The sequence below is a fragment of the Melospiza melodia genome, chromosome W (genome assembly GCF_035770615.1).
Source record: "Melospiza melodia melodia isolate bMelMel2 chromosome W, bMelMel2.pri, whole genome shotgun sequence".
In the NCBI taxonomy this organism is placed as follows: Eukaryota; Metazoa; Chordata; class Aves; order Passeriformes; family Passerellidae; genus Melospiza; species Melospiza melodia.
Genome location: NC_086225.1, coordinates 17,197,404 through 17,269,492, shown reverse-complemented (window position 1 = coordinate 17,269,492; position 72,089 = coordinate 17,197,404). Strand labels below are relative to the sequence as shown.

The following is a 72,089-nucleotide window of genomic DNA, read 5'->3' as shown; positions in this document are numbered from 1 at the left end:
TAGTTGGGAAGGCTTCTACCCAATGAGTAAGGTGATCAACTATAACCAGTAAATATTTGTATCCTTGCACTGGGGGCATCTCAGTGAAATCTATCTGTATGCTTTGGAAAGGTCTTAAAGCTAATTCTCTCCCTCCAGGTGCTACGTTTCTTATGACTTTCTGGTTCACTTTTTGACAAATGACACACCCTCTTGTAATTGCTTTGGCCAGGCCATATACACCTATGCACAGGTTATATCTTAAGAAATGATCACATAGTCCTTGGACTCCCCAGTGAGTTAATTTATGTAGTTCTGTTAGCACTGTCCGAGCCAGTGCTTTATTCAAAACCCCCCGTCCATGTGAGGTTAACCACTCTTCTCGTTGCCCTTGGAGTAACTTTAAATCTCTTATAGCCTCTAATTCTTTTTCACTAAATACGGGTTTTTCTCTTCTTTCTCCTTCTTCAGGTGTCGTTCCTGCTTTAAAAATTTTTACTGCATCCCCTGGTTCTAAAGCTGCTTCTTTTGCCATCTGATCAGCCAGTCAGTTTCCTCTAACTTCAAGACTGTCTCCTCTTTGGTGCCCCTTTATATGGACCACCGCTATTTCTATTGGTTTCTGTAGAGCTTCTAATACTGATCTGACTAGGTTCTCATGGGCTAAGCTTTTTCCTTTTGAGCCTAAATACCCACGCTCCTCCCATATTTTGCCAAATGTGTGAACGATCCCAAATGCATATTGGGAGTCTGTATAAATGGTTCCCTGGTCTCCCTCCAGTAAGTCTAATCTCCTTTTCAGGGCATATATTTCACAACTTTGGGCTGACCAATTTGGGGGAAGTTTCCCTTTTTCATCAATTTGTAATGTTTCTCCATCTATAATGGTGTAACCTGAAGCCCTTTTTCCATCTACTACCCTCAAAGAGCCATCTATGAACAAGATTCTTCCAGTTGCTAGAGGCTGATCTTCTAAATCTTCTCTTACTTTTGTTTGGAGGTTAACCAATTCAAGGCAATCATGTTCTAAATTCTCTATAGGCTCTCCCATGAGGAATTGTGCTGGATTGAGGGCATTGAATGTGATAAATTCTAAGTCCTCTGTCTTCATTAGTATTATCTCATATTTTAATATTCTGGCATCGGTTAGCCACTGCTGAGCCCTCTGTCTCAGTACTACCTTAAGGTCATGAGGAGTATGTACTTTAATTTTTCCTTGTAAGGTCAATTTTTGGGTCTCCTCTCTCAGGACTGCAGTTGCTGCTACTGCTTGTATACACACTGGCCAGCCTCTAGCCACTGGATCTAACAATATGGAGATGTAAGCCATGGGCTTTCTGCAGCCTCCCCACTCTGGAGTTAGTATGCCATAGGCTATACCTTCTTCTGCACTCACAAACAGGTCAAAGCCCTTCCTGAGGTCTGGTAAGCTTAGGACCGGGGCAAAAGACAACTTGTCTTTTAGGTTCTCTAATTGTTGGTCATATTCAGCTGTCCAAATTAGGGGATCTGGAGCTACTAATTTACTGTGTAAAAATTTTACACTCTGCGTGTATTGATCTAAGCATAACTTGCAATATCCAAACAGGCCCAGGAGTTTTCTCACGTCTTTTTGGTTTTGGGGCTGGGAGAGCTAGAATACCTGAAATTCTGTCTGGGCTTAACTTCTTATACCCCCCTCCTATTATGTGCCCTAGGTATGTGTCCTGGTTTAGGGCAAATTTGTTAAAGAATCTGCAAAGGGGGGCCCCTCCAGAAAGCAAAACCCACACGGCCCCTCCCCCCAACCGGTTCGGGAAAAAATTCCTTGGAGAGAGGTGGAAAGAACCTGTTTATTTGACTGGCCCAGCACCCCCCAGCACACAAAATGAACAATACCAGCTGACACCGCTCTGAGAAAGATGACAAAATCAGAAAGTCTCTTTCGAGGGTGGTTGCTCTGTTCTCAGTCCCTCCGGCGCTGGGGCAGCTGCTGCAGCCGAACCTTCGGTGTTCCCAGGTCCCAGTCCGGAGCAGGTTTGAGATGGTCACAAGAACAGGAGAGGAGAAACAGTCCGGGAAGGAATTTGGACTGTTTAGCTAGAACTAGCTAATAAGCAGATGCAAAAGCGGGAGGAGAAGCAAGAGCAGAAGAGCAAGCAAGCAAAGCAGCAAGCTGAAAGCAAGAAGTGAAAAACAGCCCTATGTATACTGCCTGTCTCTGTGTCCCTGATAAGAGAAACCCAAACAAAACTTCCACTCTTCGGAGTCGGTCTTAAAGGCACAGAACAGATGAATGGGGATACAAGCATCACCCCAGGACATTCCACCCCTTATCCCCATATCATCAACATACTACAACACATCATGCATTATTCATACAAAATTTCCATCTGTTTCTCCAAAATTACAAGCAATACCCATCATGCCTTCATCACATCCCCACACTGGACCACTGAATCCAGGCCCTATATTACAGAGCTGCAGGATTCCCCCTTTTCACTTTAGTCACTTAAAGCTCCATCTATCACTTACTCAGACGTTTGACACTTACACATTTCCTTCTCCATCTTCCACTTGCCCAGACCTTCAACGCTTACACATTTCCTTCTATCTCATGTCTGTATGGTTTAATGTACAGACAATGGCAGTAACATCCAATGAACAGTGATATTGCATATCATTCTTACCCCACAATCAGATCTCCCTGAGGTACACATCGTGTTGTTCCATCTCTTTGCATTATCCACCACGTGCAACCTGGTCCCTGAGCAAAGATAACCCCACGAATGGGTTTGTCTGTACTCGAGGCAGAATTGATCCACACAGTCTTCCCTAACAAACCTCTGATATGTACCACTGAGACTTTGTCTCCTTCTATTACATTCAGGAACTCAGACTGGGCAGGACCTGCTCGGTTGGTGGAACCTCGGGTGTTAACTAACCAGGCGGCCTTTGCTAAATGCTGCTCCCAATTCATGAAAGATCCCCCACCCAAAGCTTTCAACTGGGTTTTTAGCAGTCCATTGTACCTCTCCACTTCTCCTGCAGCTGGTGCATGGTAGGGGATATGGTACACCCACTCAATGCCATGTTCCCTAGACCAGGTATTGATAAGGCTGTTCTTGAAATGAGTCCCGTTGTCTGACTCGATCCTCTCAGGGGTGCCATGTCTCCACAGGACTTGCTTTTCAAGGCCCAGGATGGTGTTCCGGGCTGTAGCATGACACAGGGTAGGTTTCCAACCATCCAGTGGTGGCTTCCACCATGGTCAGCACGTAGCGCTTGCCCTGGCGTGTCTGGGGTAGTGTGATGTAGTCAATCTGCCAGGCCTCCTCATACTTGTACTTGGACCACCACCCACCATACCACAGGGGCTTCACTCGCTTAGCCTGCTGGATCTGGACAAAGGCTTGTTGCTGCTCAGGGCCCCACTGGAAATTGTTCTTCTTGCAGGTGACCATGTAAAGAGGGCTCACGATCTGACTGTACTCAGGAATATGCATCCTCCAAAAACCTATTGCACCCAAGAAAGCTTGTGTCTCTTTCTTATTGGTGGGTGGAGACATTGCTGTGATCTTGTTGATGACATCTGTAGGAATCTGACACCGTCCATCTTGTCACTATACTCCCAGGAATTGAATCTCACGAGCTGGTCCCTTTACTTTGCTCTTTTTAATGGCGAAACCAGCTCCCAGGAGGATCTGGATGATTTCCTTCCCTTTCTCAAACACTTCCGCAGCTATGTTCCCTCACACAATGATGTCATCAATATACTGCAGATGTTCTGGAGCCTCTCCCCTTTCTAGTGCAGTCTGGATCCGTCCATGGCAGATGGTGGGGCTGTGCTTCCACCCCTGGGGCAGTCGGTTCCAGGTGTAGTGCACTCCCCTCCATGTGAAGGCAAACTGAGGCCTGCATTCTGCTGCCAGAGGAATGGAGAAAAATGCATTGGCAATGTCTATAGTGGCATACCACTTTGCTGCCTTGGACTCAAGCTAGTACTGGAGCTCTAATATGTCTGCCACAGCAGCACTCAGTGGTGGAGTCACTTCATTCAATGCACGGTAGTCCACAGTCAATCTCCATTCTCCTTCAAATTTTCGCACAGGCCAAATGGGGCTGTTGAAGGGTGAGTGGGTCTTGCTGACCACCCCTTGGCTCTCCAGCTCTCGGATCATCTTATGGATGGGGATCACCGCATCTCGAGTGGTCCTATACTGTCGTCGATGCACTATGGAAGTGGCAATTGGCACTCGTTGCTCTTCTCCTGTCAGGCATCCTACTGCAGATGGATTCTCAGACAACCCAGGCAAGGTGTTCAATTGCTGGATGCCCTCTGTCTCTACAGCAGCTATTCCAAATGCCCTTCTGAGCCCTTTTGGGTCTTTGAAGTACCCACTCCGAAGGTAGTCTATGCCAAAAATACATAGGACATCTGGGCCAGTCACTATAGGATGCTTCTTCCACTCATTTCCCGTTAGGCTCACATCAGCTTCCACCAAAGTGAAATCCTGGGATCCCCCTGTCACGCCAGCAATAGAAACAGACTCTGTCCCCACATGTCTTGATGGGATTAATGTGCATTGCGCACCAGTATCGACCAAAGCCTTGTACTCTTGTGGTTCCGATGTGCCAGGCCAACAAATCCACACAAACGAGAAAACACGATTTTCCCTGGCCTCTACCTGGCTAGAGGCAGGGCGCCTCTAAGCCTGGTTATCCTTCTTTCCCTGGGCGTATGTTTGGATGTTCCTTCGTGGGGGTCAGACTTGTCATCATCATCATACCTGGCCATTCGGCTACGGGCAACTGGAGCTGCTTTCCTCCTGGTGGCTTCCTTCAGTTCACGCACCCATCGTGCCAGAACAGCAGTAGGTTTCCTATCCCACCTTCTCATGTTTTCCCCACAATCACGCAGGTAGAACCATAGCTCAGCTCGTGGGGTGTACCTTCTCTCACCATCTGGGAAACGTCTGCCTTGGAGACCAGAACCTCAGATCTGTACAGCTGAAATTTGGAGAAGGTCTTCTTTAATCTCCTCTCTAAGCTTCTTATGGTTCTCCTCTATCTTATCCTCCAAGTTCTGCAGACGTGTTTCTACTGCTGCGATTCTGGCATGTGTGTCGGGCCATGTACAGCATCTGCATATGCTCGGAGCTTCCTTGCCATGTCAAGCACAGTCTCATCCCTCTCATCCCTCTTCATGATGGCTAAGGCAGAAGCATATTCGTGTGGCCCAAGTCATACGAGTTTTCGCCACATCACAGACGTGCATGGTACTAAGTCTGGGTTCCTAGTTGTTACATCATCTGAGAAGATAATCTCTGCCACTGCCATTTCTCTCAGGCGTTGGATCCCTTGCTCTATTGTCTTCCACTGAGTTTGCTGCATATAGAGATCGTCTGCACACAGGTATCTTCGTGCAACACTGTCCAAGATCCTTGCCCAGAGGCTGTGTGGATTAGGCCCTCTCATAATTTCTTGCTCAATGACAGGATCCTGTGACAGGGATCCCAAATGCCTGGCTTCAGTGCCATCCAGAATTGTAGCTTCGCCTGCAGCATCCCAGAGACGGACAAGCCAACTCATTAGGGATTCATCAGACCTTCGAGTGTAGTCCTTCCGTAGGCCACGGAAGTCCTCCAGGGAAAAGGACTCATCTGATCTTGCACCTGCTGCTTTGACTCCTGATTTTATGTCAGGAGGCATTGAGGTTCCTTCTCCTTCATCATCATCATCATCCCCTGGTCGATTGGTCTTCTCCGTGCATTTCCTACTTCTAGTGCTGGTAGCAACAGCCATGGGTTTAGATGCTGGCTTTGAGCCTTGGCTGTTAGCTGCAGTCTGAGTCACCGGGACAGTTGCTGATTTATCTCCCTGCCCCCCTGCCTCTGTCTGCTGCCCAACAGTATCTAGCAGCGTGCGATAAGCATAGGCCAGGGCCCAGCTCACTGCAATGACCTTCCTCTCGTTAGGCTCATCCTGGTACTTCTCTTTCAGATATTTCCCCACCTCAGCTGGGTTCTGAATTTGTTCATGGGGAAAATCCCAGACTATAGGGTCAGAGAATTCCTTCAGTATTTGGCCCATATCCTCCCATTTTCCACACCACTTAGGATTTTCCACACCTGGGTCAACTACTGAGTCAGGGGTCTCATCAGCCCGTCTAGAAATCTCAGCCCTCATTCTAGAGAAGCAGCAGGCTGTATAGAGGAAGGTTACCAGATTGAATACCAGGAAGATGGTTTCTTTAACATTGAGGGGAAACTGAACATCCTTCACTAGTGATGCAACTGATTCATAGGAGAAGGAGGAAAGCAGAGGCTGAAAAACCTCATTCCCTGCTGCTCCTCCTCTAACAAACTGGATGCATAACCATAGCCATGAACCATTCATACCTGGAGCAGACACTAGCATGTTTATAAACTTCTTGCACATTATTGCCACCAAGCCCAGCAGGATAGCTTTTCTGGTCACTTCCCCTCTGATGTAAAAACTACGTATTAGGGACAATACTAAAGCTATTTCTGGATAAGAAAATAAACCTAGGTGTGGGATCTCAGCACCTCAGGACTGAGGTGCAGAGTGACCGAGACCACCCTTGGGGGGCTCGGGAGTCCTGGAATGTTGCCAGAAGTGTCTGGTGGCTGGACTTTGATCCTACACAGGAGATGACACCTGTATGAGGATAGGAGGATTTCACTGGGGTGAATGGTGAAGGGATAAGTTAGTTAGAGTGAAACACAGGGTTTAAGATTTCTGTACAGGGGGGTCTAAAGAAGTAAGATGGAGGAATTGGGGAGTGTCCTGTCCTTCTTCTTCTTCTTCTTCTTGGCCTCCATCTTCTGTGGTGATGTTGGCACTTTGGGATTGGTTATTACTAAAAGTGCACTGGTTAATAAGGGTAAAAGATATTGGGGAAAAATGATAAATATTGTATACGTAATTTCGAGTATAAAGATAGGTGACCGCCCCGGGGGCTCTCAGTGTGCTCATGGCTGGCTGCTGTGCAGACCTCTGTCGGGCCAAGAGAAAATCCTTTAGATAAACAATTAATAAACACCGAGACCGAGAAAAGATCTGAAGCCTCTTCTCGTCCTTTGAAGCGCGGGCTGTTCAAGGCCACCCCGGGCCTTTCCAGGTCACCTAAATAGCCGAGAAACCGACAAGTGGCGTTCGCTGCGTGTGCTACTCCCCACCAAACCTTTCAAGGGGGGATAAGCCCTGAAGGGCTGAAGAGCTGAAGATCTGAAGAGCTGAGAGGGCAGCTCCGATCTAGGATGAGTTCCCAGGAGAGCACTGATAGCTCCTGAGGAGAGAAGCCTGAAGAAAAAAGGAAAAAAAAAAATGGCCAGGAGAGTCTGCAAAAAACAGCAGTCACTGAGAATTACATTTCTCAGCTTCTGCCGAAGAAAGTTCGTAGCAGAGCAGTCCGGACCCGAAGCAGAAAGGCGCCTCTGATTCCTTCTCCTGTGACCTGCTGGACGGAGACCGGGAGCCTTCGGACCGCTCTGACGACAGATTCGGTGAGAAGGTCAAAAATAAGAACATGGGGGGCACACTCTCCCAGGAACAGCGGGAAATTTTGTCCGCCTTACAAGGCGTGGCTGAATCATACACGGAAGGGATCCCAAAGAAAGAATTAAAACAGTTATTGTTGTGGGCGAGGCTCAATTATCCACTTGCAGAAACATGCCTGCTATTCGAAGTGGGGTTTTGGCAAGAAATTAATAGACATTTATATCTCTTAGCAACGAAAAAAGATGAGACAGCGTTAAAGCTGCTCTCGCCGGCAAGAACCATGCTAGAAGGCATTTCGGTGCAGTCGAAAAGACTGGAAAAGCAACGAAAAGTTGCGGCACCCTCAGAAGGAAGGGGGGAGCAAAGCTCCGGGAAAAAATTAGTTCTGGCCTCAAGAAGCCAGGGGGAAAGGGCTCTCGAGGAAAGAGAGCAGGAAATAGTATCAAAGCCCCCGGTCCCAAAACCCAGAAACCCCAGGAAATTCCTAAAGCATCCTGAAACCCCGGAGAGTACAGGGGAGTCAGGATCGGAACGGGGGATGCAGGGGGGAGAGAAGGGATCGGGGGGGCGCTTACTCGCGGCGGGCACGGCGGCACGGCGGCAGAGCAGGGCGGCCAGGCTGCGGCGGTGCAGGCGGGAGGCGCGAGTGAAGAGATAACGGGAGACACGAGTGCCGGTGTGGCTTTTGTCAGCGCAGCGCTGGGGGTGGCGGCCGCCCTGGCCGGCAGGGTAGCAGAGACACGCGCGGCGGGCAAAACTCGCAAAAACCCGGGGGGGTAGTCACAAACCAGCGCAGGAGCGTTAAACACGGGCGGCGAATTGGGGGAAGCTGCGCAGCCCCAAAGGGCCACCGTAGTGAGACGCAGGAGGCGCGCAGTGGTGATGTCAGACCCGGTGCGGAGGTCGGCCCGAATCGCGGAGCGGACCCGGGGGCCGGCGGGAGGCGGGCTGTACACACCAGTAGGAGGAATGGACACAGCGTCAGAGGAGGAGGAGACAGAGTCAGGGACAGACCGAGGGGAGGAGACTTCGGAGGTGGAACAAGGGGGAGAGAGTGACGTCAGCTCGGGAGAGACAGGGAGCGGCTCAGAGAGTGCACGTGCGCAGAGAGCAGAGTGCGGGCGGGGGCGGGCCAAGTCCCCTGTGACGTCTCAGGCGAGGAGGGGCCGTGCTCGGGATTCTAAGTCCCGGGGCTCCACACCTTCTTCAGACTTGGTACCTTTAGTTGAAACCCTCGAGGTCCAAGGCTCATCCCTTCAAGGGAGACGTTCTGGTGTTCGAGCTCCATTTTCAGCTGAATTAAAAGCCAGGCAGAAGACACGGCAGTCGACTGGAAGAGGAAGAGCAGTCGAGCTCATTCCGTCATCCGAGCTGGGGAGGCCAGTGACAGCACCACCTAGTGGGGGGCAAGGCTTTCACTTATGTTTCCACAGATCGAGGTCTGAAGTGGGTGTCAGCGCGACACGTGAAGCCGTTTTGAACGCGAGAACGCTGATCTGAGAAACAAAGAGACGAGTACTCAGACAGAAGTCGAGACTCAGACTGCTAAGAGTGACTCAGAAGAGAAATAAAAAGAGACTAAGGACTCTGGGGAATTGTCTTTAGGGTCTTGAATGAAAAGCAAAACAATGATTTCACACGAAAGCGAAGTAATGGGTTTCATGATGCTTATGTGCATCATTCTTTCATTCATTGCAGTAAGCAATGGAGGAAATTTACCTGTTAGTCAACCAAAGCAAAATGTATGGGAGACTTTAGTTCAGGCAGCGAATTTAGATAGTATTTGCCTGACACATTCGAGACCAGGGAAACCATTTTCAGCATGCATGGTTGGATTGCCAGTGGACGAATGGCCAGTTCCAGGGCACTCTGCAGTTAACATTTCGCAGGTCATTAAAGATCTTGTGAAAGAGTGGTGTGCTTGGACACATCTACTTCCTGTGGCTTCTACAGAACCTCAGGAATTGGAGATTTTTGGGTCCATGACAATGGAACTCTGCATGCAGTTTGAAACTCCGAAGGTCACAAAGGCGAAAACTATCAATTTGACTCCCATTCATGAATTCTATAAGAATGCATCAGCATGGTGTAAATATACAGAGAAAACTGCCAAAGGATCGGTCCAAGTCCCAGTGCAATTGCCACGGGGTTTGTTCTTAATTTGCGGGGACAGAATTTGGCACGGCATTCCTGCTAATGCCACGGGAGGTCCATGCAGCATTGGGGAAATTTCAATGTTATCGCCTGATTTGAACATGTTAAGGGAGAGAAAACGCAAAGAAAAAAGATCAATACAACATTATGCGGCAGATTGCAATGACGAAATATTTTCTTGGGACAAGGCAGCGAGAATTGCTACAGCAATCTTCTCACCTCAAACAGCATCAGGGGTAGCCTTGACTCAAGTCGACCGCATGGGTTGTTGGATGAGCAAACATGCGCGGTCTGTGTCTGTCGCATTGGATGACATGTTAAAAGACATCAGTGGTGTAAGACAGGCGACTCTTCAGAACAGAGCGGCGATCGATTATCTATTGCTCGCTCATGGACATGGGTGTGAAGAGTTTGAAGGGATGTGCTGCAGGAATCTCTCAGATCATTCAAGGTCAATTCATGAAAGTATTAAAAATATAAAGGACAGCATAAATAAGCTTGGCGAGATCACAGGATCATGGATCGATCAGCTGGTAGAACTCCTTGACATCTCTCCCATTTGGAGAGGAATTTTAAGGGTAGGGTTCTATGTTTTAATAGTTCTCCTAGTCCTCGTACTTGTCGTCCCATGCATATTTGCATGTTTAAAACGTGCCATGAATCAGATAGCAAAAGAGGTTTTCTTGGTGCAAACAGAAGGGGGAGATGTGGGATCTCAGCACCTCAGGACGGAGGTGCAGAGTGGCCGAGACCACCCTTGGGGGGCTCGGGAGTCCTGGAATGTTGCCAGAAGTGTCTGGTGGCTGGACTTTGATCCTACACAGGAGACGACACCTGTATGAGGATAGGAGGATTTCACTGGGGTGAATGGTGAAGGGATAAGTTAGTTAGAGTGAAACACAGGGTTTAAGATTTCAGTACACGGGGGTCTAAAGAAGTAAGATGGAGGAATTGGGGAGTGTCCTGTCCTTCTTCTTCTTCTTCTTCTTGGCCTCCATCTTCTGTGGTGATGTTGGCACTTTGGGATTGGTTATTACTAAAAGTGCACTGGTTAATAAGGGTAAAAGATATTGGGGAAAAATGATAAATATTGTATACGTAATTTCGAGTATAAAGGTAGGTGACCGCCCCGGGGGCTCTCAGTGTGCTCATGGCTGGCTGCTGTGCAGACCTCTGTCGGGCCAAGAGAAAATCTTTTAGATAAACAATTAATAAACACCGAGACCGAGAAAAGATCTGAAGCCTCTTCTCGTCCTTTGAAGTGCGGGCTGTCCAAGGCCACCCCGGGCCTTTCCAGGTCACCTAAACAGCCGGGAAACCGACACCTAGGGACCAGAGAGGTATTAAAATCTCAAAAAACCCTAGGGACCAGAAATGCATGCAAACCTTCACCCCAATAGACATTATGAATTCAAAAAGCATGGCTATTAGCTGATTTAAACAAACACAGAGGAATAGCAACCAAAATGCAGTCAAAACAGGGTTTTTCCACTCTCTCTCGAGCCCCACGTTTGGGCACCAATATTTTGTCCTGGTTTAGGGCAAATTTGTTAAAGAATCTGCAAATGGGGGGCCCTCCAGAAAGCAAAACCCACACGGCCCCTCCCCCCAACCGGTTCGGGAAAAAATTCCTTGGAGAGAGGTGGAAAGAACCTGTTTATTTGACTGGCCCAGCACCCCCCAGCACACAAAATGAACAATACCAGCTGACACCGCTCTGAGAAAGATGACAAAATCAGAAAGTCTCTTTCGAGGGTGGTTGCTCTGTTCTCAGTCCCTCCGGCGCTGGGCAGCTGCTGCAGCCGAACCTTCGGTGTTCCCAGGTCCCAGTCCGGAGCAGGTTCGAGATGGTCACAAGAACAGGAGAGGAGAAACAGTCCGGGAAGGAATTTGGACTGTTTAGCTAGAACTAGCTAATAAGCAGATGCAAAAGCGGGAGGAGAAGCAAGAGCAGAAGAGCAAGCAAGCAAAGCAGCAAGCTGAAAGCAAGAAGTGAAAAACAGCCCTATGTATACTGCCTGTCTCTGTGTCCCTGATAAGAGAAACCCAAACAAAACTTCCACTCTTCGGAGTCGGTCTTAAAGGCACAGAACAGATGAATGGGGATACAAGCATCACCCCAGGACAGTATGTTACTTCTGATTGCACGAATTGCAGTTTTTCTTGGGAAATCTTTAGTCCTTTCTCCCCAAGAAATTCAAAAGCTTAATGCTAGTTTTTCTGACCTGATCTTTTCCCTTCCCTGAAACCATCAGGTCATCAACATACTGCAGGATCTGCACTTCTTCTTCAGGGACAAATTGTTCCAACAAACCCTCCAATGCTTGTCCAAAGAGGTTGGGGGATTCCGTGAACCCTTGTGGCAATCGGGTCCATCTTAGCTGTTGTCTCCTTTTTGTACTCGGGTCCTCCCATTCAAAGGCAAACCAATCTCTACATTCCATTGCCAGAGGACACGCCCAGAAAGCGTCCTTCAAATCTATAACAGTGAACCAAGCATGTTCTCTTGGAATTCGGCTTAGGAGACTATACAGGTTGGGCACAACTGGATGCCTGGCAATGGTCCTTTTGTTGACCTCCCTCAAATCTTGTACCAGCCTATATTACCCTTCAGCTTTCTTAAATGCCAGTATAGGGGTATTGTGCGGTGACATACAGGGTTCCAAAATTCCCTCTTGCAACAGTTGTTCAATTACTATGGCAAGCCCCTTCTTTCCTTCTAGGGAAATCAGATACTGTTTAACCCATATGGGTGAAGTATCATCTTGCATTTTTATTGTTATCGGTGGAATGTCCAATAAACCTCACTTTCCCCCTTCAGCCCACACCTTGGGGTTTATCTCTGCGACATCTCCTTGGGATAACTTCATCACTTGTACCACCATTCTCCCTTCTCTTGGAACAATCCCAACCTCAAAATGAACTTGCAGATCTCTTCCTAACAAACTTTTTTCTAGCTTAGGCAGATAAATAAAATTAGCTTCACACTGTCTTGAGTTTCCAATTATTTTTACATCTTCAATCACTGATGCTCTAAATGGTTTCCCTTCAGCACCTAACACTTCACAAAATTTTCTCCCAATTTCCATACCTTTTGGTACTTTGTCAAGACAGGACTTATCTGCTCGTTTATCAACCAAAAATTCAAATTCTTCATTTAGGGGTCCCACCTCAAAATTTACCAAGGGCTCTTCTAGATGTTGCATCGGGTCCCCTAAAGTATAGAGCTCTTGACAACCCTAATCATCACCCCTAAGGATCCTCCCTAAATTATCTTGTTCCCTGGCTATTGCCTCATTGAGACTGAGCTTTCTACAAAACTTACTGACGTGTCCTGCCTCTCCACAATAATAGCAGTGTCGTTCACTCAAAGGGACTTGAGGTCTCTCCATCCTCCTTGTACCTGACAGTCCTAGCCTATCCTTGCCTCTTCCTGGTGGTGGATTCGCTCATTTTTTTGTTACCCTGGATCATGGTATAGAATTGCTTGCCCCTGCCCTTTCCCTAGCTACGGCAACCATGATCCTATCCTTGGCCTTTGCTTTTTCTTCCTCCCTCCTTAAATACACCTTCAATGCTTCTCTTAATAACTCATTAATGTCCTTTTATTACCAATCTTCAATCTTTTCCAGTTTTCTCTGTATATCTGGCCAAGATTTGGTAACAAATTGGACTTTTAGTAGCATTTGACCTTCCGGGGTGTCTGGGTCTATTCTAGAGTACAACTGAAAGTTCCGCCTTAGGCGATTAAGCCAGGCAGCAGGAGCTTCATCCTTCTCTTGTGCACCCTCAAATGCCAATTGGGTGTTAGTTCCTTTGGGAACTGACTATTTGATTCCCTGTATTATCAAAGACCTATATTCCATCATGGCCTTCCTCCCTTTCTCCTGATGAGGGTTCCAGCTGGGACCCATTAGTGGCAATTTCTGTTCACCTGATGGAACTTGGGGTCCTGGACGGTTATCTTTCTCCCAAATTCTTAGCCAGCTGTCCTAATCATCTGGACCTCTTCTGGGGAAAATATATTTAGGATGGAATTCATCTCCCCCCAAGTGTAGATATTTGGACCTAAGAATTGATCCACTTGGTGGGCTATGCCCACTGGGTCCTCAACTAAATGCCCTAACTCTTTCTTGAATCCTCTCACCTCAGAAGCAGTTAGAGGAGCATTCACAAAGCCAACACCTCCCGCTACTCCTCCCATAGGAACTTCTCTGAGGGGAAAGAGTCTCTCTGCCTTGGAGGTCTTGGATCTGGTACTACAGTACGGCCCATCTTCAGATGCCAAACTACTAGTTTGAGGGATATCTGTGTTACCCTGAATTTTCTGCACATCAGCAGGTGTATTTGGTGATAGCTGTTTGCTGGGCAAGGAGGTATTTGTGTCCCAACTAGGAGGAGGTAAAGGGACAGCAATAGGAAGGGGAGAAGAGCCTGAGTGGATATTAAGTGGAACTGGAGAAGGGGTGGAGAATGCAGCAGGTGTAGTAGGCACTTGTGGTGGTGCAGAAGGAACTGGAGGAGCTGAAGGGAGTGGTGAGGGAGTGGTTACTAGGGAAGATACTGGGTCTATCATAGGGGAAGACAAAGAGGTAGAAGGAGGAATTTGAGGAGGCGGTAATGAGATGGCAGCTGGGGGAAGAACCAGACCTGCCATTTGAGGTGCCCGAGGAAGAGGATTATAAGGTGGAGGGGCAGCAGGAGGCAAATAATCCAGGGGGTCCCATCTTTTACTAATTCCAGCATCCTCTCCTTCATTCCCCTCTTTCTTCTTCTGTACCTTACAAATTCGCACACCTTCATCCCCAATAGCACTCTTTAACCAGCAAGCTACATACAATAATTGCTCAGGATCGGTATCTCCTCGAGCTGTCAGATAGTGACTCAGTTGTTGGCACATCCACTTGTCCCTTGTCCCACACCAAGGCCATCCTCCTTGCACCTCTAATTCTGGCCAGACTTCTACACAGTAGTGGATCATCTTCACTTTATCTAATCCCTCCATGGCCTCTATAGAATCCCATTTCTCTAACAGTTCCCCTAAGGGGCTATTGGGAGGTATATTCCTCAATCTCTTGCCTGTCTTCTTCCTATTACACCCTCCCATTTTTCAGGCCTCAACAGAAAAAAATCCCAAAGGTCCCTCTACAGACAGGTAACCTCAAAAAAATCTTTTTTGAGGAGCTTCAGCCTCCTCCACCAAACTTCAAATTTTTGCCTGATGCTCAGGACTTTACACTGAAACAACTGCCTGATCTCTTGATTCCCTAACTTTACCAATGTCAGGTCTTATATCTATCAGGACTTGAAAATACGAAACCCTGGCGTAAGAAGCCGGTTCGTGCCTGACTCCCCTCTGTCAGGGAAAAAAACTGCCTGATTTCTAGTTTGCCTAACCTTCCAAATGTAAGGCCTCACCGAATCAGGACTTAAAAACAAACCCCAGCTTCCTTCACTTGGATTTGTGCCTGACCCCTTTGTCAGGACTTACTTTGCCTGCAGGGCTTGTGAGCTTGCCCGAACCCTCCTCGGGACTTGCAATCTGCCTGATTTCCCTCTGTCAGGACTTTTGGGGGTGCGTGCCACTCATACAACTATTTCCTCCGCACGCCCGGAGGGGTGGGCCTCTATCCCCCTTAGGAGACAACTCACTCATGCTGATTCCACGCGCTTCCCCCTGTTCCCGGCCAGCTCCCTCGTGGAAGTCCAAATACGTGGTACTAAGGGTTCCACTCTCGCTCCGAGGGTCCGGCCCTCGTCTCACTCACACACACACTCGCTCGTCTTCTACTCCCACCACCGGATTTCTCACCAGTCCAGTGCTCCTCTGCCTCACTGGTCCCAAGCCGATCTTCTCTTGGTCCTGATAGCCAGTTGTCCTGAAGATCCAGGATGGCCGGTCCTGGTGTCCTCTTCAGGCGTGGCTATCCCGGACGAGCGCCCCAGCTGAATTAAACAGGGCAGGAGACTTTTTCTCCTTTTAATGTCTTTATTAAAAGTTATCAGCTCAAGATTGGGAAGCCTGATGGGTCTGCAGTCTCCGTCATCTCTCCCAGGGTGACTCAGAGGAGGAGGATATGCGCAGCTTTGTCCACTAGGGGCAGAGCTGGGGGCCCAGTCTTCCTGGGAGCCTTAGGCGTGACCCCAAACTCGACTTTTCACTGCCTCCCGGCTCCGGATCTCGGTTTAAGATGATTTCTTTGCTCAGGGTGAGGGTCAACGAAGATTTTCAGCATCTCTGCAGGCTCAGAACTCTGCTCCTCACGTCCAGACATCACTCTAAATTCTTAATTTTGCATTGGCTCATTGTTTTTGGGGTCTTTTTCGGTAAGTTTGACACTTCCTATGGCATGCTGATCCCAAAGTTATTTTGCATCTTCTGATGCCCCCCTCCCACGTCTTGTCCCCTCCCTTAACTGTCTGGGGAGAAGAGCCATTAACTTAGCCCTAGCCAGGGCCTTTACTGATACAAAAGGAACTATTAACTACAATGACTTGTAATTATCATAACAAACAGGGTAGCACTGTAGCAGCAACACTGGTCTGACTGGTTTTGTAACCCTTTTTTTCCCAAAAAAAAAGGCAGAATTTTGTTTATAACACTTTTGATTTGATTTCAAGACTCATCCCCTTTCTCCATCAAAAAAGAGTATAATAGGAGTTCGAGTAAACTAGAATCTCTGAGATCTCCCTGACATAACAGGTGGATCCTCAGCTGGACTGGACCAATGAACTTTGTCTCTATGTTTGGTAGCTATATACCTTCTTTCTCTTCCTCCCTCTTTTTTCCTTATTCTTCCCTTTTCCCCCAATCCCCCCCAACACATTTTGCTGTGGTCATTCAATAAAGGTGCATTTGTTTATGATTATTACTGCAAAACCCCTTGCTGTGTCAGTTTTTTGCACTCTGAGATCAATTAATGAACCTTCAAGAAAACCATTTGTAAGGATGGATCGTGACACCGCACAGTTGAATTACATATCTCTCGATATTTTGCTTCTTTACCTGGGACTTTACTAGCAGCAATTCAGGCTGCTACAATGGTCCTCCCCAGTTCAGTGCCCTGTTTTACCCTCCCTCTCTTGCCTGCAGAGTGATGGAGAGGGGAAATAGAGGCACAAAAGGGAACAATCTCAGGTTGAGATAAGAACAATTTGCTGCAAACAGCAAGGAGATAAGAAAACAAACAGTAGCAGTAACAATACTAATGAGAGAGGGTGCAAGAAAAGAAACAATTCATACAGAAACACCCCCCACTCCCCCAACAATAGAAAAATCCGGACAGCTCCCTCTGCCACTTTTACTCAACCAGAAGGCACCCCCTTCTACCCCAAAGAGATCCCTTCCCCCTGCCCCAGGAAATTACCTGAAGTAGAACAGTATAACCACCAGGTCCTAGCCATACCCCCTCATGGAAACTGTAAACATTAACCCTGTTGTGGCTCAAACCAGGACATTATCCACCTCTTATTCTAAACCTTTCTTGTCATGCCCAGATCCTACACCTTCCACCTATATACATATTCATACATACATACGTTTACATACATATATATACATATATATGTGTGTGTGTATATATATATATATATATATGTGGTGTTACATTTTATTTAAATGATATGCTCTGTCTCACTCCTTGAAAATGTACGGTTTATTCCAAGCCTGTGGTCCTCCCCTGAAGTATCATGTCTCTGTAATCGCATTGGCCCAAGTCTTATCCTGCGCCCACTTTGAATCTCCCTGTTAAGCTGTGCAGGGGAGACCACGGTCTCTCTTGGCCCTTTTCTCCCTAGGCTCTCCCTCTCTCCCCCTCCCTTCTCCTTCCCTCCTTCTCCCTCAGGAACCATGCTGCTCTTGGGGGTGGGACCCCCAATAAACCCTCATCTAATTAGCACCCTGAGAAGCCATGTGGAGTCTCCTTGCCTGACTGCTGCTACCAGCGAACATACAGCTTAGGGGCCCCCCCGGGAACTTCCTGGGAACCCTCAAACAAACTGCAACTTATATATACATATATCTATTTATAAGCACACAGGTATCATCTCTATAGTCAATGGCTGCCACTCCAAGCTGTCTGTTGAGTTCATTTAGTCCATGACTGTTGGTTCTATCCATTCTAGATGTCTTCCAGGGGCAGGATGGCTGGTGTGCTGTCAGCTGGTTGCTGCATCAGGAGCTCATAGCTCATGTATCTGGAGTTATGGCATACATACAATTCAACATTACAGACTGTTTTCATAAAAAATGAAATCTCCCTCTTGAAGAACACATTTTGTTTCCCTGTCCCTCTGCATTACCCACCAAGTGCACCTAGGTCCTTAAACAAAAACAACCCCATGGATGGGTTTGCCTTTGTTTGAGGCAAGATTAATTTAAACTGTCTTGCATAACGCATTTCTCATATGCAGCACAGGGACTTTATCCCCCTCTACAGTACGTGGAGTTTTGGATTGAGCAGCGCCAGCTCATTGGTAGAGCCTCTAGTGTTAACAAACCAGGTGGCCTATGTGAAATGTAGATCCCAATGTTTGAAGGTCCCACCATCCATTGCTTTCAATGTGGTTTTTAACAGTCCATTGTACCATTCAACTTTCCCAGAGGCTGGTGCATGATAGGGAATATGATATACTCACTTAATCCTGTGTTTTCTGGCCCAGGTGTCTATGAGGCTGTTTTTGAAATGAGTTCCACTGTCTGACTCCAGTTCTTTCTGGGGTGCCATGTTGCCCCAGGACTTGCTTTTCAAGGCCCAAGATGGTGTTCCAGGCCATGGTGTGAGGCACAGGGTACATCTCTGGCCATCCAGTGATTTTTTCCCCCATTGTCAGCATATAGCACTTGCCGTGGTGGGTTTGCAGAAGAATGACATAATGAATGCACCAGGCCTCCCCATATTTCTATTTTGACCATCGTTCCCAATACCACAGGGGCTTTACCCACTTAGCCCTGCTTGATCGCAGTGCATGTTTCACAGTTATGGATAACCTCGGAGATGATGTCCATGGTTAAGTCCACCCCTCGATCATGAGCCCATCAGTATGTTGCATCTCTTCCCTGATGACCTCAGGTGTCATGGGCCCACCGAGCCAGAAGTAATTCACCGTTTTGTTGCCCTGCTTTTACTATAAGTGGTGATGCCTACGTTGACTGTAGCCTGGGCTGAAGAACCAGGATCCTGATGGATTTGGGTGGAGGTCGCAGCCAAGGCTGAGCACGGTTGAATCTTCTGAATCCTCCCAGAAAGCATGTCCAGAGACCTTCGCGAGATGGACAGGAGATGCTGCAGGGACAGCCTCTACGGCCCTGCGGACCCTGAGCACCCTGCTGAAACAGGACACTGCCACCTGCTTTCCCCAGAAAGGTAGAAATCTTCCCTGCATCTTCCTAGAGAGGAGACCCAGTCTTTTCCAGCCGTATTTGGCCCTGCAGCCTTAGAGGCTGGTGGTGGGGAGAGCTCTTCTGGCGGGCACTGCCCCAATTTGGGGTGGGCTTTGACTTTGGGAAGACATATCTGTAGATTTGAGCACTCAATTTTCATGGGGAGAGAGACTCACTTTAGAACTGTGGGAGCTCCTGATTCGTGACCATGGAGTTCTGGTATCCCCAGAAGAACTTAACAAGTTTTTCGACTGGGCAAGAGGTCATGGCTTCCCCATGGGTATGGGTTCCTCCTGGGATCCCCGGGCATGGGACGCCCTGGGTGTTTATCTTTTGAGGCAGTTCGACCGGACTGGGAAAATCCATCGGCAGCTACCGACCTGGGTGCTGCTTTTCAGATTTGTGAAAGGGGAGGACGCTCCTTTGAAGAGCGTTTTTGACTCCGTCGGTGCTTCCGGCAGGGACGTGGGGGGGCGTCTATTCCCACGCGGGGGGCCATCAGCCCCCCTCCGCCACAGCCAGCAGGAGAAAAGTCCGTTCAAGGACAGTCTCCGCCACTGGGTTTTCTCCCCGTGCGGAAGGGGGGGGGGGGGGGGGGAGGGGGGGGGCGCTTTGCCCGTAGCTCAGAAGCAGCTTTTTTCTGCCTCGCTGGAGCATGTGCAAGAGGAGCCATCTCTACGCCCTCCTCCTTCCCTCCTTCCCCCTGTGAGGCGTATCGGTCAGACCCACCAGCTCCGCCACCTCCAGCCAACCCAGCTTCCCTTTGGGATGCGAGCCGGAACGCAGAGATCCCCGGTCAGCTCCGCCGTGGAATTCTCCCTCCCACTCTCTCCGGGAGAGCGCGGACCCGCTCCCGCCTCCGCCGAGAGAGGAGGCCGGCAGTCCCATGCTGAACGACGCACCTGGTCCCCCGGCATTGCAGCCAAGCAACTGAATTCACGACATCTGTTAATGCAGTGCCAGCAGAGGACGAGCCCCCGCTGGGCCCGCAGATTTCGCGGCTCACAGCACCGCCCCTTACTGTTTCGCTTGAGTCGCCAGGCAACGCAATCGCCAGCATCTGCGAGCAATGGTAGCCTGTCCCCGAGAAGGGGCGTGCCTCCATCGCTGAGTGCTGACCTGAAAACGCTCCGTCAGCTGCAGAGACTCTGCCGGCCCCGCCCCCGACAAGGGAGGCGGCCGGCAGCGCCGCGCTGGAGAGCGCATCCGGCCCCGCGCAGCTGGCGTTTGATTTTATGGCAGCGGAGCCAGCGGAAGAGGGACCACCGCCTCCTCCTCCACTGCCTCCACCTTCGGCCCCCCTGGGGCTGAGACACCCCCACCGCTTCGGCCGTTCCGGGGCTGTCCGCGGCCCCGCCTCCTGAGCCGTCTTCCCCTGCTGTGGGAGCTGGGGCAGCAAAAGAAGAAATCAGCCTGTTCCGCGGAGGCGGCATCGCTCGATTGCTCACAGCCAGTGCCACAAGAGTGAAAATTCTGAAACTCGGTGTTCTTCTGGGACACGGCATTTTTCGCGGGCCGACTCTCGTTTGGCTGGGGGGGTTCCTGCTGGGGCTTGGGACGTCTGTCTCGTCCTGCGCACGCCAGTGGCGCAGGGGAGGCGGTTTCCGGAGGTGCTGCCTCTGGTCCCAAGCCCGGAGGGAATGAGGGTGGCGCCGTGATTCAGAAATCTGGGCGATCATTTGAATCGCGGGGGAGGGAGGCACAGTCGGGAGTAAGCATGGCTCGCTTGTTCTGGGCAGAAAAGACCCCCAAATCCGGGATGGAGATTCACAGTCCCGGGAAAACTCCTTCCCAGCCGCTGACACTGACCAGTGGTCCTGGGCGGGGAGGGAGGAGACGTTTAGCCACTCCTGTGGCTGGGACACTGGCAGCATGGTGGGGGCAAGCTGTGAGAACAAAGACCGCGGCAGGCTGTGAGAACAAAGATCCCGCCCCACGGGCCGGGTCTGGGCCACAGATACATTTTCAGGGTGGCCAGAAGCGTTCCCCACCAGAACTGGCAAGGCTCGAGAGGAGACCAGAGTATTATTACAAGAAATAATACCACACTTCAGAGCTCCAGCCACAATATCTTCAGATAGAGAATCACATTTCATTTCCAGAATAGTGGAACAGATTAGTAGCCACCTGGGCATAGATTGGGAACTTCACACTCCATACCGCCCCCAATCAAGCGGCCAAGTAGAGAAAATTAATAATTTGATTAAGCACCAAATTGTAATGTTATGAACAAAAATTCGGTTAATGTTTTTTTTATGAGAAAAAGTTTCAAAAAGGCAGCCAGATCACTGGCCCTGCCCAAGTTCTGTGTGTTTTGTTATTGTAATCACGGGTCGTTGAGGCTAATCGCTCCTTTTGTATCAGCAGAGCCTTGCCCGAGGCTAAGTTGTACCTTTCTCATAGTGAAGACACCTGAGAAGGTGGGGGGGGTTATGCAAAGTGACTCCAAGACCACAATGCAGCATGGGTCCCCCACTGTACTGAGAAGACCCCAAAAACAACGAGCCAAATAAGAGTTGAGAGACTGGAGTGATGTCTGGATGTGAGGAGCAGAGCGCTAGGCCTGCAGAGATGCGGGAAACCTTCATCGTTCCTCACCCTGTCCTCGAGATCCCCCGGGCCAGGTCTGGGAGGGAGCGAGACCCGGACCGAAGCAACATCTGATGGGGACATCACGCCCTAAAGGCTCCCACGAGGAGTGTATTCCCCCGGCTCTGCCCCTTCTGGACAGAGCTGTGCATATCCTCCTCCTCTGAGTCACCCTGGGAGACGACGGACGCTGCAGACCCGTCGAGCCGCCCAATCCTGAGCTGATCACTTTTAATAAAGGCATTAAAAAGGAGAAGAAGTCTCCTGGACCTGTTTATTTCAGTAAGACTGGAGAGGGAAGTTAATCTACCCTGGCCTAAGCTCTTCCACTGGCACTGTTGCGATTTTGAACTGAACCTAGAGTTAAAGAAAGGCTGAGTCCCTTTGAAATGCTTTATGGAAGACCATATGGATTACAAAAGGGAATGTCCACCCACACTGGGGAGGTAACATTGGCCACCTACATGGTGGCTTTAAGTAAACAGCTCAGAGAAATTGAAAAACATGCAGCTGGAACTCAGAGCAGAGAGCTAGATGGAGCAGTACATAACATATTGCAATAATCCGCTGGCTTGCTCAGGACTCAAGCCCACACGAAATTGCATGAACGAGACAAAAGACGAGAAGCACTCTTTGCCACGTGGAGATGAGTATCCAGTTTATTAGCTTGAGACATGGACACTTCTGGAGCCAGCGACCATCAGGTAGCAAAGAGGCGGAGCCTCACCTGCCATAGGGTTTTATACCCCAGGTGATAGGGGTGGGGAAAGAGGACCACAGCCAATGGGATAACACTGGGGAGGGGCGAGGGGAGGAACCACCCATGGGACAGGCCACCAAGGGAGAGGAGGTATGAGGGAGATACCAGGTACCCAGTACAAACTTCCCATCACCAGTGGAAACTAAAGCTATTTAGTGCAATACAACAACATATGCCCTAGGGATTATGTATATGTTAAGTCTCTTACAGAAAAGACTTTGGAACCACAGTGGGAAGGACCATTCCAGGTTGTTCTCACCACCTTCACCATGATCAAGATCAAAGAGCAGAATGCCTGGATCCATCACTCTTGAGTGAAGAAGGCCCCAGAAGTCCCTTGGAGGGTGACAGCAGGAGACAATGGACTGAGACTAAAACTTACTCAGGCAAAATGAGTATATTGCAGCCAGGGGTAGTTTGTAATTTCATTTACAGAATTTTTCTGTGTATAATTATAACTGGATTCTTGGAATTAGAGAGTACCTCTATCCAAACCAATGCTGAATGGCCTTGATCCCAGGTTTTTAATCAGTATACTGGATCCATGGGCGAACATTCTGAGATAAAAGATTTAAATCTCTCTACTGTAGTAATCCATGGGAATCAGGTATATGAGGAGTTGGAGTGGCAGGAATGGGAACTGTGGATACTTCAAGGGATCAGAAGAGAAGAAATCAAGGTAGGATGACGGGTGGTCAATGGGACTACTCATGAGAGACCAAATGAAATTAGTGTCTCAGCCTCTCCTGTATACAGGCACTGGGACTTTTGTGATAGCTCAAGTAAATCAGACTGTTGGTGTAATTTCACATTAATATAGCCTGTAGAAGTGACTTGTCTTTGGGCTCATGATGGTATCAAGCTCTCATTTAAATTTAAAATAGATGCTATACCTTTTACTACAGCAAGACCTCATACAACTCACATCAGTACTCAAGCAGTTCAGACCCAAACCAAACTTGAACCTAAAATATATTAAATAGGCCCATATGGAGTGAGGAATATGGGTGAACAACAACAGTTGTTCAATCCAGAGTGGTCTCTCAAATGTGTTGAATTGCTAATGCAAATTAACATCTCAGAAATCCAAGCAGCCTGCTCCTCTTTCCTAAGGACACCCTTTGGGGGCTGGAAAATGTGGTTACAAAGACAGGTATACCTCAGCAGCAGAATAAGAAGGGATCTATCTGGGATATTAGGGAGAGGATTGGGAGTTTTAAATAGAATTGATTCAGAAATACTAATGAACATGCTGGCCACTGCAGCAGGTGGCCTAGCAACATTGAAACAGCCTTTACAGTAATCTCTATTTGCATTAGGAACTAGCCAGTGGCAGATTTCAAAAGCACTGCCACAGTGGGAAAAGGCCGGGGACCAAGACCACAAGTTAATAGTAGAAGTGATAGTGGAGCCCTGGAAAAAGTTAAAGATAGAATCTAAAATGTTAGGCTTTGTGCTTTCCCAGATCAACTGCACCTGCGTAAGCAGTATGATAAATTATATAATTGTTAGATGTGATGCTTGTTTAGTAATTAAATGTAATTATTATATAACCATAAGAAGAATAATGAGAAACTATGTTGGAAATTCAGAGAGGGGCTAAATTTATGTATACAATAGAACAATATAAGTTTAATAATTAACATGAAAGTTATGTAACGATAGAGTATAAAACATGATCATTTCGGATGTATGGTTGGAATCAGATTTGGGTTGAATATACCCCGACTCCCAGAGCTCTTAATAAAAAGCTCCGCATATAGTCCCCGTGATTATGTGGTTTTGTACGCTAACACTTTGGCGACCCGCAGATGGGACCCTTGTGAGTGCTGCTGAGCGAGTTCGCGACTCGATCACGCTCCAGCCGGCACCGAGGGATTCTCGGGGAGCCCATCAGCCGCAACCGCTTCCGCCGCTCACAAACGACCCCGGGAGAAAGGTAAGGTGCTTTTTACTTTGGTTTGGTTTGGGATGCCTGCCAAATAAGACGCAGCGAAAGCTACACTTGGTTGGGCTAAAGGAATTCCTGTTGATACAAGCCTAGGCGCCGTTCCGTAAGACAATTGCGAAAGCGTTGCGGGTTCGGCATTTGTGGTGTATTTGAAATGGAGAAACTCAAAGGGATTTTGGGCAGTAACACCCCTATCACGCAAACTTCTCCTTTGGGGTGCTTATTCGCACATTGGAAACAGGGTAACTTTGGGGAAGAATTACGTAAAGCTAAGTTGATTGATTATTGTAATTCATGGTGGCCAGAATATGCCTTGGAGAACGGCGAAAATTGGCCAAAATACGGTACTCTGCAATATAACACTATTTCGCGGTTAATGTCGTTTTGTAAACAAGAAGGAAAATGGGATGAAGTACCATATGTTGATCTGTTTTTCTATTTATGGGGAAAGCCAGAATGGCAGGATGAATGTGGATTATTAGTGGTTAAAACATCTGCAAAGTGTGGGGTTTGTGAGGAACGTTGTTTAGAACACTTGGCGTTAAGAGAAAGCTTGAGTAGGGAAAATTATACAGATATTGATTTACAAGTAGCTCCAATAGGAACAAGAGAACCTAACCCTATCCCACCTGTTTCATCTGTCCCTATCCCACTACCTGCTCCTCACCCACCTAGTCCTGAACCTGTCTCGTCTAGTACACCTTTCCCTCTTTATCCTCCTCTCCCATCATCACCTGATCCCTCTTCCTTGGAAGATGAGCAAAACTTAACTGTGATAGAAAGGGGAAAGAGTTATGCGAGTGAAAAAGATAGCAATGGTAATGAATCAGTGACCCCAATAGCCCATAGAACCCGGGGTCGGGCAAAACTTGCTCCAGTTGTGCATAGAAAAGGCATAAGCAAACAAAAATGGATTGTGATTGCCCCCTTGCGACAAGGTGTCAGAGTGGAAGGGCCAGTATTTTTAAAAGTGCCTTTTTCCCCAGCAGACTTAGTTATTTGGAAACAGTCAGCCGGAACTTATAGAGAAAATCCTGATAAAGTGGCACGCGTAGTAAAAATGGTTATGAAAACTCAAAATCCTGACTGTGATGACATACAAGTAATATTAGATACTCTGATGGATTCTACTGAAAAAGAAATGGTACTTAAGGCAGCCAAAGAGAGGGCAAGAGAAGATATTAGAAATGGACTAGTAACAGGGAATTTAGATGTGAATTTCCCAATTGAGGATCCAAATTGGGACCCTAATTTATTGTGCGATATTAGGAGATTACGGAAATATCAATAGTGGATCCAAATAGTGTTGTGGTGTGTTTTACTCTCCTTTTGCTTGATTTGTTCTCCCTTTGTTTGAAGTTGGAATGCTCTGTCCCCCCACCCCGTTGTAACGGTTCTGCCCAGGTTCTCCCTCCTCTCCCAGTTAAATGTCAATCTTTCTGGTCCCCATGGCACCAAATGTATCCAGTTCTACTCCTCCCCGGTTACCCTGACAACTCAATGTATCCTTTCCCTTACTCCTCCCCAGGGCCCTGCCAGTCACTTCCTGCTCACTCCCTTATCTCCAGAAGCTTCTCTCCAGGGTTTGAAGTGATTGGGCCAGGGACTGGGGCCCCCCCTTTTTGCTGTACCCATTGGTCTCCTGTGTATGTCAATCCCTTGTACCCCCTTCCCCCCTGGATTCCCATTGGTCTCTGTATTGGTTCCACCCCTACCATCCACTCCCTTTATAACCACATGTATCAACTGTCAAATCCTCTTCATTTTGTTGGCTCCCCTGGACACCTTTAAAGCCGGACTTTGCCCCAAAACGGCGAGCGCTCTTTATTCCTGTTCATCGCAGCGATTCTGGGTGTCGTCCGCACCTGGCAGCACCTACAGCCATAGCGCTGGGTGACTGCTTGAGGCGTTCTCCCGAAGCCTAGCTATCGGGACAAGTGCCCTCCCGTACTGCTAGCAGTTGCTGGCCGGCTAGCCTGGGCGATTGACACTAACACCACCGCCGCACCGCTGCAAAATAGGAGTTCAGAACGCTGTGCCCAAAACTATAAATTGATCCAAACTATATGAGGTTCGACAGGAAAAGAAGGAATCTCCCACTGCATTTTTGTAGAGGCTTAAGGAAGGTTGCTTGGAAGGTATATAACAATCGCGAAAGAGAAGTTAGTAAAAGGAGCAGCAGAATCTTTTGGCAGTAATACATGGGAAAGGGAACCCAAATTTCAGGGGACGTAACAGGAATGGTCGGGGTAGGAGGTCAGTTACCCAGGGGTTAAGCCTGAATCAGTGTGCATATTGCAAGGGAGTGGGACATTGGAAGCGAGATTGTCCAGAATTGTTTCACTAGGACAATCAGTTCCAGCAGGGAAACGCTGCCAAAGCCATGGTGTTAGGAGAATATAACTAACTGAACCTGTGGAACAGGTTCAAGAACTCACCACAAATATCCAATACAATTTAACCCACCAATATTTCCAGTAAAGAGACCAAATAGGTGAATCTAGGTTAGCACAGGATTTGAGAGCAATAAATAAAAAGGATATTTATCCAGTGGTAACAAATTCTCACACATTGCTAACATCCGTAAAGGGGATATATAAGTGGTTTACTGTAATTGATTTAAAAGATGCCTTTCTCTGCCTACCCTTTGACAAAGAAAGTAGGAAACTGTCTTTGAGTGGAAAAAACCCAGGGAACGGAAGAAAGACCCAGCTCACCTGGACACGAAAAGAACTCGCCGACCTGATTTGGAAACTAACTGGCAAAGGAACTGGAGATTTGGACTGAAAATGGGCAAGTACCAAGAGACTAATTATTGTTGCAGTATGTTGATGATATACTAATAGCTACAGACTGTGATTTACCTGGGATGTGAAATTTCACAAGGACAATGAAAACTAGGTACTAACCGTATCCAAGCTATTTGTGCTATTCCAGAGCCCCAGAATTTACATGAGCTGAGAGTCTTCCTCAGGATGGCAGGATGGTGTCGCTTGTGGATCATGGACTATGGACTGATTGCGAAACTCCTGTATGAAGCTCAGAAGACGCAGCCATTCACCTGGGGCAAACCACAGAAAGAAGCCTTCCTAAAATTAAAGGAAGCACTGACAACTGCTCCAGCATTAGGGTTACCTGATTTGTCTAAAGATTTTCAGCTGTTTGTACATGAAAGGCTGTGCCTAGCACTAGGAGTCCTGACCCAATATCTGGGAAGCTGGAAAAGGCCAGTGGGCTACTTTTCCAAACAACTCGACAACATAAGTGCCAGGTGGCCCCCATGTCTGCGGGCAGTCGCAGCTACTGTGATCCTGATACAAGAAGCCAGAAAACTTACTATGGGAAGGCACATAGATGTCTATGTACCACACATGGTAACCACTGTCTTAGAACAAAAGGGGGGCCATTGGCTATCTCCCAGCAGGATGATGAAATTCCAGGTAGTCCTGACTGAGCAGGATGATGTCACATTAAAAACAACTAACCTTTTGAATCCAGCTTTGTTCCTAGGTACCACAACTGAAGAAGGCCCATCAGAACACGACTGTGTAGAAGTAATAGAGTACACCTATTCAGCAAGAGAAGACCTGAAAGACGTCCCACTAGAGAAGCCAGAGTGGGAGCTGTTTACAGATGGGAGCAGCTTCGTGGACAACGGAACCAGATACGCTGGATATGCGGTAACAACAGTCAATACAGTAGTGGAGGCAAAGGCATTACCACCAAATACATCTGCCCAGAGGGCAGAACTGGTTGCTTTAACCAGGGCACTAGAATTAAGTGAAGGGAAAAAGGTAAATATCTGGACTGACTCAAAATATGCTTTTGGAGTGGTGCATGTACACGGAGAACTGTGGAAAGAAAGAGGACTGTTATCTTCTCGGGGTATGCACATTAAACATCAGGATGCAGTCCTGCAATTGATAAAAGCAGTACAAAAACCTGAACAAGTGGCAATAATACACTGCAAAGCACACCAATCAGGAAACTCCAAAATCTGTGAGGGAAATCAAAAGGTAGACTGGACAGCCCGACAGGTTGCTCGAGAGGTACAAACAACGATGGCATTGCTACCTTTGAAGCTTAATGTATCCCAATTCAATTTACCTCCAAAACCAAAATATTCAGTAGAAGATGAGAGACTGGCATGTTTGCTAAATGCACAAAAGAATTCAGAGGGATGGTATGTGACTGCACGAGGACAAATAGTGGTACCCCCCTTGATAATGAGAGAAGTTCTACAAATTAAACAACGAATGTCACTGCGGGGCAGAGGCATTGGTAAAATTGCTAAAGCAGAGTTTAATTTCGGTACGGATGTTAACAATGGCAAAATCAGTAATGTCAAAATGTGATATCTGCTTGAAAAACAACCCAGTGGCCAGGATACAGGCACAGCTAGGAAGAATACAGATAGGAATAGAGCCAGGAGACTATTGGCAGGTAGATTTTGTAGAACTACCAAGGACTCGAGGATACAAATACCTGTTAGTGGGGGTTGACACATTTTCTGGGTGGCCAGAAGCCCTTCCCTGTTGCACGAACCAAGCAAAGGAAACAGTTAAGTGGTTACTACAGGAGATTATTCTCAGATTTGGGATACCCCTAGGGGTATCATCAGATAGGGGACCCCATTTCATAGCTACAGTAGTAAGAGAGGTAAGTAGATTGCTGGGGATAAATTGGGACCTCCACACACCGTGGAGACCCCAGTCAAGTGGACAGGTAGAGAGGATGAATCAGACACTAAAAAGGCAAATCAGTAAAATATGCCAAGAAGCCAAATTGCAGTGGCCCCAGGCTTTGCCAATAGCACTGTTGAGGATTCGGATAAAGCCTAGGAGTGGGATGTCAGTCAGTCCTTATGAGATATTGTATGGGAAACCATATGAATCTCCTGAGCCTAACCCTAATGTACATGTCACAGGAAAGCAGGAAGTGTATAATTATGTTCTGTCTCTTGGGAAAACTTTAGCTCGGCTCCAGAGTATCCTCGTGTGGAATAGACCACTGACTCTCGAGAACCCAGTTCATACCATACATCCAGGAGAAGAGGTGTACATCAAGAACTGGAACGAGGAACCGCTGAAAGAAAAGTGGAGTGGACCCCATCAGGTACTACTGACCACCTTTACAGCAGTCAAAGTAGCCGGCGTGGACCCCTGGATCCACTATACCCGAGTGAAGAAAATCCATCCTGGATCACAGAGTATAAACTCTGGAATGAACAAAGGCTGCAGATAAGATGTGTTTAATTGCTTTCAGAACGCTATCAGTAATTGTGCTAACGTTATGGTTATTAATATCTTTGGGATGTGGAATGCAAAATGATCAACCAACCACTCTTCATTCTAGAATGAAGAGAGAGGTACAAACAGAAACACAGGTGATAAAGGTTTCTAATGCAGTTCGGGCTGAGAATGTAATGATTGGATTAGTCAAAGATTTTGCCAAAATGCAAAACACCAGTCGAATAACTGCCTGTCTGCCAATACCAAAGGCAGCAGGAGACCCAGTATATTGGGGAATCATAACATCAAAACTACCTGAAATACAAAAGAACAAAACAATTACATGTAAACAGGTACCTGAATCGAGGCAAGTTACAGAAACCACTCTGGTATGGGAATGTGAGGCCAAGGATAGGAAAGATCAGATAGAACCTTGGGACAGTGCGTGGTCTGTGAATATTCTTCAAAGATTCCAATATATGGCAAACACCCCTTGGTGTATTAAGTGGGAAGGCCCTGAGAATGAAACAGATCCAGCAATAACAAACACTGACACTAGTAGCAGAACGAGGGCAGACAAAGTAAGTTGGTGGGCATGTAATAAAACTTACGACTGCACTTCAGATGATGAAGAGATAAAACAGATGCCACCCCTGGCAATAGCCCTACAAATTGGTTGTGCTTGCAGAGGGATCAAACATAAGGCAGAGTGAATTATAGAGTAATTATAGGGTGTACCAGGGTTACAGTCCGAGGTCCAGGACAATTTGTATGGGCAGCAAGTGATGGTACCTGGACACCACATCTGCCTGTAGACGGGAAAGTAAAGGAGATTTCTTTAGGCCTCCCAACCTTATGTCCAATTTGGAAAAAGTCCCCATTTAATGGAAAACATGAACTTGTGCAGATAAGAGCAAGACAAGAAGTTCTAGACAATGAAAATCCAGATGACACATGGCAAGAACCCTCTAGTGGAGTGAAATTTGGATGGGCCCTAGAGTCATTGCTTGGTCCTATAGCAAACTATAAGAGTAGAGAGATGCTATACAAACTTACAGGTCAGGTAGGTAGACTGGCAAGAGTCACCTGGGAAGGATTTAAAGAATTAAATATACAATTACAAGCCACCACAAAAATGACTTTACAAAATCAATTAGCCCCAGATATGTTACTCCTGAAAGAGCATGGAGTATGTGGATTTTTAAAGGGACAAGTTGATCATTGCTGCGTTCATATCCCAAATGTAACTGCAGATGTAGAATATGACATCTCTCAGTTGAAACAAATAGAGCATGAAGCACAAGAAGAGCAAAAGGATTTGGCTACAAGCTGGTTAGGAAGAATCTTTAAAGGATTAGGGTGGAATGTGAGTTCATGGATTAAATCTATCATTGAGAATGTGATAATCTTACTAATTGTATTCTTAGCAATTTGGTTAGTTTACAGCATCTTAAAGGGAGACATACAGAAGAAAACATCCTGGAACCAGAGGATAATAAAGGCACTAACACGAGATCCAGGCCCACCATCTTCTGGTTCTCCAGTTCGTAACAGCATCCACGACAATGTTTACATCAACCCTGGATTTGAAGAACTAAGTACGAACTGAGGAATAAAGGACTGTATCAAGTGAAAACATTTACACCTATAGTGAAGTGAAAATGCTTTCAAAGGGGGGAGAATGATAGTGGAGCCCTGGAAAAAATTAAAGATAGAATCTAAAATGTGAGGCTTTGTGCTTTCCCAGATCAACTGCACCTGCGTAAGCAGTATGATAAATTATATAATTGTTAGATGTGATGCTTGTTTAGTAATTAAATGTAATTATTATATAACCATAAGAAGAATAATGAGAAACTATGGTGGAAATTCAGAGAGGGGCTAAATTTATGTATACAATAGAACAATATAAGTTTAATAATCAACATGAAAGTTATATAACGATAGAGTATGAAACATGATCATTTCGGATGTATGGTTGGAATCAGATTTGGGTTGAATATACCCTGATTCCTAGAGCTCTTAATAAAAAGCACCACATATAGTCCCCATGATTATGTGTTTTTGAACGCTAACAGAAACAGTACAGTTAAAGACAATGTGTCTTTAGCTTTCAGTTGTATACAAGCACAGTTATGGATGCAGGCAACAGCAGCTCTGATCATATGGGAAGGGGGTGAAGGTGATTTTCCAGCTGAAATTTGAAAGATTTTCTGTGATAATGTGATTGATTTTGAAAGGAAGTTTCAGTCCTGGTGGACTATGGTAAATTTCCCCTATGATCCTGCTTCTAATGTGGCCACTGCCTTTGTGCTTACCATACGTAATGCCACTGTTTACGTTATCCACCCCATCATCACACTAGGATTAAATAATGAAAAAATGGTGCTCTACCCTTCAGAACATACAGTGTGGGCACGAAAGGTGAATGAAAAGTGGCAAACAGTAAACTTAGAATCCTGTATTATAAGAGAAAAACTAAGATTCATTTTTGAAAGCAATACTATTAATGCTCAAGATTTGTGTCTACACACTGAACAGAGTATTTGCCACTTCGGGATTCATCCATACACTAATCAGAAAACTGTGCTCGTATATACTAGTAAAGGATGTATATGCTTAAGAACTGCTTGTGCTATTGTAAAAATTGATAACAATGATGTTATTTTGCCTAGTAGAAATCATTCTAATTTTTGGTTTTTTAATTTTTTTATGATTATCGGGTGTGATTTTTCCTATTTAGCCCCAGTGACATCCCACTAGTTGAATAAAAGCAATTACACAATGTATCACAGGCTATCACCTACTCCTATTGGAATGGACCTTACATTGGTAAAACAATTAATTAAGCACCAAGACGTTCTGGAGATCTTTAAAGAAATCCAAGAAAGCACAGAGAAAACCTTAATTACTTTCTAACATGATACCAAAGAAATAACCAGAATTCTACAAAGAATAAAACAAAATGCAGATCATCACTAGTGGGATGTAATCTTTGGGTGCTCACCAACTGCAAATGGAATCTTTAATAAGTTGTCTCACCCCATTGTAGTTTTATTGATATTAGTTGGAGCAAGTTTAAGGTTATCTTTTATATTGCTAATTTGGCATTGGAGAATACTACAGCAAGTAGCTATGTTAACCTCCTTATCAAATGTACATGGTAAAGCATTAAGGGACACATTATTGTAGAGATTTGCATTAAGTAAAAGAATTTACTTATTTTCTAGGAAAGGGGAGGAATGAAACCAAGTGGAAATTTTCCAGTGTAGAAATCCATTTCAGATTGAAGTGAAATGTGCCGCTTTGAATTATTAAGTCTATAGCTTGCAAGCATAACTGTTTGGTCTAGGTTCAAGACTGCCTGTTCTCGCAAAAAAACCCTATGCTCGAAAAACTGCTTCAGCCAAAGGACAGAGATAAGAGGGACCCCTTGAACTTTGAAACAGACAGAGGCCGGGGCTGAGGCTGCGGGAGACAGGGCAGGGTGACCCAGGAGTTCTTTCTGTACTTTCTGATTAAAAAAAAACTAGCTGCAAGTGTAACGCGAAATCAGTAAAATGAATATGTATAAACCTATTGTGAATCAGTAAGGGAGATAAAAAAGGATCGGGAGTTCTCAAGGGTATGCATGTCCTTTGGGAGGAACAACGATCCCCACATGGATCCCCATATGCAGAGGATAAGTAACGGGACATCACGCCATGATCAATATTATCAAGTGAAGCCGATTTATTGCAAAAGCAAGCTATATTTATATTGTGTTCTACTGTTCACGCCTCAAGCTAATACATGATTGGTTAAATCCTTCTACTCACGCATTTTAATATTTCAGTTAATTTTAGTCAGTCTGTCTTCCTCATGTGTCTCGCTGTGGTTTTCTTGTCTGCCTTTGCATCCTGAACCATCTGCTTCTGAGTGTGTTCTTCTTTTGTGTCCTTCAAGGACATAGTGACCTTACTCAGTTTCTATGAAGGCTGGATTGTGCATATGTTGCATATGTCCATTGTCCTGCAAAAAACTCTCAACACCCACATGTCTAGCACTGTCATAAAAATACCAGCTTTACAACTTTTAGAAAGTTGTGGAGTTATTTTTTTTCTTTCCGCAAATCAACATAGCAATGTGCTTGTCTGTGAAAAATGCATATTTTATGATTGGCTTTTCGCAAATATTAAAATGAATATTATATGTGTTGTGTTAGAAAGTACTGCTGTATTAATTCTCTTAAGTAGTGTGTTAAATATAGTTTTAGATTATAAAAAAATGTTAAAATAGAAACTATGCTATGTAGGATACTTTTTTTAAGGAAAGGACTCGCAGTGAGATAGCAGCCACAGGACACCTAAATCTTTCAGAGAAAAAGAATTTATTGCTCTCTTATCAGAAGAAACAAACTTCTTCCCACCTTGAAGGCGCTGTTAGGATTCAGAGGAAGAAGCTGACGATGACCAGACAGAATCCTGTATTTGAATGGAATTTATGCCTCATGAATGAGGTGTATGAAAATGCAACAGGCTATTGTTTTTAAGGGTTAATCCTTTGTTAATGGGTGTCCTTTTTCGGGCTTGTGCTGCCCAGAAAAAGTACCTGGATGTCCGTAACTCTTTGTTTCTATTGTCTCATATTATCCTAATTCAAATTGTCCAAATTATTATTACTCTAATTGTATTACTATTTTTATAACCATTTTATTACTATAAATCTTTAAAAATTTTAAAAACAAGTGATTGGAATTTTTCACATTGTTTTTTTTGCAGAGCATCAGTGATTGCCTCTAAAGCCTTGCAAGCTTCAAATGTAAGAGATCTGGAGGATGATATTTTCGCTCCCTCAGTGGTACTTGCTGCCAGTGGCGACCTGCCTGGCGATGAAATGCAGGTCCCGCTGCCTTGGTGGAGTTAACTTCCAGCCCCCGTCTTGCTCCTTCTCGACTGCCTTGGGGGCCTCCAGTGCCTTCAGTACCCAGCAGGCCATGGCACCTGAGTAGCAGCTGAGGTGGCTGAGCCGGACCCCACAGTGCTGCCGGCCCCTGCACACCTTGGCCATGGAGCCCACGCCGGCCCCACTGCACAGGTACAGGTGCTGGGCCGTGGAGACTGCCCTTGTGTAAAACTGGTTCTTTAATTTTGTGATGGGGGATGGGAACCCCTGTTCTGGGACTGCCGGGCTTCTGGAAATCTGATCCCCACAGGGGTTCCTCTGACTCAGGAAGCAGAGCCAGAGAATTCCCAGGGCTTGGTATTTCTTTCTGGGTTGATAGCTCTCCTCCAAGCACTGGGCAGTCCCTGGGGTCATTTGGAAACAAATCTGGTTGTTCTTAGGGGTTTCTTAGTCTTGGATTTAAAGGATCTGCCCCATCTTCTGAGGTAGAGCACTTTTCAGATTTGTCTACCTCTGTTACTGCAGTGGCAGTTGGTGTTTTCTTCTCTCCCTTCCTCCCCCTCCCCATGGCTCAAGAGGCTGGCCGAGGTGGCGCGGCTGGAAATGGTGGGGAGGGTTCAGGTGGAATGGCGGGGGTGGAGGGGGGGGAATGGATGCAGCAGCAGGGGCTTCACCTCAAAGATTTCTACAAGCACGCGACAGGTGGGGAGTAAATCTGCTGCTGATTTGTCGCGGCGAGAAATAGCACAGTATAATTTGACCCCCATAGAGTCCCAAAAGTCTGGTATAGATGGCTTCAGAGTCAGCATTTGGGATATGAGTTATAGTCCATTTTAAAAGCTCTTTGAGCTCTTGCTTAGGTAAGGTTTTTAGACTTGATTCAATTAAAGATTTTAAATGCTGATACACATCCCTCTGATTTCCAGATATATTCTGCCCCATGATTACCCGGTGCACACCTGCTGTCCTCCTCTGCAGTAGACGCCAATGTTGAGCTCCAGTCCACGTACTGTCCAGCAGCAACGGTGTCCAGGCCCCGGTCACCTTTCTTTCAAAGTGCCAAATCTCCTTCCCTCTTAAGTTCACCGGGAGGTCTCTTACTGCCAAAAGTTCAAAATTGCCCACTAAAACATTGGGCACCACTTGTAAGAGCCGAAATTAGTGATGCGGGACTCCAGGAGGCTCTTCAAAATGCAATTTATTGTATCCAAGATGTTACAGCAGTCCAGGGTTGTGGGCGACAGAGCCTGTGCCTACAGCTGTCAGCTCCAGCTGCAGGCAAGCCTGAAGACTCTAGTTTTGGTTACAAATGAATTATATACTTTTCTTTGCTGAGCATCTTAATACAGAAGAACCAATTTATACCTTAACTGTTATGTATAGCCTATCATAACTACTATAATTACCATATTCATGTTACTATTCTCCAATCACTACAAGTTAGTGCATTACAGTTTAAGCTAGAAGTTTTTCAGTTTTCTTGCAGTGGAAAATTCTGAGACCTTTTTTCTACTTGCAACTTTTGCTGGCTTGTTTGCCTGTGCTATCTTCCTGCTTGGTAAAAATATCTTCTTGTTTGAGGTGGATTTATCCTTTGCTCTAAGTCATAAAATCCCCTTCTAACTAACATACCCTTTGCCTCCTTGGTTAGCCAGTAAGACTGGCTCAGCTATTCTTCTATATCAAAACTTGCTTCCATCTCTATTCCTTCTTCAGGTTCTACATTAAAAAGTCTTTCTGCTAAGCAGATATATCTGTGAGACTTTCTTGTCAAACTTTCATCTTTCCCAAAAGGCTACCCTCCCCAAACTTCCCCACTGAACTGTAAAATACATGGTATTAATGTGGGAGACTGGGTATTGATTAAATCATGGAAAAACCCTCCACTAACTGCTCACTTTGAAGGCTCCTTCCAGGTGCTGCTTACCACAAACATGTCAGTTTCTCGGCTGTTTAGGTGGCCTGGAAAGGCCCAGGGTGGCCTTGGACAGTCCGGCGCTTCAAAGGACGAGGAGAGACTTCAGATCTTTTCTCGGTCTCGGTGTTTATTAATTGTTTATCTAAAAGATTTTCTTTCGGCCCAACAGAGGTCTGCACAGCATGTCAGCCATGAGCACACTGCGAGCCCCCGGGGCGGTCACTTATCTTTATACCCGAAGTTACGTATACAATATTTATAATTTTTCCCCAATACCTTCTACCCTTATTAACCGGTGCACTTCTAGTAATAACCAATCCCAAAGTGCCAACATCACCACAGAATATGGAGGCCAAGAAGAAGAAGAAGAAGAACAGGACACGCCCCAATTCTTCCATCTTACTTCTTTAGACCCCCCCTGTACAGAAATCCTAAACTCTGTGTTTTACACTCTAATTAACTTATCCCTCCACCATTCACCCAGTGAAATCCTCCCATCCTCATACAGGTGTCGTCTCCTGTGTAGGATCAAAGTCCAGCCACCAGACACTTCTGGCAACATTCCAGGACTCCCGAGCCCCCCAAGGGTGTTCTCGGCCACTCTGCACCTCCATCCTGAGGTGCTGAGATCCCACACAAACACCGCAGTAAGAACAAAGGAGCCGGGGTGAACACATGCAAGATGAGTGAAGGGTCCAGTACAACCCCCAGGTGAGGCAAGAAAATGGGCTATAGCCAGCAGAGACATTAAAGACTTGAAATTGGTCCTGAGGAAAACACCGAAAAAATGCAACCCTGAACACAACCCCCCATGGGGAGCATCTACATTGTTATCCTCATATCCTTAAAGATTGTTAATGTTTGTTATAGTATAAGTTTAAGTTTTATTTAGCTTAGAATTGACAATCAAAATGACATCTCAGTTTCCAGTACTGTTCCATAGACCACTCTCCTTGCAACCCTAATTGGGACCAAATTGAGGGAAGGGAGCCGGTACGAGAAGCGTCATGGCAGAATGTCTACAGAAGAAGGGAAAACCAGAGGTGGAAGGCAAGACTGGATCTGGAACTACCTTTGGGAAATGCTCTCTGGGCACTGAGAAAACACCTGTGGATTGCGAGTTGAGGAGGCCAGCCCATACAAGACTCCCACTCGTAGCGACGCTACTACTCATCCACTTCAAAGGAAGTGGAGGAAACACTTGTGAGGAATGTTACTATCCCTCGTATAGAGGAGATACAGTAGGTGTATTAATCAGAGTACACACAAACATGAATCCCAAATGTATCGATCATTCCCAGTTAACAGCCTGTAAAGAGGATAATAAAATATATTGACTAGCTAAAAATATTGCAAACCCAAGCCAGAGGATGTCAGAAGAGTGTTGCCTTCTGGATCAAGGCAGGCGACCTGGTTCTGAGGTACAGCTCGACAGCCCTCTCTCTAGGGCCGTTCGGGCCAATGACATACGCAGACACCAATGTGGTGGACGGTCAAAAGGCGTTTATTACTTCTTCTCATGGGGTCTTATAGTCTTAGGGGTCTCTACGTCAAAAAGGGGTTTGTCCTTCTTACCTATGGTTAGTAGGGGATGGAAAAGTACTGGGTAAGGGATGGAAAGTTACTGGCTTCAGTGGGGCAACATTCCTATTGTTAGTGGGACCACATTCCTATGTTAATTTCTTATCTATGAGTACCTGAGGGTCTTATCTATGGGGAACCGAGGGTCCTAGCTTTCCGTGACATCGCGAAATCTTCCGCAGCGCCTCTTCCCTAGCTACCACATCTCCCCCTCCCTTTTCACAAATGAATGAGGTAGTCGTGTACATAGATACTGAATTGAGGTATAAGGTTGTAACTTGACAAGGGAAAGGGATTTTGGGAAACCTGAGTAAGCTTTTGCCAGACAAGTTTGGAAAATCTTGTGACTGGCAGTGTTCTTTGGTTGAATTCCCTGGTTGAATTCACAGCAACTGTCGTCACCCTATGAACAGGATGTTGGTCCGTTCCAGGCGGGTCTGAACGAATGAGACCAGCTTGTTCAGCAGGCATGGTCCGAAGGTGACTGTTAGAAACAGCATCGCCGATGGACCTATCAGGGCAGAAATCAAAGTGGTTAGCCATGGTGATTGATTGAACCAGGACTCGTACCAGCCCTGTTGGGCCTCCCTGTCTTTCTGCCTCTGGGCCAGTCTGTTCCGGAGTTCTGCCATGGAGTCTCTCACGACTCCCGTGTGGTCTGCATAGAAACAGCACTCTTCTTTCAAGGCGGCACACAGGCCCCCTTGCTGCATGAACAGGAGGTCCAGGCCCCGCCTGTTCTGCAAGACCACTTCTGAGAGTGAGGAGACTGACTTCTCTAGATAGGAGATGGATTTCTCAATCCTCTGCAGGTCCTCGTCAATCGTTGCCTGCAGTTGGGACAGTCCTTGGTGCTGTGTCCCTAGGGCTGAGACACCCGTGGCCGTTCCTGCTGCTCCCAGGCCGAGCAGCATTGCAATAGTTATACCTGTCATTATTTCTCTTTTGTGGATCCGGCTGGGTCCCTCAAGAAGATGGTACATCTCTTCGTCTGAGTGGTACAAGACCCTAGGAACAATCAGAACTTGGACACAGAAGTCGTTAGAGTCATTGAATTTGGGAAGGAACACACAGGGACTCACTCCGGATCGCTGGCAAACCCACATCCCCGATGCGGATGGGACTGCCCACTTATTGTTTTTCCTGTTCAGCCTGCCAATTTTGGTGCAGATGTTGCCTCCCCGCTTAGCTAGGGTTGCATTGCCAAAGCATCTGCCTCGGCCTGTGACTTGACTCAGGGTGATTCCTTTGCGAGGGGTGTCCCATCTGCACTGGTGAGGGGCGTCGGCTGAGGAATAACTGAAGGGAGTGTCTAAAGCGACTCCTTCGTAAAAGGGGGGTTTGACATCGTAACAAAGCCAGCAGGATTCGGTTAGGTTAGGGTTGGATTCGTTCAGGGATACAAAGGTAGCCTCTAACATACGAAGGATTGGGTCTGCGTCTGACCCGGTTAAGCGACTCATCTGAAAGGTTTCCGCTTGACCGGTCGGGACATTGCTGACCCCTGTGGGTAAGGTTTTGGGGTAGGTTATGTTTCTCCCTTTCGGCACGCTTTTAATCACTTTGTTGGGTCCGACTGCTCGGGGTGCTGACGGCTGGAGCCTGATAATTTGCACGTTCACCCTCTCTTTTGACCCTTGAAGGACCACTGTCCACGTTCTGCCTGTGGCCCAGCTAGAGTGGTCTGGCTGCAAGACCGTCATGTTGTAATCAGTGCATGCCCGAAAGTTAGGGATTTTAATTTGGTTTCGATGGGGGTTTTCGCGAAAGAAGAAGGGTATTTTGCAGCCGATGGGTGCCCAGGTGAACTGTAAGAATTCGTCTGGCTCTTGTGGATCCCACCCAGGCCCCGACGGTCTGGCATCTGTGACTATGTTTTCGCAGCCCCAGTGCCCACAATATCCCCACCCTGGGTGATTGCAGTAGCTTTTCCCAGGGTTTGAAGCTGGGCACCAGTAGGATAGGTACGAGTGTTTGGCGTGTAGGGAATAGGGGTTTGCCCTTGGCTGTCCTGGAAACAGGTCGGTGATGCGGAGCACGAAGGATGGAGTGTTCGGTGTGGTGATTTCTCTGAGTGCTTTGCCACTACTAAGGTGTCGCATGACCCACCTGAAGGGCTGATGGGGGTAGTGGTCTGGGCTGGCTTGCCCTCTGGTGACAAGCCCCAACAGCAAAATCACACAGAAGCACCTTTGGTGTTTGGGTCTCACCCGTGCGGGTCTCTCGGGTGCTGCCTGAGGGCTTGGTGGTCTGTCACTTTCGTCTGGAACCGGGATGTATGTGTCACGAGGACGTCCCACGAGCAGGTCCTGTAAACAAAGACTCGCAATTCTCGTCAGTCTCATTCTGCTCGCTGTGAAGGTCCGGTTTAATCGACTTAAGTGGACACCACCTGATTTTGCCGTCCTTTTTGACAGCTGCGTACCCTCTCCCCGTGAGCATCAGCCTCCAACCCCGTTCCCACTCGCCTAGCTCGTTTCTGATCACCACCTGTGGGCCCTCTTCTAGCGCTCGAGTGGCCCAGTGTTTTTGGACGGGACTGTTTGTTTCGTCTCCCCTAGGGAATTGATTCAGTGCCAGCAAAGCAGTTGCCAGCATACGTGCCTGATCTCCTGGGGGAATGGCATTGGCAAAGCCCTCTGCTTTTGCCAATACTTCTATCTTGGTTTTCAGGGTCTGGTTTGCTCTCTCAACTATGGCCTGCCCGGTACTGTTGTGTGGGATGCCTTGCACTAACGTGATGCCCCATTTCGCAGCGAATTCCTGTACTTGTTTAGAGATGAAATTGGAGCCATTGTCCGTTTTGATCTGCTTGGGGATACCAAGCCAAGCCATGGCTGTCAGCCAGTGCTGAATTGTGGTTTTGGAGTTAGTTTTGGGGTGCTGTGTGGCTATGATCGTCCCGCTATAAGTGTCTACTGTCACTGCAAGCCATGCTCGGGGCTTCATCAGTTCGCACCAGGTGAAGTCCGACTGCCAGATTTCTGAGGGCTTGAGACCTCTCGGGTTGACTCCGTAGGTCCAAAGGGGTGACTTCTGGCAGTAAGGACAAGTGGCTACCACATGTTTCGCGTCCGCCGTCGGGATTCCGCATCTCTTCGCCAGTGCTTTGACTTTGATGTGGAGCGACTCGTGCAGTTGACGAGCTCTTTGCAGGGTCCAAATGCCTTTTGCTGCGGCGTCCGCTTTATCGTTGCCGGTCTGGAAGTAGCCTTTGACTGGGTCATGGCTGTTGATGTGGATGACTGACACGGTGCCCTGTTGCGAGGAAAGTGCTTCTTCCAGCATTAGGGCTGCTGCTGATGTCGACACTCCTGGTCCTGCCATGGACAGGCAGAGCCTTGCCACGAATATAGAGTCCGTTACGATGTTGAGGTGTTCGTCTTGGAAGAGTCGGCACGCCAAAACCACTGCTGCTGCCTCCAGCTGTTGCACCGACAGTGTGGGGTCACACGCTTTGACGCAGTGCCATTGTTCTCCTGCCTGCCACACTGCTGCTGCGGTTGAAGTCGTGGAGGAAGCGTCTGTGAAGACCGTTGGTCCTGGCTGCAGTCTGTCCTTGACCTTCGGTGGCACGTCCATGTCGACTACGGTCAGCAGCTTCGTCCAGGGTGGCTTGGAGAAGTAGGAGATTTCTCCTCCGAAACCGGAGAGAGCAAGGGCCAGGTACTCTGATATTGTGGCTGACTCCGAGGTCGGCTGCTTGCGAAACGGAAGGTGGATGCTTGTCGGCTCTGTCCCTAGGTGTTTCAAGGCGAGTCTCCTGCCTTTCATGATGAGACTGGCGATGCATTCGATTCCTGGGGAAAATGCACGAGCGGGTCTTCCGAGGACCACCCATTGGATCGGTCGGGCCTTTTCAGCAAGTCCTTGAGCCAGTGCTCCCACTCCCCCCTTCGGTGTAAAGTGGACGTACAAGTCCAGTGGCATGGCTGGGTTCTACCTGGCAAGCGTGCCAGTGGACATCTGGTTTTCGATGAAGTCGAGGGAGCTCGTTGCTTGCGGCGTCAGCTCCTTGGGATCCCAGGGGTTCTTCCCTTTCAGGAGGTCGTATAGAGGGTCCATGACCTCGGGAGGAATCAGGACGACGTTGCGAAGCCACTGCAGCGATCCCACCAGGCGTTGCACGTCGTGGAGCGTCTTGACGTCTCGATTGACCTTCATCTCGGGGGGTGTCACGTAGGAGCTTGTGATTCCTACTCCCAGGAAGGTCACGCAGGGTCCTCTCTTGATCTTTGCGCTCGCGATCTCGAAGCCGTTGGCCTGAAGGGTCTCTGTGATTGTGGTCACCAGGTCATCTACTTGGCTTGTCGATGGTGCTGCAACCAGGATGTCGTCCATGTACTGGATGATGGTTGCGGTGGGATTGGAGTGTCTGACTGGCGTCAGTGCTTTGTCCATGGTGATCTGGCATATGGTCGGGCTGTCGACTAGGCCTTGTGGAAGCACTCTCCATTGGAAGCAAAGGTTGGGCCGCTCGCCGTTCCGAAACGCCACGGAAAAGGCGAATCGTTCTCTGTCCTCAGGGTGCAGGGGTATTGAAAAGAAGCAGTCCTTGATGTCCAGTACTGTGCACGGCTGCCCTTCAGGGATGGCTGAATTCGCGGGTAGCAGTGTCTGGACTGGACCCAGGGGTCGGATCGTCTTGTTCACCTCTCTCAGGTCGTGGACGAGACGATAGCCTTGTCCGGACCTCTTGGGGATCACGAATACAGGGGTGTTCCATGGGCTGCTGGAGGGTTCTATGTGACCCTTTTGCAGTTCGCGGTCGACCAGTTCCAGCAAAGCTGCCATTCGAGGCTCTGTGAGGGGCCACTGCTCAACCCATACAGGGTCTGATGATTTCCAAGTCAATTTGATTGGCAGCGGAGGGTGCACGGCAGTGGCCCTCAGGATAAATTTGTAATCCGAAATCCTAGCAAGGAAAGAACATCCCTTCCCAACAGGGGTGGAGAATTTTGCAAAATGTAGGGGTAAATTGCTACTGTCTGTTCTGGTCCCTTTTTCGTGTGAAGTGTTATAGCCACCAGCTGGGTGCTTTTCCATGCCTGGGACTGCCCCCCCACTCCATTCACTGGAGGGACTTCTTTGATTTGCCAATGTCCGGGCCAGTGTGCTTGGGGAATAATCGTGCAGTCTGATCCCGTGTCCGCCCAGAACTGGAACCCTATGACGTGTGGATCTTGACTACCATAAAGGCGGCATGTCCCTCACACCATCAGGGGTTCCTTCCCTATTTTCATGACCAAGGCCACCCAGGGATCCCGCTCTGGGACGTCCCCTGCTGTTCCTGTGACTCCGGCGCGGCTTGTGGCAGTGGGGGGTGCGAGGGTATTGAGGGCGGTGCTGTGCAACTCTGCCATTGTATTGCTGGAGGGGATGCAAAGTTGACTGCTCCCTATGGGGCCATAGGGTATGAGGGTCCCCTGCCCCACTGGGGGCTGCTGTAGCTGGGCCGCTGCATGTTCCAGGTGGGAGGGGGCTGGATACGGCCTGGCTGCCCCCTCCCTCTCCCGTTTCCCTGAAACCTGGATCTGCATTCCTTAGCTAAATGCCCCTTCCTTCCGCACACCCAGCACGGCCCCCTACCTCCCCCTTGGCGTGGTGGAGCATCTGCTGATAGGCGCCTTGGCTGGGGGCAGTTTACTGCCAAGTGGCCTGCCTGGCCGCACTTAAGGCACGCCATCACACTGGTTATTGCAGTGTGAACTGCTGCTTGAATGGGAACTAGATGTTCCTCCTTTGCAACGTGTCTGATCATGGCAGCTATATTGGACCCCTGCGGCAGTGACCTTAAAATGTCTTTGGTGGCTGAGTTACATTGCTGGCGTAGGCAGTCTGCCAGCACAGGACCCTTCGCCTCTGGGGGTAACGCAGAGGAATCTAATGCAGCCTGAAGTTTGTCCACAAACTGAGTGAAACTTTCACTCTCACCCTGTTTTATGAGAGACCACAGGGATGGTTTAGCTACCACTTTCGAAGTGTCACGGATGGCTTCTCGGGCAGCACGGGTGGTTGTCATGACCTCACGGGCACGCAAACCCTCAGCCTGTTGCTGGGGGGTGATCATAGTGGGGTCTGTGCCCATTAGCCTCTGTATGCTGGAGCCGTGCAGTGGGTGGTCTGCCCCCGTTACCAAGGCTAGCTGTTTGAGGCAATTATCCTCCCATTCTTGTTTAAAAACGATCATCCCCGCACCATCAAATATCATTCTACACGTCTGCTTAATATCAAAGGGAAGCATATCGTCCCCACCAAAAAGGCCGTCAATGAGTGTGCAAACCATGGCAGAATTAATTCCCTTATCCGCAATCGCTTTAACAATTGCCTGCACATCTTTTGGATTAACCGGTGAATAAATCCTTTGGTTTCCGCCTGCCCCCCCCACACGAACCGGGAACACCAGAGTGGCAGACGGAGCCCATTCCGCGCAAGCCATTTTTATTTTCCGCCAGTTTGTAAGCGGGGTTTGGTTTTTCTCTGGTAACCCCTTCACCCATGCAGGAGCGTTGTGGCTAGTGACCTTACATGCCGCTGCTCTCTCTCTGTTAGAGCTAGAATCTGAGTCGGAATCCTCCGACCCTGTCTCGGGCTCCGAGCTCGAGTCTGAGTCCGAGCCGGAAGTCGAGTAAAGGGACGCTTCCGGGCTGCTCTGCCTTTTCCTCGGGCTCCGACCCCGCCCCTTCTTGCGGGGGTCGGGCCGTTCCCTCCCCCTGGGGTCCCCCCGCCTCCTGCTGGGGGAGGTCCTTGCCCTACAAGGACTTAATTTGAATAAAGCGCTCTGATTGGTCTTACGCGCCTCCGCGGGGGCCGCCCCGTCTCCCCGCTCGCCCGCGCATGCGTTGTTCAGCGGGCTGACTGCGTTTCCGCCCCCCGCCTCCTCCTTTCCGCCCTGACCATGCGGTCCGGCGCCGTTTTCAAACGCATATGGTGGGGGGGCGTTCCTATCGGTCCCTATGGGGTCCGACATTCTGGCCGCGTTCCGCGCCTCCTCCGCGAGCCCCCGCCAGAACACCCGCGTGTGCTCCCCCCCCTCCGATGGTGAGTCCGCTCCCTGAGGGGGATCCGGCGTTCGCGCCTCCGCGCGCCCGCCCGGGTCAAGCACCTCCGCGGTTTGTGTCGCCGCGTCCACCCCCAACTGCGGCACGGCTAATAAACAAGCTCGCGCGGCTTTCCAGGTTTCTTGCTCTTGTCGAGCCTTTTTCAGAGCCTGGACAACTCTGCCCCACGATTTTAGGGCTTTCCCTGAGCCCAAGGACATAGCATCCTCCGCCAGGGCTTTTGTACAGTTATCCCACACGTCCGAATGTAGGACGTCCACGGGGCTTTCAATAGCCCCAAGATTAATCAATCTCGTCAATGCGAGAGTTAAATCCTTAAGTTTACATTCTATACCCCATTGCGCATGCATCTCTGTTACGACCTTCGCTATGGCTTCCATCGTCCAAGCTGGTCCGGGAGCGTCCTCCCCGCTGCGATCAGTCCCGCTGTCGCAGCCGCCGTCCTCGTTCCAGGAGTGTCCCCGTTGGCCGGGCGCAAGCCGCTGTCCCGGTTTTCCGGCACCAAATGTTGCCTTCTGGATCAAGGCAGGCGACCTGGTTCTGAGGTACAGCTCGACAGCCCTCTCTCTAGGGCCGTTCGGGCCAATGACATACGCAGACACCAATGTGGTGGACGGTCAAAAGGCGTTTATTACTTCTTCTCATGGGGTCTTATAGTCTTAGGGGTCTCTACGTCAAAAAGGGGTTTGTCCTTCTTACCTATGGTTAGTAGGGGATGGAAAAGTACTGGGTAAGGGATGGAAAGTTACTGGCTTCAGTGGGGCAACATTCCTATTGTTAGTGGGACCACATTCCTATGTTAATTTCTTATCTATGAGTACCTGAGGGTCTTATCTATGGGGAACCGAGGGTCCTAGCTTTCCGTGACATCGCGAAATCTTCCGCAGCGCCTCTTCCCTAGCTACCACAGAAGAGTGCCCTATCAAAGAAAGATGGGTATGTTTTGAACAAAAAAGTGAAACCAACTTAGAGGATACATTCAAAGAGTGTCACAGACTTCTTTTGTGAAAAATCCTTTCTTTAGGATTTTTCCTTCTGGGAAGCTGAGGCCCCAGAAAAAGAATGTAAACAATGGTTATCTGCTGCTGTGGAATGCAACAGGTGCACCTGTGATTGGCCCATGTTGGATGTGTACAATTAAGGGCCAATCAAAGACCGAGCTCTCTCTGGGACAGAATCACAGAGAGCTCCTTTATTATTCATTCCTTTTCTCTTCTTAGCGTAGCTAGCATTCTGCGAACTTTCTCTCTATTTCTTTTTAGTATAGTCATAATGTTATATATATCATAAAATAATAAATCAAGCCTTCTGAACATGAGGTCAACATTCTCGTCTCTCTCTTCACCCTGAAAAACCCTTGCAAGTCCTGTAACAACTGGTGACCCCTCGTTTGAAGAGCAAATCACTTGGAGAGACCCCCAGAGGAGCAAGAGCTGCACTGGGTAAACCCCAAATGTGTGGCATTGATGGTTGCTTCACAAGTGACCACAGAAGTGGATTCTAGCCAGGAGCTGAAGAACTGATGAGACAGAGTAGAGATCCATTCTGAATTAGGTGAAGTGTCTCGGAGAGGTGAAAAGTCTGTGAGGCCAAAGCTGAAGGAAAAACTCGCATGCTGGAGACAGCAAGGAGACAGAGAAAGAAAACAGAAAAGACCACGAGGTCAATTTGCCCCCGACCTAGGAATTCCTTTGATAAAGAAGAACTGGCGATAAATGTCACGCGAATGAATATGTATGAACCTATTGTGAAACTGTATGCATATGCATTTGGAAGGGGGGTAAAAGGAGACCTGAGGTCTTCAGGGGTACGCATGCCTTTTGAGGAGAATTTTCTCCGCATGCGTCCGGCGCCTTAAATAAACATACCGAGCTTTACAACTTTTATAAAGTTGTGAGGTTTCTTCTTTTCTCCGCAAAACACTGAAGATCCTGATTTGGACAGAGTTCACAGCGAGGCTGACCACAAAGAGAACCTTCTGAAAAGCCTCCAGGAAGATGTTCGGAAAGAGCAGCAGCACCATGGAGCTGGCCAGAGCATGCTGAACTCTTTCAAAAGGTACTGTTGGCTTTTCCCTTCCTGAAGATGCAGCCATTCGTAGTTTGTGGCTGCTGATATGGGGAACGCCCCCCATAGAGGATGAGGTTCATTTTTCTCCTTCAGAGGAGAATCTTATTGCCCTCTGGCAAAAATGGGTTGAAGAGGATGGAATTCTCCTGTTGGAGACAGATTTCTATGAGTTTTTTCGATGGGCAAAGCTTTTTGGGTTCTTTACTAATGTGCTGTATGCTCTGGATGTTTTCATATGGGAGTGCATGGAATCCATTTTCCAATTCGTTTGGGACCGTGGTGTGGGACACCCCGCGTTTACCCAGTCTTCTTCTGTGTACCCTTTTCTATCTTGAAATGGAGAGCAGCTGTTTTTCCCTGGATTGCTAACTGCAAGGGACAAGCTCCATTCCCCCCCTCTCCAGCAGGAGAAGACCCTTTGGGGGATGATTTGCTGCTTTCCAGCCCCCCTGAACCGCACCAGGGGGGCGAAGCTGCGCCGCAAGCTGAAGAAGTTTTTTTTATTGCGCCTTTGGAGCATGGTCAGATGGAGTCATCCCTTCCCCCCCCTTCCCTCTCTCCGGGGGGATGGGAGTGGGCTGCGCCGCCCCTGGCAGCCCTGCAGTCCCTGCCCCAGCCGGCCTCCTGGACCCTACCCCACTCAGAGATGGGGGCAGCACCGGTCTCCAAGGCCCCCCCGCCTGCCGGAGCTCCGCGGCCGCCTCCCCGCGTGGTCCTGCCCAAGCCTTTGCCGGCTTCCCTGCCTGCGCCTGAGAGCTCAGAAACACTGCTCCCTGCAGCTGAACCGCTGTTGCTAAGCAACAGCGATCCTCCACCACCGCCCCTCCCGGCTGTTTCGTCACTGCCCGTGCCGGCTCCGCCACCTCCCGTGCGCACTCCGCCGGCTTCTGCAACTACATCTCTGCAGCTGACCCCAGAGCAAGGGGCAGAAGATGCTGCCAACCCCATGCCGTGCCTGCTGCCGCTCCCGGGGCCAGGCGAGACGGCAGCGGCATGTTCCCGCGCAACCCCGCCGCCTCAGCTGAGCCAGTGCCTGTTCGGGATGATGCTGAAGACGGCACCAAACCCGCAGGACCCTCAGAACAGCCTGCGGTCCCGCCGTTCCTGGCAGCAGCTGTCGCGGCAGCTCCTGCAACCAGCGCGATTTCCCCCCCCGAGTTTTTCGGGTTGTCCCGGGGCTGCTCCTGTGGGGAGAACTGGGACAGGACAAGAGGGCATCAGCCTCCTCTTCCGTGGAGCAGGCATGGCCCGACAGCTGGGGGCGGGGGCAGCCTGTCTGCCGGCTTTCAAGATCAGAGTTTTTGGCAGATTGGGGGGTGTTTGGTCAGTTGCTGCCCCTTGGAGGTTGCCATCTCTGCAGCCCCTCCTGCGCCCTAGCGGTGAGGGGCAGGTGGGTTCTGCCCAAAGTTCGGCCTTTGGTCCCCAGCCCAGAGGGGGTGGGGCCGTGAGGCAGATGGGAGACACACCTTTTGCATTTGCATTGCAGAGGCAGAGGGCACAGCGGGAAGAGATCATGGCTTGCTTGCTGTGGGGAACAAACATTCCTAGACCTGAGATGAGGGTTTTTGGGGCTGCTTCTATTCCCTCACTGCTGGCATGCCTCAGTGATTTAGGGGAAAGGAAGCGTCTCACCACCCGTTCTGCCATTGTACTGGCAGCAGAGTGCAGGCCTGTGGGAATGCAGAGCCTGCCTTGTGGGCTGGGCCTGGGCTGTTGGGCCCAGATCCCTGGGCCAGGGCCACCGCCCAGCCTCCTGATGGGTTTGGGGGTTTTGCTTTCCCCTACCTGTCCTGGCCCGCCTTTTGTGGGCTGGATCTGGGGTTCCTGGTCCGTCCATGAGGCACGGCCCCAGGGCCTTTCTCTGGCTTCTCTGCTGCTGCTGCTCTTTTGGATCACAAAAAAAAAATAAAAAAAAAAAATAAATAGAGTTGAATAGCTGGCAGCAGCTCTAAAGCATTGAAGGGCCCAAAAAGGGCATTCCAGAAGTTGTTTCAAATTGTTAGAAATTTTTTGAAATTGTTTGATGACTGTCAATGGTTTTTGATAACTTCTGATGGACTTTTCTGCAGCAATCCTGTTTCAGGAAAAAAAGGGACTTTCAGATATGTCCAAGAGGAACATCTTCAGTCCATGGACTTTTTCCTGAAACTCAGCTGCTTGGACTTGAATTTTCTTTGCATTGTTTTTTTGCATTTTCTTATAATGTAAGATTGTTTTAGTGATTTGATGCAATTGTGTGTTCTACAGGTGAAGAAATTCCCTGTTCATTCCACACCAGCACTTGAGTGAGGTTTTGATTGGCAACAGGTAACCTGTCAAGTGTTTGTCCTTTCCTCTGCATGTGCACATCAGAGAAAATTACAAACACTTTTCTTTTTAATTTTTTAGAATTTAAAGGGTGAAATGTGACAGACATCTTTTGTGAAAAATCCTTTCTTTAGGATTTTTCCTTCTGGGAAGCTGAGGCCCCAGAAAACGAATGTAAACAATGGTTATCTGCTGCTGTGGAATGCAACAGGTGCACCTGTGATTGGCCCATGTTGGATGTGTACAGTTAAGGCCTAATCACAGGCCGAGCTCTCTCTGGGACAGAATCGCAGAGAGCTCCTTTATTATTCATTCCTTTTCTCTTCTTAGTGTAGCTAGCATTCTGAGAACTTTCTCTCTATTTCTTTTTAGTAAAGTTATAATGTTATATATATCATAAAATAATAAATCAAGCCTTCTGAACATGAGGTCAACATTCTCGTCTCTCTCTTCACCCTGAAAAACCCTAGCAAGCCCTGTAACAAAAGAGAAAACAGTGCAGTTGAAAATACAAAGGGATAGAGAGGGAGAAATATATGGAAAGAATCTTCTTATCGATATGGTGGAAAAGATTACAAAAGAATTTAATTTGACTGATTGTTGGGTGTGCAGAGGGACACACTTAAGTGAAATTTGGCCATGGAATGGTATCAGTTTAGGTCCCCTAGACATTTTAAAATGGATTACATCAAGAAAAAGCATGGTAGTACCCAAAAGAAGGTAAGGAGAGTGGAAGCTAAAATGAACCATAATAGGGGAAGAGTGTCTATCAAGGAAAGGAGAAATGTATACTATAGAAGTAGGAGAAACTCCATGTAAAAAATATCTAGCAGCAAATGACACACATACCAGATGGATCCCAGAAAACTCCCATTCATTTTGGTCAATAGAAAAAAATGAAAGCAGATGTGTATACAGGGAAAAAGAAAAAAATGTTTGAATGCTCAGGAGATTTTATTAACCCATTCTGGGCAATAGAAACCCTATCCAAATATAGTAAACATATAACAAATCAAGATTCTAATTTCTGGGATGCACCTAAAAATTTATTTTGGATCTGTGGTAACACGGCATATGTGAAATTACCGAGAAGGTGGACTGGGAGTTGCACAATTGGAGCAATAAAACCATCCTTTTTCTTACTGCCTAAGGATGCGAAATCAAACTTGGGAGTCCCAGTATAGGATGAAATGTGGACCCCACAAAAGATTATAGATACTTAGGGGCCAGATACCTGGGCCCAAGAAGGATGCTGGGGGTACAGAACCCCAGAATATATGCTCAATCAGATCATCCATTTACAAGAAGTACTTGAAATAATGTCCAATCAAACAACTCTGACGACTGATCTTTTAAACCAGCAGAAACAACAAACACGATCAATAATTTACCAGATTTGATTGGCAGTGGACTACCTCCCTGCAGAGGAAGGAGAGATCTGTGGGAAATTTAATACTTCAGAATGCTGCCTAGAGATCCATGACCATAGTCATGTAATTAAAAAGATTACTCAAAATATTAGAAAACTAACCTATGTTGGAACACAAAAAAGGATCCCCTTGTTTGGAGACTCCAATTGGTGGGACAACTTGTTCACCTGGAACAGTAAATGGTGGAAGAAATTGGTCTTCTTTGTGGTGTGTGCACTAGCAAGTGTAATATTTCTACCATGTGCAGTTCCATGTCTAGTCCGGATAGAGACCAGCATTGTCCAAAGCAGCATCATGCTGCAAGGTAAGGTAGAAGGGAAAAATGCCAAAAAAAGTAATGTTAATAAAAGAACAGAGTGATCAGATATGCTTGAACAGTAAGAGAAACTGAGAAAAGTAGGAGTTGAACTTTGAACTTTAAAAGGGTGATGCAGGCTGGAAGCCTGATCAAATATTTAGAGGGAGGAATTGTCAAAAATAGGTTAGAAACTGTTGTAAAATAATTGATAATTGTAAAGCATGTACTGTTAATTTGGTTATTATATTGTAAAAGGGGTTAAAAGGGTAGTTATAAGAAATATGGTACTCAACGTACCGTAATACACCTAAGTAAAGTGCACCACCCCCCCAAGCAAAATGAGCCAGCCTGGACAGAACTGTAATGGGCCAATCAGGCACCTAAAACCTTCATGCAAATGAAGGATCCCAACAAAAATCAATCCAAAGGAACAAAAATCAGTATAAAAGGGGGCATCCAACCCAGTGAATTCATGCCACTCCACCTGGAACATCAGGGACATCGCTGCTCAAGAAAGAAGACCCAGCGCTGGCGCAGCACTGCAGCATCCTCGATGGGAACGCTCCTGCTCGACCCATGGGGCCCCATGCTTTAGGCCTTATTATAATAAATGCTGAAATTACTTTTAGTACCAGGAGTGTGGTCATGTTTATAACATTATTAAAGCTGTGGGGTAAAAAGCAAGCGAACTGGTAAAGCTGGCACAAATTTGTCTGCTTTTGCAGTGGAGATTTGTGAGCCAATTATATCTAGACCTTGAATAGCTTCTGTAGATAAGGGTCACTCTCAAGTGAGCAAAGAAATGCTGTGATTGATGAGTGACTAAACATCTGATGGGCTTTACCCAGTTAATTGCTCCCAGTAACTCTCGTAAATCATTCAACATTTTGACATCAGGCTTTAAAGTTAATTGCTGTGTTTTCACATTTTGGTCAGTTAATATTCACCCTAAATATTTCTAAGGAGGGATCTACTGAATTTTCTAAGGGGCCACAGTATCTTACAAATATGAATATTCCTGTCCACAAACTAAAATATGATCCATATAATGATAAATGATACTTTGAGGGTACCAACTTGCAAATATTTTTCCAGGTATACAATTTTCTAATTTTCGTGGTAACAGCTAACATCATTATAACTAAGCAAAGAATCAGTATTAATTCAGTCCAATCAGACTTTTAAATCAAAGTTCTTGAAAAGGTAGTAGATATCCTATAAGACAAGTGTTACTAACCATACAATACATCAGCATTCCCTTTTGAAAGTTTAGGCCTTGCTAAACAGTTTTAAAATAAGGAATTATATAATGCTATCTGTATGCAGAAATACACTACAGTCACACAGATAGCCTTTAATCTCTCTGATAAACAGTCTTGTCAAAATCTACAGTGTGACATTCACATTCTCTGAAAAATCCCTTCAACCAGGATTTTTCTTCTGGGAAGCTGAGAAGGCTCAGAGAAAAAGGAAAACAACTATTATCACATTTTCTTCTCCTGTGTTTTGCTCGTCTGGAATATGTTTTGAGATTGTTTACCTCAGGTGATTGTTTCATTGAATTCTGGTGAGTTGTTTTCACTCATTGGCCAATCAGTGCCAAGCTGTGTCGGGACTCTGGAAAGAGTCACGAGTTTTCATTATTATCTTTTTAGCATTGTGTAAGTATCCTTTCTGTATTCTTTAGTATAGCTTAGTACAGTATTCTTTAATATAATATAGTATCATAAAATAATAAATTAGCCTTCTGAGAACATGGAGTCAGATTCATCGTTCCTTCCTTCATCGGGGCACCCCGCAAATACAATACTACAGCTTACTGAAAATATAAAGTTAGTTTTAACAAAAGCCAAAAATGTTTGTGTGATGTAGTAAAACATATTTTTTAACATGAATAATTGCATTCGTAAAGACACTGAGGTTAGGACAAATTAAGTATTTCCCAGAAGCTCAAAATGAGATAGACGTTATCCTAACTATGAAAGGGCATGCAAGCATACTGATTTCTTTTAAGGTATTAATCTCTTCACTTAAAAAATGACACATACAAAAAATTTTCTCAGCTGTCTTTGACACAAAAGTTACATCTGTAATTATGAATATTATGCTCTTCAGATCCTTATGAGTAGTACAACAAGTAAATCACTTGCAGGAAACTTAACAATACCTAAATTTGTCAATTTTCCTTCACAGAAGGTATATACAAGTTTATAAATCCAGGCAATTACAGTTATACTAACATTAACTCATAAACAGTTTTCAACAGATCCTTGCATTCTATTATGGCAGTGTACAGTTATTAAATCTCGGGACAAGAGGGTTACCATTCTGAGTGAGCATGGGAAGGGGGAGGAACAGCAGGGTGGGAGCCATCCCGAAATCTGTTCTCTGAAAAAGCATGGGTTGAGCTGTGAAGCCCTGGCGGGACCCCCACAGGTGTGCGAGTCTTCCAAACAGAGCATGGCGTGGATGCTGGGGCCCGCCTGCCCCCCTGCTGCCCTCTTTGGCTGAGCGAGACACAGTGAGAATGGTGCAGGTGGGAGGGGGGAGCTTCTGCTGTCTCTTGGCACTCTGCCAGGGCCCTGGTGGCAGCCACTGCAGCCGCTGCTGGGGAAGGGAGCAAGGGTGGGAAAGTGGTGGTGCCACCAGAGCAGCTCCAACCCACGGTGCAAAGGTTTCTCCTCTAAGCACCAGAGAGGGAGTATCCGAGGGTTCCAAAGACAGTACTAAGGGATGCCCAAAGGGAAAATACAGGTCAGTTTCCCCTCCAGGAGTAACAGGAGCTGTGGTGGTGTTCACAGGGGTCCCAGGACCAGGGAAGAGACGAGAATCTTGACTCCATATTTCAGAAGGCTGATTTATTATTTTATGATATTTATTATATTAAAAGTAAATGATATATTAAAACTATACTAAGAGAGTAGAAGAAAGGATTTCATCAGAAGGCTAGCAAGCAAAAGAAGGAATGGAATGAATAACAAAAGCTCCTGACTCTCAGAGAGTCCAAGCCAGGTGACTGTGATTGGCCATTAATTAGAAACAACCATGATGGACCAATCAAAGATGCACCTCTTGCATTCCACAGCATCAGATAATAATTGTTTACATTTTGTTCCTGAGCCCTCTCAGCTTCTCAGGAGAAAAAATCCCAAGGAAAGGATTTTTCGTAAAACATGTCTGTGACAAGGAGCTTATGGTAATGCGTCCACATCTGGCTCACGATGGGCACCCCTCTCAACAGTCCCCACGTCAGCTATGCGCAGGGGCTTTTAGCATCAAAGCGTGTCTCATTTAGAAAACAGTTACAGGGTTCTTTAACCCATATGAAAAGTTGCGCCAATGAGGAGCATGTGTTGCAATATCTTTAAACTGCACTGACGCTCACAGGACACCCCCAGTCCCAAGGCAATAACAATCTGTGTGAAAAACGCCAATCACTAGTTTTAAAATTTTAAAAGTTTAACAGTAGTAAAATGGTTTTAAAAATAGTAATAAAAATTAGAGTTACAAGAAGTTGGACAATCAGAGTTCGGACAATGGAGGACAACAAAAAGCAAAGAAATATGGATGTCCAGATGCTTTACTGTGCAATTAAGCCCCGAAAGCGCACACGCTAACAAAGGATTAACTCTTTGTTCTGGTTTGAAAGCAAAACCAGTGAGACACTCCAAGTCGGAAATACAATTTATTAGGAAAAGGGAAAAAAACCAAATACATGCAATAATACAAAAGAAAAACCACTGACAGAGTCAGAATACAACCTGACATCCTGCTAGTTAGGGAGGTGGTAGCAGTCCAGATGAAATGGTATTGTTGAAGTAGTGATCCTGTAGAAACCATCTGGTAGCTCTTGTCTTCTGGAAACCAGTGGCTAAGGGCAGCCATTCCTCTGGGAATCCAGTGGAAAGACTGACTGCTCTGTCCCAAAACCCAGATTATATCCAGGTGAGGATGCTTAGCTCCTCCCCCCTGGGCGGAGCATCTCTCAATGGGCTGATATCGTTCTGAGTCATGCGGTGGGTCCTTGATTGACTGTTAAACAGAAATGGCTCCCAGAGGAGTTATCTCTGAGTCATGCAGCAAGACATTGATGAGCCCATTAACAGGAGATAAGGAAAAAAACAATGCCCCTCCTGGTTTCAGCAGCTCTTGAGGATGGGAATAGAATACATTTTTATGTTGTAACCTAGGACACTCTTAAAAGAAATACCCTGTTGCATATTCATATATCTCATACATGATGCAAAAATTCTTTGATTAATGAGTGTTCTCTAGTTATTGTCAACTACTATGGGAACTCAGCACATCACTCCTGATGTCCAGAGTTGCCGAGACAACCCTTGGGGGGCTCGGAAGTCGTGGAACATTGCCAGAAGTGCTTGGTGGCTAGACTTTGACCCTGCACAGGATGTAACACCTGTATGAGGAGGAGAGGATCACCTGGGGATAAGTGGTGAAGGGATTGATTAATTACAGGATGAAAACACAGGTTTTGGAATCTTGGTACAGGGGGGTTTTAGGAGACAAGATGGAGGAATTAGGGCGTGTCCTGTCCTTCTTCTTCTCCTTCTTGTCATCCATCTTTGATGGTGATGGTGGCACTTTGGGATTGGTTCACACTAAATCTGCACTTGTCAATAAGGGTAAAAGGTATTGGAAGGTAAAGGTAAATATCTTATATGTAGTTTTTAGTATAAAAATAGACGACCGCCCAGAGGGAGGTCAGTGTGCCCATGGCTGTCTTGCTGTGCGGACCTCTGTTGGACCGGGAGACAACTTTGTAGATAAGAATTAATAAACAATATTGAAGACCGAAAAATCTGAAGACTGCTTTCGTCCTTTGGAGCGCGGGCTGCCTCAAGGCCATCCTAAGCCTAACCAGGCAGAGACAACAGGCCGAGAACGGAGAAACTACCCTCCCTTCATTTTGTTGTCTCCTCAGTGTCTAGATGTGAGATATAAGCTTCAAGGAATTTAGAGATTTTAGAGGAACTAAGATTTTATTTAGAGATAAGCTTTATTTGAGTTAATTAAAATAAATAGGTAGGCCTTGATGAAGTTAAGAGTTAGTAATTAACTAATAATTGATTGCTTGTCAACACAATGTTTGGTTAGCTGGGTTTATAATGAAGAATATAGAAAATGATAAATAGCTTTTAGGAACATAAGACAATTGTAGGCCTTCTCTGTTCTGAAACCAATTGAAGACGAGGAATGGGAGTTCTACCAAGGGTTCATTTGTCATATTTGCATTGAAAAGGTAGAAAGGTCAGAACAAGGAAGAATTCAGTTACTTCCTCATTTTGGGACCACCGACCCATTTCAGGGAACAAACTATGCATGCTTAATAGTTTTTGAACTAATTACTATACGAAGCAGGGAATGGGATGAGCCAAAGTTATGAATATGTATTCGTATTTTGGGTATTCAATACTTGTATAGATAAAACGACCCTGTAATTACCTGTAAATTGCGGTGTGTATTTGGGAGCTATCCCGCACGTTGCCCGGCATAACAATAAACATACACTTTCTAACTTTAAACTGTCAGAAAGTCTTTGTCTGTCACAGCTGGATATCAGTACTAGATCAATATCCATATGTTTTTAATAAATCAGAAGGAGGTAGAAGAAGCCTGGTCTTTCCCGATAAGGAGGCAATAATTCTTTTCTTGAGGTTATGGTGTCTTGTTGCTGTAATCTCTGTGCAAAGAATTTCTTGATTATCTCATTCCTTTCCTGAGCTAGTTTAAAAAAGTTTCTTACATTGCATAGTTTCTATTTTAACATTATGTTATAACCTGAAACTATATTTACCACACTACTTAAAAAATGCAGTACTACTAATTAATACAACATAAGACATATAGTATTCCTTTCAATATCTGTGAAGGGCTGTCACAGACTTCTTTTGTGAAAAATCCTTTCTTTAGGATTTTTCCTTCTGGGAAGCTGAGGCCCCAGAAAAAGAATGTAAGCAATGGTTATCTGCTGCTGTGGAATGCAACAGGTGCACCTGTGATTGGCCCATGTTTCATGTGTACAATTAAGGGCCAATCACAGGCCAAGCTCTCTCTGGGACAGAATCAGAGAGAGCTCCTTTGTTTATTCGTTCCTATGCTATTCTTAGTTTAGGAAGCTTCTGAACTTCTCTCTCTATTCCTATTAGCATAGTCATAATGTAACATATATATCATAAAATAATAAATCCAGCATTCTGATCATGGAGTCAAGATTCTCGCCTCTCTCTTCACCCTGCAACCCTTGCAAGCCCGGTAACAAAGGGCCAATCATGTAATATGCACGTTTCACAATCCGGTTTTTCTTTTTCCAGCTTACTTAATCTTATAGGCTGTGCCAGCAATTTGCCTCCTCTCAGATTGCTGTTCGCAAAGAAAGTCCCCTGTCATTGTATCAGGGTCTGAGCTCTGCCTTCTGCTCATGGTCTAGGGGCTCAGGGTTGAAAGGACTGCCTAGGTCAGGATCCTCATCAAAGTCAAACATCCCCATAGGGGACATCTTGACCTCAGGAGTAGCTGGCATGTTGGGACCCACTGTCTGTTAAGGCTATCAGCCTAGTAACCGATGGCCCAGGGAAGTCAGCTTCTAAAAGCTGGCAGAGTGTGCAACTCTCTGTGAGTTTCTTTAAGAGTTGCCATAATAATTCCCCATGTAGCGAGGTGCCGGGAAGCATCGGCATTGCCACCACCAGCAACATCAAAAAGTTTCTATCCTACTACCCGCTAGGCATCTGGATGAAAAGTACTAGCTGTGGGGGAAGTATTTTACATGCATGGACATCCAGTCCAACAAGGCAAGTAATTTAGCATCTGAAATGTCTCTATTCTCCTGATCTAAGAGCTGTCGTAAATTTTTTAGACTCTGCTTTTGTTCAATTGAAATTTTTCCTCCCATGATTTATCCTGCTGCTCAACTTAAGGTGATGTATGTGTGCATATTGAGTCTGTTAATTAAAGTTGATGATCAATCCACTCCCTGGTCCTGTAAGGCTTTGTTACCGGTTGCAATCCTCCTTTTCACTGCAGTCTGATATCTCCAGATTACTCTGCAGGCCACGATGAAGACCATGGTGAAGCATGCTGTCCCCCTGCAGCCCATGGGTCCACGGGGGATGCAGAGATCCACCCACAGCCTCTGGAGGAGGTGCCCACACCAAAGTGGGTAGATCCCGAGAAGATGCTATGATCTAGTGGAAGACCCAGTGGAGAGAGAGGACCCCTGCTTCCAATCTGGAGCAGCCTGTCCTTGGAGGACTCCACCCCATGGAAAGAGATACCCACATCGCAGCAGTTTTGAGAGGACTGTTTACCCATGGGAGGTACTCACATTGCAGCATGGGCAATAGGGCCGATGCTTGTGAGAGTAGACCCATGCTGGAGAAGTTAATGGAGAACTGTCTCCTGTGGGAGGGACACCACGGCTTCACAGGGGATGAACTCTTCTCTGAGAGCAGTGGAAGAAAATCTCATTGATGAACTTACCAAAACCCCCATGCCTTGTCTCCCTGTGCTGTCAGTGGGAAGGAGGAAGGGGCTGGGGGTAAAAAGGTTTATTTGGCTTCTCATTATACTTCTCTGATTCTGTTAGTCATAAATTCACTTTGCAACCTTAAGTTGAGCCTGTTTTGGCCTTGAAATATTTCTTCCCAGTCCTTATCTCATTTATGAACCCTTTGTTAACTTTTTTTCCCTCTCCGCTGCCCAGATGTAGCAGAGGAGGGTGAGCGAGCAACTCTTGTGGGTGTATGGTGTTGGACCAGTTTCAAACTACGACAGATGGATAGTGACTTAGCCACTAAGTCACTTTGGGACAATTGGATCTATTGCACTGTGTGGATCCAATGGCCTGACACATCAGACTCACAAGAATGCAAGGCTTTAATTCACACCAGTGCACAACGTACACTGATGCCATCAAAATATCTAGGGGCACAATACATCTTCATTTCTGGGGTGACAGGTAATAAAGCCTCTATTCTGGCCTTATCATCAAGCAGTGCAAGATAGCCTGGGGGCCTGGTCCCCAGGGAGACGGGGTGCCCAAAAGCTAAGCTAGCTCGAGGCCGATGGCCACGGGCTTACCCCCTTAGCAAGCTTGGTGATTATCAGCTCTATAGTGATTGCAAGCTCTCTTAGGATATCAGCTCTTGCTTGCTAGGTAAGTTGCCCTTGGCTAAGGCTGCAGCAGACAGCGGGAGAGGAGAAGGAGAGGTACCGGAGTTCCACAGCGATGTTTATTGGGGAAATCTGTGAAGGGTCCCAGCGACAGCTCTTCTTCTGTCAAATGGGCTAAAGTATGCCCTTTTTATAGGGTTAGGGGGAATCCAAACTTGACCAATGGTAAGGGTTTAGGTATAGTGGCCTATAGGGTTACAGAGATAAGCTTTGAGATGGGGGTCAGAGAGACAGGAACTTATGTTGCTGTCTCAGCAGTTCCTACTATTGAATTTTCCATGGGGCCTTACCTAGGTCCATGGGCTTTACTACAGACAGGGGGATTCCAACAGCTGACTGTATTGGAAGCTCAGGTGAGCTTTACTGTCAATGAATGGAAAAAAAATGCTGTTGTGACTGCCCCAGAGGCCTCTTGGCATAGATTACCTCAGGAGAGGGTATTTCAAAAACACAAAAAGGCTTTACTGGGCTTATGGGATAGCTCCTGTGGAGACAGAGGGAATTAGACAGCTGAATCCCTTGCCTGGGCTCTCAGAAGACCCTTTTGCTGTGGGACTGCTGAGGGTTGAAGAACAACAGGTACCAATCACTACCAAAACAGTGCACTGTCAACAATACTGCAAAAAACATGACTGTGTGTGGCCGCATTTCTCTTCACAGAGAAAAGCAAGGCACAAGTTCCCAAGGATATTTTCTGGGAATCGCAGTGACGAACCTCAGAGAAAGAAAAAACAATTCTTATCTCATTTACTGCTCCTGTGTTTTGGAACATGTGCAATGTGTTGCAAGATTATTTACCTGAAGGAATTTGCTTGATTGGATTCTGGTGTGAGTGTTTTGATTCATTGACCAATTGAATCGATGTGTGTGTGTCGGGACTGTTGGCAGACAGTCACAAGATTCTGTTCAGTTGCGTTGAGAGCTTGTGCAGATTAGTTTAGATTCAGTGTAATATAGTATAGAATAATATAGTATAATAAAGTAATTACTTAGCCTTCTGATATCAATGGAGTCCTCCTCGTCATTCTCTCTGCCACTGGGATCGCTGTGATTTGCAATATCCATGACCCCCACCCATGAGATGATCTATGAACTGGAGCCCCAGGGAGTGGTCATCAAGATTCACTCACCCTTTAACAGTAGTATATGGCCAGTGCGTAAGTCTAACAGAGAGTGGCGACTGACAGTGGATTATCGTGGCCTGAATGAAGTCACACCACCAGTGAGTGCTTCTGTACCAGACATGCTAGAACTTCTGTATGATCTGGAGTCCAAGGCAGCTAAGTGGTGCCACAATCGACACTGTGAATGCATTTTTCTCCATTCCTTTAGCAGCAGAGTGCAGGCCGCAGTTTGCTTTCACCTGGAGGGGTGTCCAGTTGTTTTGCGGAGATAATCAAAACTCCACAACTTTGTGGAAGTTGTAAAGCCGGTATGTTTATCACAGCGCTTGACACATGTGGGAATCGTTCCCCTAAAATGACATGCGTACCCCTGGGAACTTCAGGTCCCTTTTTATCCCCCTCTCAGATACATATGCATACAATTTCACAATAGGTTCATACATATTCATTTTTACGAATTTCGTGTGACATTTGCCACTAGTTCTTCTTTATCAGAAAGAATTCTTAGGTCAGGTTGACCTGGTCTCACAGCAGTATCTCTGTCTCTCTCTATCACACTCTGTCTCCCTCCCCCCCCCCCCCCCCCCCACTCTGTCCTTCACTGAAGCAACTTCTCTGAGCCTAGGTTCTGCAGTCAGGCTAAATAGCTATGTTTTCTAATCAGAGACTCGACTCAAAAATGTACATTTCACCTAAATCAAAATGGATTTTTACCCTGGAAAATTTCCACTTTGCCTCACAGTACACCTGGAACCTGTCACCTTTCAGTTAGGGACGGAGGGACGGGTGAATGAGCAACACATAGACCCTAGGTCTCTTCAGATGGCTAAACCAAGTTTATTAGAAACCCATTATTTTATACACCGTTCCGATACAGGTGGACCTGATTGGTCATTCAATCAACACCCCTCACACCATTGGCTAATTAAGAAGACACCCTTTGGTAAACATCTTATGAGAAAACAACTGTTCAAAACACCAGCTGCAAGATAGTTTTAATTTTTTCTCTTAGCCTTCTCAAAACTTTTCCCAGAACAATGCCTGGGAAAGTTATCTCTTTCTCTCTCTCTGACTCAACTGTTGCATCCAAAGGAACCAATAGCCCCAGGGGTGGAAACACAGCCCTACTATTTGCCATGGACTGATCCAGGCTGCACTGGAAAAGGGTGAGGCTCCAGAACACTTGCAGTGCATTGATGATATCATCGTATGGGGAACATGGCAGAAGCAGTTTCTGAAAATGAAAAAAAGATAATCTATATCCTCCTGAAGTCCAGTTTCACCATAAAACAAAGTAAGGTCAAGGGTCCTGCACAGAAAATCCAGTTTTTAGGAGTAAAATGGCAAGATGGACATCCTCAGATTCCAAAGCATGTGGTCAACAAAATAGCAGCTATGTCCCCACTGACCAGCAAGAAGGAAACACAGGCTTTCCTAGGTGCTGTGGGTTTCTGGAGGATGCATTAGTGCAGTAAGATTGTGTGCCCTCTCTATCTTGCCCTCGAAGAAGAACTATTTCAAGTGGAGTCCTGAATAATAATAAGCTTTTGAACAAACTAAACACAACATTTTTCACACAGTAGCCCTTGGGCCAGTTCGGACAGGACAGAAAGTAAAAAATGTGCTCTACACCGCAGATGGGGAGAATGGTCCTTCCTGTGGTCTATGGCAAAAAGTACCCAGGGAAACTCCAGGATAGTCCCTGGGTTTCTGGAGATGGGGATACAAAGGATGCTAGGCCTGTTACACCACAACAGAAAAAGAGATACTGGCAGCTTAGGAAGGGGTTTGAGCTGCTTCAGAAGCGATTGGCACCAAAGCACAGTTCCTCCTGGCATCCCAACTGCCAGTGCTGGGCTGGATGTTCAAAAGGAAAGACACTTCCACACATGCCACTGATGCCATGTGGCATAAGTGAGTCGTGCTGATTAGTGAGCTTAAATAGGAAATTCCAGTGTCCTGGTTTAGGGCAAATTTGGGAGAGAATTCCCAAACGGGCTCCGGTAGGGAAGCAAATTCAATCGGCCCCTCCCCCCAACCGGTCCGGGAGAAAATACCTCCTTGGAGAAAAGTGGAAAAAACCTGTTTATTAAACAATAAAACCTAAACAATATTAAGCAATAGAACACCTTGCCGCTCCAAAAAAGATGACAAACTGAGAAAACCCCGTCCCCGGGTTGCGGCTCAGCTCACTCAGTCTCTTATCAGTCCCTCCGGTGCTGGAAATGCCACAGGCCAGGCCCGGCCCGGTGGGCCACAGGTGCAGCTGCCGGTGCTCCCCTGGATGTTCAGTCCAGAGCAGATTTCAAGAGGTCCAAAGAAAAGGAAAAAACAAAAGTCCAGGGAACTTCTTTGCCTCAGCTAGCTAAACTAACTAAAAACAAAAAAGAGCTCTGTCCCGCTGTCTGTCCATCCGCAGACAACACAGTCCAGGAGCAGTAATGTGTAGGAGTGAGACCAGTGTCTGAAAAAAAAAAACTGTGCGCTTCTTCTCTCCCCGCTTCACTCTCTGGAACAAGTCTTAAAAATGCAAAACATATTATTCAGCATAAACAAAATGAGATGATTTGGGACAAAAGCATCATATAGTCAACCCAGGACATTCCACCCCTTATCCCCATATCGTCTGCTTACTACTAAAACTAATATAAATTCTAACTCTACAAACACATACATTATACATCCATTATACAGCTATACACAGACAATGGTAATAGCATTCAGCAAACAGTGATATTTACACATAGGTCTCACCCAACAATCAGATCTCCCTGAGGTACACATTGTGTTCTTCCATCTTTTTGCATTATCCACCATGTGCAACCTGGACCCTGAGCAAAAACAGCCCCACAAATGGGTATGTCTGCATTCGAGGCAGAATTAATCCAAACTGTCTTCCCTAACAAACCTCTGACATGTACCACTGGGACTTTGTCTCCATCTACTCTATGTAAAGGCTCAGATTGGGCAGGGCCCACTCGGTTAGTAGAGCCTCGGGTGTTAACTAACCAGGTAGCTTTTGGCAGATGCTGCCCCCAATTTTTGAAAGATCCCCCACCTAATGCTTTCAATGTGGTTTTTAACAGTCCATTGTACCTCTCCACTTTGCCTGCAACTGGTGCATGGTACAGGATATGGTACACCCACTCATTGCCATGTTCCCTAGCCCGGGTGTTGATAAGGCTGTTCTTGAAATGAGTCCCATTGTCTGACTCGACCCTCTCAGGGGTACCATGTCTCCACAGAACTTGCTTTTCAAGGCCCAGGATGGTATTACAGGCAGTGGCATGAGACACGGGGTAGGTTTCCAACCATCCAGTGGTGGCTTCCACCATTGCGAGCAAGTAGCGCTTGCCCTGGTGTGTCTGGGGTAGTGTGATGTAGTCAATCTGCCAGGCCTCCCCATAGTTGTCCTTGGACCATCACCCACCATACCATAGGGCCTTCACTCGCTTGGCCTGTTTGATGGCAGCACACGTCTCACAGTCACGGATAACCTGAGAAATACTGTCCATGGTTAAATCCACCCCTCGGTCTCGTGCCCACTTATAGGTGGCATACCTGCCCTGATGGCCTGAGGCATCATGGGCCCATCGAGCTAGGAATAACTCTCCTTTATGTTGCCAATCTAAGTCTATCTTTGACACCTCTGTCTTTGAAGCCTGGTCTACCTGCTCATTGTTTTGGTGCTCCTCATTAGCTCTACTCTTGGGAACATGAGCATCCACATGGCGGACCTTCACAGGCAGCTTCCCTATCCTGGTAGCAATGTCTTTCCACTCATCAGCAGCCCAAATTGGTTTTCCTCTACACTGCCAGTTAGCCTCTTTCCACCTCTCCAGTCATCCCCACAGAGCATTGGCTACCATCCATGAATCAGTATAAAGGTAGAGCATTGGTCACTTCTCTCTCTCAGCAATGTCCAGGGCCAGTTGAACAGCTTTGAGTTCAGCAAGTTGGATTGATCCACCTTCTCCTTCGGTAGCTTGTGCAACCTGTTGTGTGGGGCTCCATACGGCTGCTTTCCACTTCCGGTTCATTCGCACAATGCAGCAAGAACCATCAGTAAAAAGAGCGTATCGTGTATCTTCTGCTGGCAGTTGGTTGTATGGTGGAGCTTCTTCAGCCTGTGTCACTTCTTGTTCCTCTTCATCAGCGAGGCCAAAGTTTTCACCTTCCGGCCAGTTTGCAATTATTTCCAGAATCCCAGGGCGATTCAGTTTTCCAATACGGGCGCACTGTGTGATAACAGCAATCCATTTGCTCCATGTTGCACTGGTGGCATGGTGCGTAGAGGGAACTTTTGCTTTGAACATCCACCCCAGTACTGGTAGTTGGGGTGCCAGGAGGAGTTGTGCTTCAGTGCCTATTACCTCTGAGGCAGCCTGGACTCCTTCATAGGCAGACAAGATTTCTTTCTCTGTTGGAGTATAGTTGGCTTCAGACCCTCTGTAGCTTCGACTCCAAAATCCTAGTGGTCGGCCTCAAGTCTCCGCAGGTACTTTCTGCCAAAGGCTCCAGGATAAGCCATGGTTCCTGGCTGCAGAGTAGAGGACGTTCTTCACCGCTGGTCTTGTCCTGACTGGGCCAAGGGCTACTGCATGAGCAACCTCCTGCTTGATCTGTGCAAAGGATTGTTGCTGCTCAGGGCCCCAGTGGAAAGTGTTCTTACAGGTGACCAGGTAGAGGGCTCACGATCTGACTGTACTCAGGAATGTGCATTCTCCAAAAGCCTATGGCACCTAGGAAAGCTTGTGTTTCTTTCTTGCTGGATGGTGGAGACATTGCTGTGATCTTGTTGATGACATCGGTGGGAATCTGATGCCGTCCATCTTGCCACTTCACTCCCAGAAACTGGATCTCTTGGGCAGGTCCCTTGACTTTGCTCTTCTTGATGGCGAAGCCAGCTTTTAGGAGAATCTGCATGATTTTCTCCCCTTTCTCGAACACTTCTTTGCTGTCTTCCCCCACACAATGATGTCCTCAATATATTGCAGATGTTCTGGAGCCTCACCCTTTTCCAGTGCAGCCTGGATCAGTCCATGGCAGATGGTGGGGCTGTGCTTTCACCCCTGGGGCAGTCGGTTCCAGGTGTACTGCATGCCTCTCCAGGTGAAAGCAAACTGAGGCCTGCATTCTGCTGACAGAGGAATGGAGAAAAATGCATTGGCAATGTCTATAGTGGCATACCACCTTGCTGCCTTGGACTCAATCTCGTACTGGAGTTCCAGCATGTCCGGCATAGCAATGCACAGTGGTGGAGTCACTTCATTCAATGCACAGTAGTCCACAGTCAATCTCCATTCTCCTTCAGATTTACGCACAGGCCAAGTGGGACTGTTGAAGGGTGAGTGGGTCTTGCTGACCACCCCTTGGCTCTCCAGCTCACGGATCATTTTGTGGATGGGGATCACAGCATCTCGATTCGTTCGGTACTGTTGGTGGTGTACTGTTGAGGTGGCAATTGGTACTCGTTGCTCTTCCACCTTCAGGAGACCTACTGCAGATGGGCTTTCTGACAGTCTAGGCAAGCTGTTCAACTGCTTGACACCCTCTATCTCTACAGCAGCTATTCCAAATGCCCATCTGAGTCCTTTTGGGTCTTTGAAATACCCACTTCGGAGGAAGTCTATGCCTAAAATGCATGGGGCCTCTGGGCCAGTCACAATAGAGTGTTTCTTCCACTCATTTCCAGTTAGGCTCACATCAGCTTCCACCAAAGTAAAATGCTGTGATCCCCCTGTCACACCAGCAATAGAAACAGACTCTGTCCCCACATGTCTCATTGGGATTAATGTACATTGTGCACCAGTGTCGACCAAAGCTTTGTATTCTTGTGGTTCAAATGTGCCAGGCCAACGAATCCACACAGTCCAAAAAACACGTTTTCCCTAGCCTCTACCTGGCTAGAGGCAGGGCCCCTCTAAGCCTGGTAGTCCTTCTTTCCCTGGGCATATGCCTTGGAGGGTCCTTCAAGGGGATCAAAAATATTGTCATTATCATCATATGTGACAGTTCGGTTACTGGTCACTGGAGCTGCTTCCCTTTTGGAACTTCCTCTCTGAGTCTTCAGTTCACGCACCCGTTGTGCCAGAGCAGCGGTAGGTTTTCTATGCCATCTCCCCATGTCTTCTCCACAATCACGCAGGTAGAACCACAGCTCAGCTTGTGGGATGTACCTTCTCTCGCCATCTGGGGAACGTCTGCGTTGGGTACCAGAACCTCTGATCTGCACTGCCAAGATTTGGAGAAAGCCCTCTTTAATCTCCTCCCTCAGTTTCTTGTGACCCTCCTCCATCTTGTCTTCTAATTTTTGCAGACGTGTTTCCACCACTGCAATTCTGGCATGTGTTGGGCCATGCACAGTGTCTGCATATGCTCGGAGCTTCTTTGCCATATCCAGCACAGTCTCCTCACCATCATCCTGCTTCATTATTGCTAAAGCAGAAGCGTATTCTCGTGGCTCAAGTCGTACAAGTTTTCTCCACATCACAGATGCGCATGGTACCAAGTCTGGATTTACAGTGTTTCCATCATCTGAGAAGATAATCTCTGCCACTGCCATTTCCCTCAAGTGTTGAATCCCTTGTTCTATGCTTTTCCACTGGGTTTGCTGCATATAGATATCGTCTGCGCACATGTATCTTTGTGCTACACTTCTTAGGGCCCGTTCCCAGAGGCTGTGAGGGTTAGCCCCGCTCATCATTCCTTGGTCAATGACAGGATCCTGTGACAGGGATCCCAAATGCCTCCCTTCAGTACAATCCAGAATTGTAGCCTCGCCTGCAGCATCCCAGAGACAGACCAGCCAACTAATTATGGATTCATCAGGTCGTCGGGTGTAATCCTGCCTTAGGCCACGAAGGTCCTTCAGGGAATAAGACTCAATATTTGCGTCTGATCTTGCACCTGCTGCTTTGACTCCTGATTTTGTCAGGAGGCATCGAGGTTCCTTCTCCTGTATCACCATCATCATCATCATCATCCACTGGTCGATTAATTTTTTCCATGCATTTCCCACTTCTAGTACTGGTAGCAACAGCCATGGGTTTAGATGCTGGCTTAGGCTCACTATCTGGTTTGGCTGCTGGCTTCAAGCCTGGGCTGTCAGCTACAGCTTGAGTGACTGGTATAGCTGCTGCTTTATGTCCCTGTCCCCCTGCCTCTGTCTGCTGCCCTACACTATCTAACAAAGTGCGATAAACATAGGCCAGGGCCCTGCTTATTGCAATTAGCCTTTTCTCCTTAGAATCACCATGGCACTTCTCTTTCAGGTATTTCCCCACCTCAGCTGGGTTCTGAATTTGTTCCCATGGAAAATCCCAGTCTACAGGATCAGAAAATTCCTTCAGGGTTTGGCCTATATTTTCTCATTCTCCACACCACTCAGGATTTTTCACGCCTGCATCTGCTTCTGGGTCAGGGGTCTCACCAGCTCCTCTGGATATCTCAGCCCTCATTCTAAAGAAGCTGCAGACCATATAGAGGAAGCTTACCAGATTAGATACCAGAAAGATGGTTTCTTTAACATTCAGGGGAAACTGAACATTCTCAAAAAGTGACATAACAGATCCAAAGGAGAAGAAGGAAAGGAAAGGCTGGAAAGCCTTATTCTTGGCTTCTCCTCTAACAGACTGAGTGTAATTACTAATAAATTCCCAAAATGTACTACTGGAATTGGGATGCAGGGTAGGATGAAGAAACCATAAACCATACATATTGTAAATAGACGCCAGTATCTTTGTAAACGCTTTATAAATCATTATCACCAAGGCCAGCACAACAGCTATTCCAATCTGTACCCCTCTACCGTAAAAATTATGTGTTATGGACAATAATCCTAGTGACCAGAAAGGTATTGAAACTTCAAAAAGGTCTAGAGCCCAGAGCCACACGAAGGCTTTCACCCCCAGAGACAGTATGGATTCAAGCAGCATGGCTACTGACTGCTTTAACAACAACAAACACACAATTAATAGAGCTTTTTTCCACCTTTTCCAGCCATGCGTTGGGCGCCAATTCATGTATTTGTCCAGGTTTAGAGCAAATTTGGGGAAGAATTGCCCAAAGGAGCTCTGGTGGGAAAAGCAGATCCAATCGGCCCCTCCCCCCAACTGGTCCGGGAGGAAAAAATACCTCCTTGGAGAAAGGTGGAAAAAACCTGTTTATTAAACAATAAAACCAAAACAATATCAAACAATGAGACCCCTTGCCACTCTAAAAGAGATGACAATCTGAGAAAACCCCGTCCCTGGGTTGCAGCTCACTCAGTCTCTTATTAGTCCCTCCGGTGCTGGAATTGTGTCAGGCCAGGCTTGGCCTGGTGGGGCAGAGATGTGAGCTGCCGGTGCTCTACTGGGTGTTCAGTCCAGAGCAGGTTTCAAGAGGTCCAAAGAAAAGGAAAAAAAAACAGTCCAGGGAACTTCTTTGCCTCATCTAGCTAACACTAACTAAAAAGCAAAAGAAGAGCTCTGTCCTGCTGTCTATCCGCAGACAACAACAGTCCAGGAGGAGGAATGTGGAGGAGTGGAGTACAGTGTCTGAAAACAAACTGTGCACTTTTTCTCTCCCCCCCCTTCACTCTCTGGAACACTCTTAAAGGTCCCAACTTATTATTCAACATAAACAGAATGAGACGATTGGGGATAAAAGCATCATATAGTCAACCCAGGACAATCACCCTTCCCCAAACCGACCAAAACAAGCGCTACGTGCTGACCATGGTAGAAACCACCACTGGATGGCTAGGAACCTACCCTGTACCTCATACCGCTGCCCAGAACACCATCCTGAGCCTTGAAAAACATGTCCTGTGGAGGCATGGTATCCCTAAAAAGATTACATCAGACAACAGGACTCATTTCAAGAATAACCTTATAAACAGCTGAGCTAGAAAACATGACAATGAGTAAGTGTACCATATTCCTTATCATACACCAACAGCTAAAACAAATAAACAGTGCAATAGCCTGCTTAAAACCACTTTAAAGGCACTAGGTAGGAAGACTTTCAAGAACTAGGTAATTAATTTAGCAAAAGCCACATGGTTAGCGAACACCTGAGGTTCCACTAACTGAGCAGGCCCTACCCAATCTAAGCCCTTGAGAACAACAAATAAAAATAAAGTCCCAGTAGTGCATTTGAGAGGTATGCTGAGAAAAACTTTAAGTTAATTCTACCTCCAGCAAAGACAATCCCATCTGTGGGGTTGTCTTTGCTCAGAGACCAGGTTGCACCTGGTAAGTAATACAAAAGGATAGAGAGACCCAATGCATACCTCAAAGGGACCTCATTTTAAAGTGAACGATCCATAAAGGTGTGCTTATATCTATATCTGCATGTATATATATATATATATGTATATATATATATGTATATAATTAAAGTAGTACATATATGAATATATATTTTAAACATTTAAATTTAATGTAATATGCTAGAATGGGAAAAAATTCAGGATAAATAATGTTGGGAGTTGGGGGTTTTTTTCTGTTCTTTCTATATAACCTGTAGAATTTTTTCCCATTGAGTTGCTAACAAACCACTAATAGATTAGTGCTTGAGACAGGCGGGGTGGGGGGAAGGGGCGAGGGCGTGACTTCTAACTCTGGCTCTCACTCTCTCAGCACCAAAAGGGAGACAGGCTAAAGTCACTATAAAGAAAATTCGACACCACTGCGAGGCTCCATCTCCTGCTGCCTTCTCCTACCGAAGACAGTCAGACTGGTGGGTCGGGAAAAGGAGTTTCACTGCCACCACCATAACCCAGCAAAAAACCTTTCTTCTGCTGCTGGGCCCTGCATCTCCCTGCCCTGCCAAGACATCCTGCAAGTTCCAGCTATTTACTGTGGAGTTTTGAGACATTCTTGTCCACTGCCCCAAAATTTCTGCTCATCCTCACCATTCCAGCCTGCTGCTACTGAGAGTCCTGCTAGGAGCAATGAGATCAACTGCCACAAGAGTTTGTGAAACAAGCCTCTCTTCCATCCCCCTCTCATCTCGGCCGAGCCACCATTACCACGTACTCCCTGAGCCTATGCCAGAGCGCCCCCTGCAGCCACGTGGGGATCACCACACCTGCCCTGTCCACTAGGAGCCTGCCAGCACCCCTGCTGGCTGTGACCATAACTACACCAAAGGGGAAAGTGTTGCAACCAAAAAAGCTGGGACTGGATTCCTAGTTCTGTTTTGTTGTTAATGCCGTAGTTATTGTTATTTGTTTGCTTTATTATACATACTAGTAAAGAACTGTTATTCCTATTATCTTTGCTTGAGAGCCCCTTAATTTCAAAATTCTAATAATTCAGAGGGAGGGAGGGGGTTTATATTCTTAATTCCAAGGAAGGCTTTTCTGCCTTCCCTAGCAGACACCTGTCTTGTAAAGCAAGACAGTCACGGTTTGCAGCTAGTTTGTAGCTGCCAAATAAATCAGACCTTCAACCTTGGCCAGTCGATGTAGCAGCGTGGGGTTTAGATGGTTGCTGCTACCTATACTTATTCCCCAGTTAGCATCTCCTGTGGAAAGGCTGTTTGGGTAAGCATTCAGGCAAAGCAGTCAAGTCCACACACACCACACTCACCATGGCTAGCTCAGCGAAGACAGGCAGAAGGGCCTTTTGTATGGTCAGTTCCAGTGTGGTTTATTGCAGCACGCCAAAGGGAAACCAGAGACAAAAGACTAGACCATGTGATCTGTACAAGCTTAAGTATGGAAGGGCACAAAGGGCAGGGCAAAGGGCATTGGCCTTCATGGAAGACGGGGCCAGCCACCAGGGATACCATGACCAATGAGGGAACAGGGAAAGGAGAAACCACTAGAATTTGAGGCATATGGAGAATGGAACAAGAGTGGTTCATGGTGTTGTGCAAGACTCCATGAGGAAGTCCTTTCTGTCCGCCCAGGTGGGGGAAACTCTGGTAAGTCTCTCCAAGGCAATGCTCTGGAGATTTCCCTGAGGGTGAAGGATCCAGAGGATTCCACAAGCCTAGAGGTAAAACAGGTCCACAGATGAGGCAGGGATAGGTTGGATTTAAATCTGCACATGGACTTCACCCAATCACATTCCACCCTGGGCTGCAGACATCTCACTGGTGAGGAGCTGGGCTGTGTGGGGATCAGACCAATCAGCAGTTCAGACCTGGGAGTTTTGAACTCCCTATAAAAGAAAGCTCTCAACAATAAAACACGCTGTTTGTCACATGGAGCTTTGAGGTGTGTGTGTTGTCCTGTCTCAGACCACCGGCTCCACGGAACAAGTGGACAAAAACATAATATCCCAACAAGGAGGAAATTGGGCAAAACCACCAGGATGCCTCCATGGATGGATAAGGAGCTCAGGGCAAACTCAGAGTGGAAAAAGAAGCTTTCAAAAAATGGAAACAAGGACAGGTGGCCTGGGAGGAATACAAGGAAATTGTGCAGGAAACTAACAAAGGACAAGGTTAGGGAAGCCAAGGCTCATGTAGAATTGAGTCTGGCCAGGGATATCTAGGATAACAGGAAGGTCTTTTATAGATATGATGCAAGCAAAAGAAACACTAGGGATAATGTGAGTCTGATACCAAAAAGATTAATTCAATTTCTACTGCAACTGTGAGCTTTTAGTACAAAGACACTGTAACTGTGAACTTTTAGCAGAGACCTTTAGCAGAGAATCAAGGCATGCAGAAATTG

At 47.0% G+C, this 72,089-nt stretch overlaps 1 protein-coding gene across 1 annotated transcript; it reads right to left on the bottom strand.

Moving 5' to 3' along the window:
- Window positions 1-34,382: 34,382 nt before the first annotated feature.
- Window positions 34,383-69,237, bottom strand: RPS19 (ribosomal protein S19). The gene is made up of 2 exons (XM_063179523.1): window positions 69,172-69,237; window positions 34,383-34,670 (listed from the first exon to the last, which is right to left on the bottom strand). The coding sequence occupies exons 1-2, from the start codon at window positions 69,235-69,237 to the stop codon at window positions 34,383-34,385; spliced, it is 354 nt and encodes a 117-aa protein (XP_063035593.1).
- Window positions 69,238-72,089: the final 2,852 nt, after the last annotated feature.

Coding starts and splice junctions, on each gene's coding strand:
- RPS19 (XM_063179523.1), bottom strand. CDS start 69,237: ATGCCTCCACAGGACATGTTTTTCAAGGCTCAGGATGGTGTTCTGGGC. Junction 34,671..69,171: donor GCAGCGGTATGAGGTACAGG/GTAGGTTCCTAG, acceptor ACAAAATTAAAG/AACCAGTTTTACACAAGGGC.